Below are 71002 nucleotides of genomic sequence, written 5' to 3' on the forward strand. Positions count from 1 at the left end.
TACCCTGTTTCACTTTCCTCTGTATTGATAATTAACATGCAGGAACAACTGACGCAGTGAGACGTTAATTCTGTCTGGTTGTAATCTGAGCGGGAAAGCCATGTTTTTGATGAGTACTAAGAGGTAATTGTCCTTATTAGCTACTATTAAAATTCTTTTTGTGACCTCAAAAAAAGAAAGAAAGAAAGAAAGAAAGAATGGTGTTCATCCACAGTCCACAGGAGATCCTCCTGGAGGACGCCCAGGGGTTGGAGTTCTAACAACAGCAGGTGGAGATGAGGACCAGGAAAATGTTCTTCGCTGCTGTCAGAGTAGCCCTATTTTTAGCCTCCTTTGCTGTGGCCTGAGAAAACACAGATTATGAAAAACGCATTTTACTCCATGCAACACAGCCGTAGCTAAGGCCTACGACAGGGAATCTACTAGAAGCCATGGCTCTTTCAGGCAGAAGCATTTTAAAATTTGTCTTTGTATCTTCAAGGCCTGTAACAGGCCCTGGTATACAGGAGGTGCATAATACACGGCGAGCAGAGGGAGGCAGGAAGTGTGTCCTGGCTGGCAGGAACAGTGCTGTCGTCAACACTGTCAACAGTCTCCTGAGCAGGGAAGCCTGTCTGGAGCAGAGTCCCCTGTGTCTCTGGGGGAGCTTCTCCCTCCACCCTCAACCGAGGGGCGGCCCCGGGGGTCGATAAGTGTGCTCCAGTGTGGGCACGTCGGTACGGAGAAGCGTCCTCCTCTTTCTCATTCGGAGAGAGCAGAGGCGGGTTCGGAAATGAGCTCAGAAAGAAAGAGGAGCAGCACTCGCCTGCCAGGAGTTTGCAACCAGGGACAGGAAGATCATGATGTACATAGAGACGGGGTCTCGCTACGTTGCCCAGGCTGGACTCAAGCTCCTGGGTGCAAGCGATCCTCCGGCCTCAGCCTCCCTCCAGAGTGGCCGTGGCAGGTTTAGACCATCGCCAGGCCCAGAAGGCACCAGCGCGGGGCAGCCCTGCAGCAGGAGGCCAGCAGCCTCCTGCGGACACAGCTCCTCCAGTCTCCTCAGTGCCAGGGGCCAGGGGCCACTGCCTCTATTCCCACCCATGTCGCTCCCTTGTCTACCTGGACTTCCTTGTCCTGGGGGACATCATCCACTGTCAGGTCCCTGGGAAGACAACAGCTCTTCTCCTGGTTCCAGATAAGCAGCATGTGGCCCTGCAGACAGCAGGCACACATGGCAGGAGGAGAGGGGACTCGAGGGAGGCAGTGGGAGGGACACAGACCCCACACCAGACAACGGGCTTAAACTGGGACTCCACAGCGTCCCACTGGTGTGACCTTGGGCAGGTTACTGAAGACGCAAAGCTGCCATTTCCACGTCTGTAGATGGGGATTTAGAACATATTTAACGGGTTTTCTCAGGGGTGAATGAGAACGTGCGCACACTCAGTGAAGGCTGGACCCCTTTGGTGTGAAGGCTGTCACACGGCTGTCCAAACCGTGTGTCCCTGCAGACTGCCGACACACAAGTCAGCCGGGTGGAGACGCTTTCACAGCCGGTCTCCCTACCCCCGTCCCCGGTGGCTTCGCCTTGTCTGAGACGCCAGCGCTTGAGCGGAAAAGTCGGTGATGGACACGAACCCAGGAACCACGCGGTCGGGCCTGCTCCCAGGGAGGGTTGACGAGTCACTGGAGCCTCGGCCAGCCACTCACCTCGCCTGCAGAATGAGGACCAGCGCGTCCCCACCCAGCTGAGCTCGTCTATACAAAGATGTTTCTGAGAGACGCTGTAGACCGCGACCCGGAGCCGCTCGGAGGCGGTGAATAATAGCTCTTCAAGTCTGCAGTAACAAACGGCTCCAGGCCGGGCGCGGGGGCTCACGCCTGTAATCCCGGCACTCTGGGAGGCCGAGGCGGGAGGATCGCTCGAGGTCAGGAGTTCGAGACCAGCCTGAGCAAGAGCGAGACCCCGTCTCTACTAAAAATAGAAAGAAATTATCTGGACAACTAAAAATATATATAGAAAAAATTAGCCGGGCATGGTGGCCATGCCTGTAGTCCCAGCTACTCGGGAGGCTGAGGCAGGAGGATCGCTTAAGCCCAGGAGTCTGAGGTTGCTGTGAGCGAGGCTGACGCCACGGCACTCACTCTAGCCCGGGCAACAGAGCGAGACTCTGTCTCAAAAAAAAAAAAAAAAAAAAAAATGGCCTCCAATAAAACTGTATTGCCAAAAATGGGAAAGAAACAGAATGGGAAGAGTAAAAAGGTTGAAGAGGCAGAGCCTGAAGAATTTGTGGTGGAAAAAGTATTGGATCAACGTGTAGTAAATGGGAAAGTGGAGTATTTCCTGAAGTGGAAGGGATTTACAGATGCTGACAACACTTGGGAACCTGAAGAAAATTTGGATTGTCCAGAGTTAATTGAAGCATTTCTTTTTTTTTTTTTAGATTAAGAAATAACTTTATTTTTTGTGTGTCAATCTCATGATTGAAAAGACATGTTGCTCTCAGATAGACAAGAGGCATAATTTGAAACAAAATTCTTTCTGAAAATTTAGCTTATGAACTCATTACACTGCAAATCAGAGAAGGATCAACAAAAAGCTGCAGCCAACATTTAAAACTGGTAAAACACTCTATCCTAGGCTTAATAGCAGAAATTTTGAAGCTTTATCAAAAGCACATCAGCCACAGAATAGCAACAATAGAGGCATTAACTGTTGTGCCTTCAACTTAAGAAAAGCATTTAAAATATCATCCCATTTCCTATAAAAAAGTCATTTCCCAGGAAAGAATTTATTTATTTAATCAAAAGACTGTTAGAACTGGAATACTCTTCTTCCACTTCAGTCTAGGTTTGCCTTTAATCAACATCTCTAGCTAATACTTTGACAGAATTTGGCTTCTCAGAAGTCTGTCATTTAAGCACAGTGTGGAATGGGAAAAAGTGTGTATACGAAGAAACTAGAAGAGTACAAAAAATAGTCACTTCTGAAACTCACTGGTGCTCAAGACATCAGAGGCTCTCTATTAAAGTGGGTCCCATAGGCCTGAGAGCTTTGTGCTTGAGGAAATACTACTTAGAGGTAGCTCTGGTTCTGGTTTATATTTAATTACAATTTGCTGTGTCCTGTAACAGGAAAGTTCTAACATTTTCAGGAAAGTAAAAGCACTCTAAACTTCCTCCTTACCCACCCTATAGCTTCCCCATAGAGAAGGGTAAGAAAAAGCTTAATGTGACTCCACATAAAATAGCAGCTAATTCAGCAATTCATACCTTATAGTTGGCAGGACTAGGAAAGGCAGCCTGGTGCCCCAAGCTCTAGGAGCTGGACCTACAGAAGTGTGGAGCTCTGGTGTGCTCACAGCACTCAGGAAAAGGAGGAGAGGGGACTGATTAGGGTGCACATATGGAGAAGTTCTTTTATGCATTTCATGGCACATTCTGCCACAGCAACAAATCAACCAAATCAGGAAGAAATTTGACTGTACTCTTAGATTTCAAAGTCTGTGCCCCTCATCCACTCCCTACCTACACTTCATGCAAGAAAGAATGATCACTATTATCTATTTGAATATAGGGCCTAAGAAGAGGTGGGCCAGTATGGGTACAAACACTATATTCTATAACAAAACACTTTTTGAAAAGATTTATGTAACTTTAAGTATGAAAATGAATGCTTCACCTCTATATAGGTATCATTGTATAGTCTTGCACCCATATGAATATGGTCATGTTTGAAAGAGAACTCAAGCACACACACTGAATCCAAAAGGCAGTTTTACGGGAGATGCGAGTCGCTAATAACTTTGCCCAGAGCATCAACCATGCCACTCTGAGCCTCTCTCCTTGAGTCAATACTCTGAATGTCAAACTGAAAGGGAAAGCATCAAATATTCAGACCAAATTAATTAGGTGCCACAAACTTTACCACTCAGGGTATCATTTCAATGATACTGAAAAAATACCTACTGTCTAAAGTATTCATTTTTAAGAAGTTAATAAACTGAAAATTTCAAAGGAGAAAGTGGTTGTGAGAACCTTCCTCCCACTCCCTCTTCAAATAAATCATTAAATACACTGTCATTTTTATCATAACAATATAAATAATTTCCATCATCCTGAATATTACTTTATAAAGGTATATATTTCAAGAGGCTTTAAAAACATTTTTCAACCCAACATTTGAGAATAAAGCATTCAAAGAGTTTTGTATATAGTAACACATACATGTGATAAGTGATGATATATGTATATATATTTATATAAAAAACAAACTTGGCCAGAAGTTAAGGCTACCTACAAAGTTGTCCAAGTAAATTATGCTTGTCAAAACAATTACAAAATTAAAATCACACATACATTTTTAAATCATCTAAACCACTGACAAAATAAGGTTCAGCATCTAAAGTTTTCAAATTAACTGCAAGAAAGTGCTACAGACATTTACATTTTCTTAGTATAAGTCAGTGTTCCCACAAAGTTGCATTTAAATTTTTTACCAGCCTCAAAAGTAATACAACTAAAAACAAACTTCTACAATTTAGTACCTAGCACTCTTAAGAGAGAATAGGTTGTAAATGGCAGGCAACAAGCATCATTTACAAGTGTGCTGTCTCACACACCAAAGTCCAGTTCATAATACTGTTTGACCTGACACATGGTTGAAATTCTAAGCCTCAAAAGGGACTGAGAATGAACATTTCATTAATAATTACACATATCAGCAACCACATGATAAAGGTTTCAGGCTTTTCCCATTCAAAGTAAATAATTTAAATATGAAACAAAATAACACCAAAATGTAAGTTGCCTCATTTCAAAACAATGAAAAGTCATTCCTGACATTTGCCTAAATATTTAAATCCTTTAAAAAAAGTATTCTGAACAAATGCTTTTTAAAATTAATTTCAGAAAATATATTTATAAATATAACTTAGAGCCTGCAAGCTTCTCATAGAGTTTTGAACGAACAGAATTCACTAAGATGGAGGGAAGTCATTTAACTCATGTATTATTTTAGAAAATAAACTGAGATGGCTAAATCTATCTTACTTTTAGTTTGGTGTTTTACATTTCCAGTTTGCACATCTAAAAGCTACTTTTATTTTTTTTTTTTGTCTTCCAAATTCTGTACAACATATATTTTAGGATGAAAATTTCCATCAAATGGTAACAGGAGCAAGATTTTTAACACAATAATGTTTAATGCTAAGGATGTTATGTCTCTGTTGATCAAAAAGAAAATCCTATCTTAGACTTGATTAAAATTTAGTGTTTTAGGCACTATCTTAATAAAACTAGCACCCTCAATTATTAGCTCATGCCTAAATAGGTTACTTTCAATAAATTACTGAAATAATTTCTCTCTTTTAAAAGAGTTTGTTCCTATTTAAAGATAAAATATATTTATTCACTGAATCAATAGAACATTTTGAGCAACTCATAGCTTTTTTATGAGAGCTGATTCACCAAAAGAAAATCATTTCAATCCTCTACAGCAGAACTTCAGCTATAGAATTTAGGCATCACTGAGAAGTTAGGACAGGTAAAAAGACATTTATTAATACTTAGTGACATAACAGTTTTTTTTAATAACTTTAAACATTATTTCTCTTAATAATTTTTCAGGTAACAGTGTCTAAAGAATACAATTTTTAAGATTAATATACAAAATCACCTTAAGGAATTACTGCAAGATGCTACTTTGCCAGCATGGCCCAGCATTTGTCTTAGTTTGTTTTCCCTTCATCTTTGCTTTAAAAAAAAAAAGCCCAAAACTAAAAACAAAAAAACACCTAGAAGGTGAGGCAGGTGATTGTCTTCATGAGCTATTTGATATAGACAGTGGCAGAAGATGAAGAGAATAGAATGACATATTTAAAAAGCCAACTCAAGCACAGAATGCTTCCCATGTTATGATCCAGTGGAATGCAAGCTAGAAATAGGATAGAATTTAGAAATACGGCTCTGTGTTGATGGGTTAAGGCATTCAGACTCCCCAGTCCTTTTAAAGAACACTTCCTGTTCCTGGAGTTTCCTGGCAAACTCTTCTTCCAGTGTCTTTTTCCTAGGTCTCAATTTCTCTCTCCACTTCTTTAATTTTTGGCTGTGTTCCTCATCTAACTCCTTTAGTTTCTGTGTCTCATGCTCAACCAACAGGTGGCATTTTTCATTCTGCAGCTGAGGCAGTTCTCAGACATTGGCTTCACACTGCAACTGAAGATCCCGCATTTGATTTTCATGTTTCTGATGCTGAGCCATTCTCTCGTTTTTCTGCCTCTTTTCTTCTTGTGCAGCAAACTGTTTAATTTTGTCACAGTCCTGATCTGGCGTAGCTGTTGAGTTAATTCTCAAACTTTTCTTAAACATGGCCATTCGAGTCTTAGCTTCACTGTGTTGAATCTTGGGTAATATTGTTCTTTCTTGAGTCTGCCTGTTTTTCAGTTCCTCAAATAAGTCATTGACTGTAATGCTCCATTTGTTCTGTTTCCTTCTCATGGCGCTTAAGTAGCTGATGTCTTTGTATGAAATATTGATCTTTAAGTTGCTGTTTGAGCAGTTGGTGTTTTTCTTGTAAGTGTCGTTCTTCAAGCTCCCAAATTGCAGCTTCTCGAGCTCTCATGAGCTGTTGCTTGTTATTCAGGCACTTGCTCTCAATATTGGCCAACTCTGCCTTCTGTTGTTGGATGATCTTTTTCAGAGAGCCATCTAATTCTTATTGTTGCTTCTGAACAAACTCTTGTTCTTGAGCATGCTGGCTTTCTGCAAGTTCCTCTTTCCTGCATTCCATGAGCTCTTTTCTCAGCTCTTTGGGTGCCTTCTCCACTTCATTTATAACCTCCTTCTTTCGGTTCTTTAGTATGTTCTGAAATTTGGACAGCTCTTTCTCTTGCTCTCCTTTGATGCGTTTGGCTTCATCCTGCAAGCGATTTGTGTGTTCTTGTTCCAGATGTTCAATAGTCTGTTTCTGCTGGTTTTCTAATTTCTCGATTTCCCGGTCATATGCCGCTTTTTACTCATCATTTCCTGCTCAAAGCGCCGGAAAATTTGTTCTCGTTGTTGCTACAGTTTACTATTAAGCTGTTGTTGGGCTCGTTGCTCTTCTTTTTGAAGAAATCTTAATTCCCGAAGTTCCTGACATCTAAGAAACCTCAATTCTTCACTTTTGGAATCACTATCTGTAACTGTCTTTGACGTTGTTACACTCACTTCTACACCATCAACCATAAATTTGCATGTTTTCTTCAATGTTTTCTTTTGTCTTCTTGTTTCTTGTAAAGATATTGATCCACTGTCTTTAGTTTTACTGAGGAAGCTAGAGACGGATAAATTCAAGTCAATGCTGCTGTTATCAGCAGTAGAACCAGTGCCTGAATCAGCATCATGTTCCTTTTGATTCTCAGATTCTGGAAGCAGCATGGTTTCATTTTTTGACAAAGCACTGATTTCTCCTTTATTTTCTGCATCTCTAGAGTTGATATTAATACTGGGTATTAGAACAGGCTGAGGTTTACTGGGCTGTGAAACTGCAGTAACCTGAGGTTCTGTTTTAATTGGCACTTCACATGGCATTTCTTTTTCCTCTGTATCTATCTGAGTAGTGGCTTTATGAACATCCTGAGTTTCACCTCCTAAAGTCTTTTGGTCAGCATCAATCACTACATTTCCAACCTGTTTTTTCTGTGCTACTTCATTCAGTAATTTCTTCAACCTCATTTGTCCCTAGTTCTTCACTGGTCTCCAATATGTTCTCTGAACTGTTTATTAATTGTTCCTTATTTTTACCTTCTACAGATTTTTGATCTATCTCATTAGTTTCAACTATTTCTTTAATAGAAACTTCCTTAGTACCACCAGCCTCAAGATCCTCCTCAGGCTTCCTTATTAATTTCTGGTCTACTTCAATCACTTCTTCCCCATCATTACTCTGAGTATCCTCAGCACTGTTTTCAACAACCTTCTGAACATCTACTCCCTCGTTTATTTCTACCACATTACTTGTATCGTTGATGACATCTTTTTGAGTTTTGTCATCTTTTCCTAATTTCTCTTGGCTGTCTTCCTTTTTAAGGCCAACTTCACTATCAATTGCTTGAATATCTTCCTCTTTTTCTGCAGTCTCTTGAGTAACTGAATCTATTGTTTGAATAACAGTATCTTTAATTTCTTCAGATTTTATAAGCCTATTTTCAAATGTCTGTTTCTCTTCCTGATCCCTTTCTTCCTCAGATTTTAGATTATCTTCAATGTTTGTTTCTAAAGTTATCACTGCATTATTCTCTTTTCCTTCACTGACTGAATTAGTGTTCACAGTTTCTTGGTTTCTTGTATCAGGTAGATTTTCAGACTCAGGTCTCTTCTCTCTCCCATTCTCTTTGATTACTGTTGTTCTATTATGGAGTTCAGCCATAGCTTCTAAATGAGCATCATCAACAAGTTCATTAATTCTATCCATAGCCTTTTCAGGTTCACCAGTGGTAGATTTTTCAATAAGAAATTTGTTGTTGAATTTATCTTCAGAAGTATTACATTCTGTCTTTTCTGAGACAGATTCCAAAATACACGCATTTTGTGAAAGTTTGTCTTCTTCAGAGGTGGCAATACTAAGATCAGAGGAGGCATGCTTATCTGAAGGTATTGGCAGAGAATTTTCTGCTTCCTCATCATCATCTTCCTCTTTACCATCTTCAACTTCTGTTACTTCAGCCTTTGCCTCTGCAATCAATTCTCAGATTGGTTTATTGGAACCAACAGTAACAAAGGGATGCTGCAGTAGCTGAGATGTATTCCACCTAGCATCCACATTCTTTTCCAAGCATTTCTTTAGAAAGTCCTTAAAATTTGAAAACCATTTTGATGGCTGTGCTCAGTAGGGGGCTCAGATTTTGCTATTTTTAGCAGCACTCCCATTGGATTTAATTCATCATGAGGTGGTTCTATCTCAGCCATTTCTATTAAAGTAATACCCAGGGACCAAACATCAGCTTTGTAGTCATAGGGTCTGTCCTTAGATGTTTCACACGTGACTACTTCAGGAGCCATCCAATATGGTGTGCCAATAAAGGAATCTCTTCTTTGAATTGTCCTCGTGTTTTTAGCTGATACTCCAAAATCTGCCAATTTAATATCTCCATCTAAAGTAAAAAGAATGTTGCCAGCCTTTAGATCTCTGTGGATGATTTTATTATCATGTAAGTAGTTCAATGCCTCTAAAGTCTGTTTGCAAACTACTTGTATTTGGGACTCAGTTAATGGTCTCTCAAGTTCAAGCATCACAGCATCTACTTCTCCACCTGCACAAAATTCAATAAGGATCCAAAGATTATTCTCATAATAGAAGGCATCTAGAAGCTTGACTATATTTGGGTGATCACAAGATGCTAATATATCAATTTCAACCATGTAGTCTTCAAGTTCTTCAGATTTGGTGTCAATCACCTTTGCAGCAGCTAAAACGCTGGTCTCATTATTCTGGGCCTTGTACACTTTCCCAAAGGCTCCGTCATCCAGTTCTCCTATAATCTCCCTAAACTCCTCGGGGAGCAGGTCCCTCTTCACATGTTCGTACTGCCTCTTCTTCTTCTCGCTCCCCAACTTGAAGATCTTACGGAAATTGAAGAAGGACATTTTTCCTTCCAACACAGAGTTCCTTGCACTTAACGGCTAAAAACAATAAAGGGCAAAGTTTCTCCTCCCTCCTCTCCTGCACGCAGCCAGCGTGGGGTCCCCCGGCTCCCGCAGCTCCGGCCCACCGTCCCCCAGCAGGCGGGGCGGCGACTCGGCTCCGGCCCACGGTGGGGGGCCGCGCGGGTGGGCGCCTTGGCCCTGGCCCACCCTCTGAGGGGCGGCACCTGCCTGGCCCGAGGGTCCGAGCTGTCCAGACGCCCGAGTCGCGGTGGCTTAGGCCCATGTCACGGCGAGTCTCCCTGAAGCATTTCTTAATTCTCAAAGAGCTGGTAAAGAAAAAGATGGTACAAAAAGAAAATCTTTATCTGACAGTGAATCTGACGATAGCAAATCAAAGAAAAAAAGAGATGGTGCTGACAAACCAAGAGGCTTTGCCAGAGGTCTTGATCCTGAAAGAATAATTGGTGCCACGGATAGCAGTGGAGAATTAATGTTTCTTATGAAATGGAAAGATTCAGATGAGGCAGATTTGGTGCTGGCAAAAGAAGCAAATATGAAGTGTCCTCAAATTGTAATTGCTTTTTATGAAGAGAGACTAACTTGGCATTCTTGTCCAGAAGATGAAGCTCAATAATTGTGTGCATTGTTTTTTATATATATTTATATATACACACACAATCTGGGGCTTGGTTTTTGATTTACTAATGTGAAGAAATAACTACATCTAATAAATCAAGTTTGATACATTTGTTTTGAAAGTAGTATTGAGAGAATTGTTGGGGGGTGCATCAATAGCACTGGTTACTTTGAACAAACAAAAGCTTTCGGTAGTTGCTTCCTTTATCAGAAAAGAACATATGATACCATGGTATATTATTTCCTCTGCACTAGAGAACAGCTTTTCTAAATGCTAGGGGAAATTTCCATAGCCATTTTTCAGTCAGAACTTGTGTTTAACTCATGCCTAAGGACCATTCTGGGTTTTTTAAATTTGTTTTTGTGTGTGTATACGTAAAATGCATATGTAAATGATTCTCTTTATTTTTAAACATTCACCGAAACAAAAATCATGGGTAAGCCCATGTGTCTGTGATGCTATCATTCTGAGCAACCTAAGAATTGAAAATTTTCCTGAAGCTGTAACATTTCAAACTAAATAGTTGGTTCATAATTAATTGGATAATTTAAAGGCAGCCATATTAGAATCCGTATCTACATGTATATTCATATAAATGCAACATTGTGTTTGCAAAATTCCTAAAAGGAAATCTTTATCGCTACCAAAAATCTCCCCACCCAGATGAGGAAACTAGACAAATTCTGGTGTGTTCTAATACAGTAAACAAGACTTAGTTAAATGAACATTAAAGATTCCCCTAGTGAGCAATTCTTTTACAAAAACTTGAAATCCCTGTGCTGCATTGACTAAAAGTTCATGATTAATGGAATAGCTGAGGTTTGGCCCATGGAAACTTATTCAGATGGTTAGAAACGTTGGCAGTTTCAGACCTGCTGACATAAATGAGTGAACAAACTTTTTGTAATCTAAACTATTGACCTGCATGTTTTTTCTTACCCCAATTCATTTCTTACATGTAGGCTCAATCTTTTCAGTATTTGGGTTGCTGGTTCTGCAGAAGCCAGGAAGAACAGCCTTGTAGTAATCAGAATGGTATCCAACTGTATACTGTTTATTGTAAATACTGGTGAACAGCGGTCAATAAATATTTTTATATTCCTAAAAAAAAAAAAATGTTTCTTAACTGTAAACCCCTGGACAGCTGTAATAACCTAAGACTGACACTGGCTCAGGGTCTCTGCCCTGCAGATGCCATGCCCTGCGACTGCCCGTGTTTACCAGACCGAGACAGCCTTGGCCTCGCAGGAGGAGGCGGGGCCCAACCTCTGCGTTGTGTGAGGTCTCTCTGCGGCAGGTTGGCTGCTGCCTTTCGTCTTGTACATTCTGTGAAGAGAACATATTTTTAAAAATAAAATCAATCTTTTGAGGTGGTAGTGAGTGAGTGATTTGTGGGACTCTCAGAAACTAACCTCTTCTCCTTATAAGCACTGAATGAAGCCGAAAGAAATAAACTTTTGCTCTCCGGAAGTTGTCATCCTTTGTTTGAGCTGGCCACCTTTCTATTTTCGGGGCTCCTGATAGGGTCTCCAGGAGGTGACCCAGGACGAGAAGTGTCTGAGGAGCTAGTGGTTCCCGAGGGTTCGCTCGAGCGATGCGTGGTGACAGATGGGGCCTTGCTGAAGACTAACCCACATTCTGGGGGGAGCCTTCCTCCTCTGGTTCTCCTCTTCAGAATTCATTCCTCCTTCTACAGGAGCCCACGGACCTTATTTTTAACTTTTTTTTTTTTTTTGAGACAGGGTCTCACTCTGTCACCCAGGCTAAGGTGCTGTGGTGCCATCATAGGTCACAGCAGCCTCACACTCCTTTGCTCAAGCGATCCTCCTGCCACAGCCTCCCGAGTAGCTGGGAGTACAGATGTGAGCCGCTGAGTCCCGCCCGTCTGTCTTTTGATTCACCTTTTTGGTCAGTTTGGGCCCCTGACAACTCTAGCGTGGTCTGGTCTTGTCACCGTACCTGCGGGATCTGGTCACCGCAGACTCAGCGGTCAGGGAGCGTGGGCTCCTCCGCTGTGGCCCGGGGCAAGTCACCCGCCTTCTCCGGGTCTCCGTCTCCTCACCCACCTCTCAAGTGAAAACAGAACCAGGTGCTGCTCCACTGCTGCCGTGCGAAGGGCATGAGCTGGTGCAGGCGATGTCGCTAGAAGCGTCTGGAACACAGGGCCCCTCAGTGCGTGCCGACGGCACCCGCAGCGCAAGGCGGGAGCCTGGCCGACAGCAGTGTGACCAGGGCCCGCCCGGCCGGCCAGCGAGCCCGCCGCCCTCCTGCCGCCGCCCAGCCCCCCGGGGAGGAGAAGGGCGTCCTGTCCGGTCCTGCCCGCGCTGCTCCTGCCGCTCTGATGGCCCCGGCGGCAGCAGCCCACCGGTCCCCAGGGCAGGAGATTCCAGCCCTCGGCTTCTCCCGCTGCCGTCGCGTCCCCTGACTCTTCCTGGCAGCGTGCCCCGGCTCAGCCTTGAGCCCACCTTCCCACCCCTCGCCTGCCCTGGCCCCACGCCGGGGCTGCGGGCCTCTCAGCATCCTCCTTTGACCTCCCAGGATCTGCTGTCCCGATCCTGTCCCCAGAACCCGCTCTGGTGGAGGAGCCGTGGCCCGGGACACTTGGCTCCACCGAGCCCGCCGTCCAGACCCAGGGTTGCCAGAAAGGGCGGCGGCACCACCCCCTCCAGGGAGCCCCCCGGGCCTGGAGGAAAAGCTGCCGCTCTGAGAGGCCCGGGAGGCTGTGGAGTCGGCAGGGGCAGCCCAGGAGCTCCCGGTCCCCACACTGCACGTGCTGCGAGGGAGGCCAGCGTCCTTCCCTCCCGCCTGTGGGCCGGCTCCACCCTGGCCCTGCCCGTGCAGGGCCTCGCGTCTTTGGGCCTTTCTCTCCTTCGTGGCGTGTGGGGTGAAGGCCCAGGAAGGTCGCAGGACACAGGCCCGGGGCTAGGAGCAGCCGCCAGCGTGGATGTGAGCACACTAAGGCATCGCCACACGGCCCAGAAACATCCAGGCTGGACTCACTTGCGTCCCTGGATGTCAGGTGCAGGCAGGGGACACCCGCACCTGACGGGGAAGCAACTGCTACAAACCCTGCTGGGCGGGCCGCGGGTGACAGCTCGCTGCTGCCGCAGTCCTGCCTTACCTTCCCCGGCTGGTCCCCTGGGACCCTGGGCAAACAAACCGCATGGAGGTTTGTAATAACTTCCGACCGCTGTGAGTGGTGACAGGCAGGTAACTGCTCAGCGACTGGCTGTCTCCTGGCCGCGGCCAAAACCCAGCAGTCTCAGCGGGCGCCGCCTCCCCCATCCGAAAAGAATGGTTTCCGCTTCCCCGTAAGACAAACATCTGTAAACATTTCTCCTTTGATGTCGCTACGCTAGTCCCAAGTAATCCCCCCTCCATCCCGGCCAGCCGCAGAGGAAGAGGCTGCTGTCACCTGAAGCAGGGGCGGCCGGGACGCTGCTCACTTGCACAGAAAGAGCCGGTTCTGCGCAGCCTCCGCGGTGGCCCTGGGGGACCTCGCGCTGCTCTTACTTTTAAACTCCAAAGTCCATCTTGGAGCTAAAGCCCTCTTTCCCCACGAGATGCCGAGGGTCGTGCACGGTGTGAGGGACAGTGTGGACCTTGGACAATGACCCGTAACCCCAGAGGCAGCAGCAACGCTGGGAGCTGCCCGCCCGGCCCGCGAAGCGCTGGGAGGTCCCTTTAGCTCTGAGCGTGGGGACCGAGCCGCCCCCTCCCGCAGCGCCGCCGCAGCTCAGCCTGGGCCTCAGCGTTCTGTTTGTTTTTCCCACAAGCACCCCACTTTCTGATCCACTTGGGTTTGCTAGTGGTACTGTTTAAGCGGAACCCAAAAAAATGTGGGGAAAAAGCTTTAACAATCAAATGAAGGCGTTAATATGAATCCTAAACGCTCACTGTGTTACTCTTTGCCTAACGTACACATAAAAGATGGAAGGCAAAACAGTAAGACGGAATCTTTAAAACTCGAAATAGAAAGGTCCTCCTCTACAAAGCTCATTTGGGCTGAGCTGCTGCGAAACTCCCTTCTGAGGGTCAACGCTAGCGGGGACTAAAGTTCCCCCCAGCACCGCCTTTCTGTTGTCCTTCTCCCTCCTGGACCCCGTCAGAATATGTGTGGGACGGCGCCGCCACAGGGGCCTTCGGTTCCCTCATCTGCTCGTCCCCTTGTCCCTGTCCCTGTCCCTGCGGGGAGGGGTCCCGGCTGCAGGCACAGCAGCAGCAGATGCTGGGACACTGAGTCCTACAGGCTGCCCTCCCACCTCCCACCTCTCCGCTGCCTTCTCTGTCACACGGCCAAGAGCAAAGCCTCCTGTTGCTTTCTATTCTACCCTCCCACGGGGCACCAACCCCCACAGCTCAGCAATGCTGGCTGAAATCCACTAAACTGATTTCCCAGTCCCCCAGCGGTTTGTGGCAGCAGTCTGGAAAGCACCGGCCGGCCGAGACACTAACGACAGGGTGTCAGGGGCCCTCGCCAGGGGGCAGGGAGGAAGGAAGGCTTCCTAGCTCTTGTTCCCACAGACGGGCTCCTCCTGCCCTTTGCCCCACCTGCCACCTGCCACTTGCCGGTAAATAGCAGTTTAACACCCCGAAGCGCCTTTCATGCAAGGACTCACTGGATTAGGAGGAGCCAGCGGGAGCCTAAAGCAGATTAAGGGGAGACAAAGGAAGCTTTGGGGTTTATCTTCAGCTTTCCTGTTTCCAAGAGCTCCGCTCTCTTCCTGTGCTCAGCCCCAAGCATCAAAGGGAGACCAAAGGGAGGGAGGGAGAGAAGGAAAAGGAGGGAACCCTGCCACCCCCTCACCTGCTGAGGCCAACCAACACTAGATGGTCACCTCCACCCCTAGCCCCACTCATCCTAAGGTGAGCGTGGCCTTCCTGCCAGGGCTGAGACAATTTCTTCTTCTCCCTTCCTCTGTCCCTGCCCCAGCCCCTCCGTCCCTCCCTCCCTTCTCTCTCCCCTTCCTCTCTCCATCCCTTTCTCCCCTCCTCCATCCGACCGTCCAGTGTCCAGTCCTGGACACCTTGGGGAGGTTCCTTCCCTTCCCGGATCCCTGTGGGGCTGGGGCTGGAAGGCGCAGACGGGTCGGGCAAGCAGCCGCCCTGGCGGCCGGGCCTCAGCTTCAGCCAGAAGGTGGTGGCCCCAATGCAGAGCTGCCCTCTGTGCCTGGCTCAGCTGTCTTCGTCCTGGTGCTAATGGTTCGCACACCTCTGTGTCTCCTTTGGTTTTCAGGCCGCAACACTAAATGTGACCCCGACAGCCCTCGGGCTCCCTGTCTCACAAGGCCAGGCTGGGGGGGTAAGAGGAGGTCCCTGTCAAGAGTCTCCTCCTTTCACCCCCTCCCTGTCTGGGTGTTCTTCCGTCAGCTCTTACATCTGATGCTCATTGTCAACAGGTCCCACCTTGTGTACAGGCGCCAAAGGGACAGATGACTGGAAGGGCGGAGCCCATCCGGCCGACTTTCCCTCCTTCGCTGCATCTCTCTCGGGATTCTCTACATTTCATGTTTGAAAAGGAGGGCCCTGGGCACTGTCCCTGGTCACAGTGGAAGCTTCGTTGACCCGGAAAGACACCAAGCTCTGTCGTCTCTGCAGCCCTGCTGCTGACTGGACGGCGGATCCCAGGAAGGGAACACGGGAGCCAAGGCCGGCAGGAGAGCGGGGCTGGGTGGGAAGACCTGCTCCGCGGGAGGCTGTGAGGGTTCTGGAAGGAGCCCACCAAACCGTGAGCTCCTCAGGAGGAACAATGAGGTCAGGTCTAGAGATTCTTAGTGTGGGAGGTAGAAAGGGGTGGGTTGGGGTGGGGGCGAGGTGGGCATTTCTCTGCCATTTTAGGCAAAGAAGAAGAGTTATTCACCCCCCGTCCCCCTCCCTAGCCTACATGTGTGCACAAGCACACACACACAAACGGGTAAAAAATAGTAATCCACCAGACTGGTAAACTAGCTGTGGAAAATTCAAAATGGTTTTGGGTAAAGTTTCAAGGAAAGGAGGAGTGTGGCTGCACAGCAGGCTTTCTCCAGAAGGATTCTGGGCCCGTTTACAATTGCCGTCCTTCAGCTTCTCCACAGAAACACCAAAATGGCGTCTGGGTGGCGGCCACACTGGCGTGTCCACGCGGGTCACTGCCGTGCACACAGCAGCCCACCCAGGGGGTTTGTGTTTACTCTGCCGCACGCCACAATGGTCTGAGGAGGCTTTCAGCCAAAATAGATATGGCGACATGCTAACACAGGATTACAGAGTTTGCTGAAGGACAGACATCAGAAAACTGGCAGACTAGGAAGCTCTAAGCTTTCCTTTCTCCACAGAACATTAAAAAATAAAAAGAAATTTTTTGAACCACTTTTGACTGAGTACTGGAAAACAGTCAAAGGTTTACAGCAACCGAGTGAATGCCCGATCAAGAAAATGCCATCTTCAAAGTGAAAATTTCTGTTGTGTTTTTACTTACCCTGGTCCCACCTTCTTCCCAGTGTGGTGGCTGTATCAGTCTTGAAGCAGCAGCAACCAGCCTCGTTTCCAGTTCCTTCCCTGGTGCTGAAAGAATCAGAGCAGATATTACTTGCAAATTATTATGCACATCTCTTCTATACTGTCTGGGAGATACCTGAAGGACTGCCTCACTAATCTGTGTCACATAGCACAGAACACACACAGGTGGGAACACAGAGGGACAATGTTCATGAAAGCTGCAAGATGACTGCAGACTCACCGATGCCTGGGGTGAAAGATTATGAGTAGAGACATACAATAGACCACCTGAGGCCCAGACTGGAAGCTGGAGTGAGACTCTGAGAAATTGGGATATTCAAAAGCAGCTGTGTCTGCAGGGGAATTTACATGCTCAGGGACAACGTGTGCTCACAAAGTTCTGAGAGGACCTAGACTTTCACCTCATGCTGATCCCTGGGCTCTGAGCAAGCTTCACTGATTTGGAAGGAGTGCACAAAGACAGTCTGCAAAGACCAGGAGACCCCTTGGCCTTCAAGGAAATCTCTGTCCAAACATTAGCTGAACACAAAGTCAAGGAACAGAGACTTCAGCAATTACACATGACAAGGAATAGTCTTATAAAAAAAGTTTGGAAAAGTCTCAAACAAATGGACTGCTGCTACATGCTTCAACAATTTTTACAAAAACCAGCAACCCCTGGAGAAGGTAAAGATTCTGAATGTCAGAGTTACCACATTATAACAGTAAGATGCCCAATTCTCTCTCTCTCTCTCTCTCTCTCACACACACACACACACACACACACACACACACACACACCCCACAATGTGTACAAACAAAGAGGAAAACATGGCTCATTCAAGTAAAAAAATATTAAACAGAAACCATTCCTGAGGAAGCCCAGACATCAGACTTACTACACAAAAAAGTTTAAAACGTGCTCAAATAACTAAAGGAAAACATAAGCAAAACCACTAAAGGAGATCAGGAAAATGATATATGAACAAAATGACAATATTAACAAAGAGATCAGAATTTTTGAAAGTACCAAACAGAAATTCTGGAGCTGAAAGTACAACAACTGAAATGAAAAATTCACTATAGGTGTTCAACAGCAATTTGATTTCAGCAGACAAAAGAAAGATGAGTGAACTTGAAAAAAGAACAAATGAAATTATCTCATCTGAGGAGTAGAAAGAAAAAAGAAGGAAGAAAAGTTAGCAGAGCCTAACAGACCTGTGGGGCACCATCAAGCAGAAAAACACACGTTATGGAATTCCCAGAAGGAGGAGAGAGAAAAGCAAAACAGATGATTGAAAGAAATAATGGTTGAAAATGGCCCACATTTGCTTCTACACATGAATTCACAAATTTAAGAAACTTGAACTCTAAGTAGAATAAAGTCTGAGACCCATACCAATACACATTATACTCAAATTGTCAAAAGACAAAAAAAAAGAAAAAAAAGAATCTTGAAAGTAGCAAGAGAGAAGGGACTCATAACATACAAGAGACGCCCCATACGATTATCAGCAGATTAATCATCAGAAACATTTGATGTCAGAAAGCAGTAAGAAGATTTTTAAAAAGAATAAAGCAATGGGAAAGTAGTTTAAAGTACTGAAAGAAAAATAATGTGTCAACTGAGAGTTTTATATTCCAAAAACTGTCTTTCAAAAATATGCAAGAAATTAAGACATTCCCAGATAAACAAAAACTGAAGGAGCTCATTACTGGCCCTATAGGAAATGCTAACAGAAGTTCTTTAAGTTAAAATGAAAGAAAACTAGACAGTAACTCAAAGCCACATGAGGACAGTGCTGGGAAAGGCTCCTTCATTTCCAACGACTGCCTTCCCTTTGGCAGGGAGGTGAAAAGCCTGGGTGGTGGCAACTAGGGCAGGGCTGGGTCTCTCAAGCCCCCCCAGGGCTCATCTCCCAGCAGGAACTCGGCCCTGACAGTCCACATCTTCTGGGCCTGAAAGCAGGTGGAAGGCATTTCACTGCAGGGTCAACAGCACACCTGCTGTCACTCCAGCAGGTCCAGTTGATCTCTGACACATGTAAAGCAAGGTGTGAAGATAAAAATAAAAGCTTTGGAAGCTGTGTTTAAACAGGAAGCCAGTCCTACCTTCCAGCACATCCCCACACAGGCACCTCAGAGATAGTGCGGGTTTGGTCCACACCGTCCAAGAAAGCAAACATCGCAATAAAGCAAGTCACACCAATTTTTTGATTCCCGGTGTATGTAAAAGTTGTATCTATACCAGACTGCAGTCTATTAAGTGTGCAATAGCACTGTCTAAAAACAAAACGTAAATCCCTTAATTAAAAACCACTTAATTGCTAAAAAATGGTAGCGATCATCTGAGCCTTCAGTGAGTTGCAATCTTTTTGCTGGTGCGGAGTCTTGTCTTGATGGTGATGGCTGCTGACTGATCAGTGTGGTGGTTCCTGAAGGGCGGACGGCTGTGGTAGTTTCTTAAAACAGGACAACAATGAGGCCAGGTGTGGTGGCTCATGCCTGCAGTCCTACCTAGCACTGTGGGAGGCCAAGGCAGGAGGATCACTTGAGGCCAGGAGCTTGAGAGCAGCTGGGCAAAACAGTGAGATCTTGCCTCTTCCAAAAATAAAAAAAAAAATTGTCTGTGCATGGCTGGGCACACCTGTAGTCTCAGCTACTTGGGAGGATCGCTTGAGTCCAGGAGTTCGAGGCTGCAATGAGCTATGATCACCCCACTGTTCTCCAGCCTGGGTGACAGGGCAAAACCCTGTCAATCAATTAATCAATAAAGGAAGGAAGTTTGCCACATTAACTCTTTCTTTCACAAAAAAAAATTCTCTGTAGCATATGACACTGTGGGTAACAGTAGAACTTCTTTCAAAGTTAGAGTCAGTTCTCTCAAACTCTCCTGCTGCTTTATCAACTAAGTTTCTGTAATATTCTAAATCCTTTGTTGTCATTTCAACAGTGCTCACAGCATCTTCACCAGGAGTAGATTCCATCTGAAGAAACACTTTCTTTGCTCACCCATAAGAAGCAGCTCCTCATCCGTTCAAGTTTGGCCATGAGATCGCAGCAACGCAGTCCCATCTTCAGGCTCCACTGCTAATCCTAGTGCTCCTGCTATTTTTGCCACATCTGCAGTTATTTTCTCCTCTGAAGTCTTAAATCCCTCAAACTCATCCACGAGAGTTGGAATCACCTTTTTCCAACCTCCTTTTAATGTTGGTATTTTGATCTTCTCTCATGAATGGCATCTAGAATAGTGAATCCTTTCCAGAAGGTTTTCAATTAACTTTGCTCAGATCCACCACAGGAATCACTACCTATGACAGCTGTGGCCTTACAGAATATATTTCTTAAATAATAAGACTTGAAAGTCGAAATTACTCCTTGATCCACCGGCTGCAGGGCGGACGTTGTGTTGGCATGAAAACAACATCAATTTCCTGGTACATCTCCATGAGGGCTCTCGGCTGACTGGCTGTATTGTCAATGAACAGTGACATTTTGAAAGGAATCTCTTTTTCTGAGCAGTAAATCTCAACATTGGGCTTAAAATATTCACTGAAACACGCTGTAAACAGATGTGCTGTCACTGCTGTTTCGCCGACAGAGCACAGGCAGAGCCGAGTCGGCCTAAGTCTTAGGGCCCTGCGGCTTTCACAGTGGCAAATAGCACCGGCTTCAGCTTAAAGTCGCCAGCAGCATTGGCCCTGACAGAAGAGTCACCTGACCTGTGAGGCTTTGAAGCCGGACATTGACTGCTCCCATCCAGCTGTGAAAGTCCTGGATGGCACCTGCTCCCGACAGGAGGCTGTTTCATTCACATTAAAAATCTGCGTTGAGCGTGGCCGGCAGTTACCTTGGCGAGATCGTCTGGACAACTTGCCGCAGCTTCTGCACCAGCACCGGCTGCTTCCCCGTGAGTTTTACTAATGTTGTGGAGACGGCTTCTCTCCTTCAACCTCGGGAACCAACCTCTGCTGGCTTCCGACTTCCCTTCTGCAGCTTCCTCTCCTCTCTCAGCCTTCACAGAACTGAAGAGAGTTAGGGCCTCGCTCTGGATTAGGCTTTGGCCTAAGGGAACGCTGTGGCCGGTTGGATCTTCTGTCCCCACCGCTAACACTTTCTCCGTGTCAGCGAGACTATTTCACTGTCTCATCACTTGTGTGATCGCTGGAGCAGCAGTTTTCATTTCCCTCAGGAACTTTCCTTGGCAGTCACAGCTTGGCTGACTGCGGGGAGTTAGCTACGCTCCCGCTCCCCGCAAAGGGGGTTTTGTCTCTTTCTTCGGATCAGGTCTCTAAGTTGACCACGCCAGTTTGCGGGGAGTCAGCTGCGCTCCCCGCAAAGAGGTTTTCTCTTCCGATCAGGTCTCTCAGGCAGGGGTCATCACAAAGGATGAAAAAATAGTAGGAAACAGAATAATAATAATAATACACAGAGCCAAAGATATAGTTTATAAAGTAAAGGTTTATGAAAATAGATAAAAGTAGGGTATCCGGATGGGGATATTTCCTCCCGCTAGCAATATCTCCCCAAAATGAATATCCACACAGGTGTTATATAGGGTAGATACAGGCTCCCGTTGGCAAGGGCAATGGGATTCACATGCTAACAGGCAGTTTGCTTTAGGGTCAAAGTCTTCTAAAAGGCAACTACAGATCCTTCAACTAACTCTAACTAGGGGAACAATGAGTTGTAAAATCTTCTTGGGGGAAACTTCTAAGTTTTCTGATAAGGCTATTGCTTCAAAAAACAGAGACATCTTGGCTCCGGTGATTGTGTTCTTGGAGACAGAGATGATCTCAGAAGTCAACATGAGCTGTGCTTTGTGTTAATTACTTTAACCGCATGGCTCCTTCTGGGCCCGGCGTGGGCATTAGCATATCTCTCTGATCAGCTCTCATCTCCGGGGGTCCTTGCCAGCTCTGGCAACCCATGGCTCTAGGAAGAGGCCTGCCTTGTCTTTCAAAACAGGTGAGAACCATAGGCCCAGTTTACAGCTGTCTCTTTGAAGTGCAGCTTTTACTGACCAAGGAGACGCCCTCCTGAGACGAGGCAGCTTTTGAACTAACACATTTCTTTTTTCTTTAAGGCAAAGCCTTATGTGACTTCTGAAATCAAATCTTGTCTCCGGAAATACAGGGGGCATTTCTGTGACTCAGTATTCTTAGGCTCAACAGCTGACCTCGGAGCAAGCTGTCACCTGTCTTGGCTTCAGACTTGCCTTCCTTGCTAAATTTAATCCTTTGTAGCTTTTGACTAAAAGCGAGAGACGTGCAACTTCCCTTCCCTTGAACACTCAGAGGCCCCTGTATGGTTATTAATTGCCCTAATTTCTATTTTTTTATGTCTCAGGAAACAGGGAGGATTGAGGAGAGGGAGAGAGATGGGAGACTGTACTCCCCCCACAACAGGACATCAATGCAAAACAGCCCTCGGAATGAACCCCACCTCCAGGGAGGAAGAGCGGTGCTGTGAGATGCTGGGCCTCAGACCCGTCTCCACGCTGGAGCACCCACGACAGTAGACACAGAAGCTGGAACGTGGGTCTCTGTGGAAGGAGAAAGGTGGCAGTCTCGCACTTCCCACCCTCTGCCTGTCACCAGCTAGTGCAGCACTCTCGCTCCCAGGCTCCCTTCTCCCTCCTCACCACTCACCCCTCCCGGCTTACCTCTCCTGTCTCGACTCTTTGCAGGTCAGGACCGGCCCTTTCCCCTCCACCCTCTGTGCAAAGCCCAGAAGAAATCTGAAAGTGACACGGGGGGAGGCAGCTGTTGAGACTGACAGAATCTAGGCAAGAGAACACCCTCCCACTCCACGTGGTTTAGCAAATTTCCAGAGAATACGGCGGGACGACAGCACCAAAGTGTCACCTTGTAATAAAGTGCTCTCATACCTAGAACCATTCTCTGGGCTCATCTCTCCCAAGAGGCTCAGGAGTTGTCCCCTGGACACCTGGTTCCCGACCCTGTGCTCTTAGGACTCAGCTGCTCTCACTCCCGACACACGGGAAGGAACTTCTTTGAACTGGTGACTTTGCAAAGCAACGCTATAGCGGGGTGAACAGAATTGAATTCATACTAAGGTATAGAATATCGGCAGGTTATTGAGCAATTAAGTTAAACATAATTCTGGAGAACTGCAGTTGTGCGTCAACTTTAACCCTGCATGTACAACACTGTGCTGTGAGCCTGTTACTAACTTCCACCCCCGCTGGCCCCCGCCAGTGGCCTGGCCCTGGTTTGTCCAGGCCCATTGCCTTCGTTACCTGTCTCTGTCCTCCTGTGTGTCCCAAGCTGGTCCAGACGAGCCCGGGTGGGATTCGTCTCCCGCGGTGTCTGCGGACTGGCCGGCTGCAGAGACTGTTCAGTTCTCTGTTGCTGCAGCTGTGAAAGTACAGAACTCCCTCCTTAAGCACATGGCACTGTCAAACAGGGTCACAGTCCCGCGCCTGGTGGTCTCGTGCCTGTGCGAAGGATGACAGGCCTGAGAGTTCCCCTGTCTGTGCTCCCCTGAGTGTGCATGTCCCCAAGTCCCCCTGCCGCTGTGAGACGCCTCTGCCAGAGGAAAGGCCCGGCTGGCCCCCCACAGGGTGGACAGAGATTCGCAGACCTGGTGGGCGCCAAGAGGGGACAGTCCACCCTCCCGCCGGGGCCCCCGCAGGACCCGATTGGGCCAAACAGAAGCCTCTTCTCTGGGTGGTTTCCTGTCTGTCCCTCAGTCTCAAATCCTCCACGTGCCACCTGCAGCTCAGACACCAGCGCTAAAAGGTAACTGCTCTGGACAAAAGGCTGCTTCCCCGCAGTTGGGGGTTTACCATGGCCTTTCCCAGCGTTAAGTGCCAGGGACACACAGGAGGATGAGACTGTCAACGAGACCTTGTGAGGAATGATGCCGGAGAACCGTAAGGACCCACCAGCTGGCGTTGAACAAGGAAAGCGCCCAAAGCACTGGGGGATTGTCGGTGCCCTCCCAGGTGTCAGTCTCCAGTTCACTCTCCTGGTAGATTACGTGTAGGACGGAGGACCAGGTGGAATCTTCTTTCAGTGTTAGGGGGCTACGCGGTGGCTCACGTGACCTCCAGGGGCCTGAGCCAAGGGGGAGGAGCAGGCAGTGGGTCCCGAGCTGAGTTCATGGGTGGTTGTCTGCTGCGGGGTTAGACGTGGGGAACCCCAAGTGCATCGTTTTATATGCTAGGATACAATACCAGATCTTGTGCAACTAAGAAATTCCATTCCTAGGCCAGGCGCAGTGGCTCATGCCTGTAATCTTAGCACTCTGGGAGGCCGAGGTGGGTGGATGGCTCGAGGTCAGGAGTTTGAGACCAGCCTGAGCAAGAGTGAGACCCCGTCTCTGCTAAAAATAGAAAGAAATTATCTGGACAACTAAAATATATACATAGAAAACATTAGCCGGGCATGGTGGCACATGCCTGTAGTCCCAGCTGCTCAGGAGGCTGAGGCAGGAGGATCACTTGAGCCCAGGAGTTTGAGGTTGCTGTGAGCTAGGCTGACACCATGGCACTCACTCTAGCCTGGGCAGCACAGTGAGACTCTGTCTCAAAAAAAAAAAAAAAACAACAGAAGTTCCATTCCTAAAAACAGTGTGTTGTTACACACTGCTGTTGGAGATCATCTTGAATCGGCTGAGACCTAGAAATCATCCTCCTTCCTTTGTTTACTAAATGCCTAATATGAACTGGTTTCTTATCAGTTGCCCTTCTCTGCAAAAAAGCCCGGTATGGAAAAGGTGGCTTCTGCCCAGCAGTGATTCCAGCCTCCGTGGGCCTGTGTGTGTCTGGGAGGGGCCCGTTTTCCCTGCGGCCTCCGACTCGCCCATCCACCACCCTCCTGCTCTTGGTTCTTTCAACGACCGTGGGACGGGCGGCCAGGAGGGAGCGACGTCTGCTTCTGAGCGAGGCTCCTACAGGTCTCCACCTGCCCTCAATGATCATTCGCTTCCTCAACTGCCAGCATCTGATCTAGCTGGGACTCCAGAGGAAACAAGAAATGTTCACTGGACAAGAATAAAGAGTGTGCTAATGCACTGGAGATTTCTCCCTCGCCCTAGTCACTTGTCTCTTCCCCTCCCTCCAGCCTCCCTCCAGCCCCCGCTGGCCCTGCCAGTGCTGCGTGTCTGCTTCAGGGGCCCGGGTCTTTCCACATTTCAGGAGGCATCCCGCTGAGCCCTCCTGAGTTCACCAGGGACAGCGACACCTGCTGCTGCTTTTCTGCTGCAGGACAATTTCATTCTCCCAGAAAACACACTTTGGGTCCCTACTGGGTGCCAGGCTCTATTTTAAACACTAAGGCTACAGAAACATACACACACACACGCGGTTCCTGCAGTAAAGCCAGTTATAGTGTTGTAGGGCAGACGGGTGACTGTAACAGAGTGACGAATGCTGACAGCAGTCAGGACAGGGATGGGGGTAGGATCCCAGAGAGAGGGACATCTAGCTCAGACAAAGAGACAGGCATAAAATTCCTGACACATCCCGCTACAGCTGCATCCTGGACACCCAGTGGCTTTGGCAAGGAAGTGAAGATGATTTAGACATTTATCTTCACTTAGCTTTGCTTGGGGACAAGTGCCCTGCAGACTTGTCTACCTGGCCCAGATGACTCAGGTAATGAAGATAGCCACTCCGCCCCACACAGCCCCATCCCACCGTCTACCTGGGGCTTGGGTGGCTGCCATTGCATGAATCTGGAAGCAAACCAGTCCCGGCCACTAGAGAGGAGTATTTGCTTCCAAAAAGTCACGTGCCCTCACCCACGCTCTGTAATCTGCCTGCGACTGGCTAGTGGTGAGGGTCCTTTTTCCCCTACGGGCTGAGCTCTAGAGGCACGACAGGCTGGTGAGGGTCTTGTGTCTCAGCCCCACTGCCCCTGGATCCACGGAGGCTACTTTAAGAGGGGCCGTCAGCGGGCGAGGGGAGAGCTCCTCGGGAGCACGGTGTTCACGCTGTCGTGTTTCCGTGCCTCGGTTGCACCATCCCTCACTCAGAGAAAATGTGCTAAGTAGTTCCAGGAGACAATTAAGGGGAAAATAATTGCACAGCATTTTAGGACAACGTATCAACAAGGGCAAATATCAGCAACTTCACTGGAGGAGGCGGAGGACGGCCCTCTAGTTGGGAAACCAGGCCTTTGGCAAAAGAGTTTAAACTCCCTGACTACATTTTATTGACAAGGTCAGTCTTTATTCTTGCTGCCAAAATTAGAATCTAACCTTTTTTCTCTGTCATAACAACCCTGGTGTTTAATCACCAATTGTGCAGGGTGGTAAAAAAAAAAAAGTTGTATCCTTTAAGTCTGGAGATTGACAACACAGAGGAGGGAGCTATTAATTTCCAGAACCACCCTGTCCAAGAACTATTTTCCTTTCCTCTCTTCCCAGATACCCAGATGGAAATCTGCCCTTCAGAGAAGGAAGGAAATGACACAATGGACAAGACTTCTACGAATAAGTAAGCTTTGCCCAGGACATGGACGGAAAAGTAAAGAGAGAGAGAGGGGGAGAGAGAGAAACTCGTTAACCCCGCCTGACGGCGCGTCAGATGCGGTGTGTGTCCCTCCCCATCCCAGCACTGGACAACCAGGACACTGAGCAGCCTATGAGCCTTCTCGTGTTCACCACACGAGTTCACGGAGAAACAAGAACAGCGTGCTGTGTTTCCAGACCCTCTGCCTGGCTGCCTGAGGATGCAGCCCCTGCCCACATCCAGCCAGGGCCACGGCTTCGGATGCTCATTCAGGGACCTCACACTGTCGCTAGGACAAGGGCAGCAGGCACGTGGCTGAACCAAGTCCATGGCAGGACGTGCGAGGCAACTGTGGTGTAGAGGGGGCGAGGAGGTGGAGGGAGGGCCGCCACAAAAGCAGAGCAGGAAAGACGTGGTTTCCTGGAATGAGGGCAAGAGCACGTCAGAGAAGCTCGATGGTCAGGAAGGCTGCGTTCCTGCCCGAGCTAGATGCAGGCAGAGGCAGGTCTGGGATAGAAGGACAAACGCTGCCTGTAACGGGATATGAAATCTCAAGTCCCTGTGTCTCTTTTTTCCTGCCTTAGATTTGGCCCGTCCTTGGCTGGACAGGGAGGGAGAGTGACCCTCCCTGGGACGTGCTGACCAGGCGGCTGGGTCTGCAGGGAGAGCCTTCCTCTCGGCAAAGAAGGGGGAGATACATTCGGTCGTGAACGGCTCAGAATCCTGTTTTAGAAGTTCTTTCTGATTTGACCACCATAGCTTTTTGTGAAAGAAAAGCCAGGAAGATGGCTTTGATGTGAAAGAGAAAGGGGGATCCAGGCACAAAGTGGAGGAAGGTGAGGAAGAAACCAAGAAGTGGAGAGAAACCCCAGCTCTGAATCTGGGAACTCAGTGGCAGCAAGGGAGGGAGTGGCCCCAGTGTGGGCGGGAACTCAGCACTGCAGCAAGGGAAGAGCCCCTGGGGGTGCAGTTTAAATACCCAGGAAGTCCTTCAGCTCAGGCTCTGCCCACAGAGCTCCTGGCCAGCACCGTGCACCCACCCACATGCACACACACACATGTGCACCCACCCACGTGCACACACATGCATGCACACACACCCAGGTGCACCCATGCATGTACACACACACCCAGATGCACACCCGAATGTGCACCTACCCATGTGCGCACACGCGTGTGGACACACGCCCACATGCACGCACACCAAATACAAAGAAGTCTCCTGGCACCACACAGGCTGGTGGGCAATAGCTCATCTGGGCCAGGGGTTGGACTGAGCAGCCTGGGCTAGAACAGCGGGAATCAACACACACCAGGATACGCATTCCTTGAAAGACAAAAGGATTTTGTGACTATCTGAGGTAAAGCAAGTTTGGAGAAAACTGTACACCAAGGTTGAAAGGTATCATGATGCCCCAAAGATCTTGCCTCTGGGACTTCAAGGGCTTGTGGAGCCCTCCCACAATGCTGCGGGGCTGGCGGGGGTGACCAATAGAGTCTGGGGGAGGTGATGCCTCCTGCAGCTTCTGCCTTGTCCCTTGGGGGAAGCTGGCCACCACAGCGGGAGGACCCTGAAGCAGCCCTGTACAGAGGGGTCCGGGGAGAGGAACCGAGGGCTCCACCAATCACCAGCTTGCGGGCCGAGTGAGGATCCCCGGCTCCAGTCCAGCCTTCGGATGACGCGTCACCAGCTGACACCTTTACTGCAGCCTCGGGGGAGACCATGAGCCAAAGTCACCCAAGCAGGACGCTCATAAATTCCTGACCCGCAGATGCCGTGAGTGGCATCTCACAGTTTATTGTTGTTTCTAACCACTGGCTTTTGGGATAATATGTTCTATAGCAATAGATAGCCAATATAAATATATACTAGCATGTTGAGATCTTAGAGGGAGTCCTGCAGTTTCAGATAACGTGTTCAGCTTTCACTCAGTGTTTGGCAAATGCTTTTGTTACACAACATTTCTTTCAAAGAACACCTCACGAACACCTTAGGGTGTAATGTCGCACCCGAAGTGTACTTTAGGAAGATCTGGGCTGGCTCTGGTTGTATTTGTGGTTAAAACTTATATCACATACACTTTATGCAATAGTTTGCATGAGATAAAATTGCATCTAAAAATATTTAAATAAAGACTTAATTGTAATTTTAGAAACATAACTACATCACATGCATTTAGGTAGTTCCCCATTTAAAGGAAATCTTGTGTCGAGTTAGCATTTGGAACACGGAAATTTGCTTCCCATCCCATCGTCTTTTAATATTAATATATTGCTTTTTCTAGGCTAGCTGAAGGAAATAAAAAATAAAATAAGAAATAATGTATTGGCTTTTTTGTAAAATCAAAGCTTATTTTTATAACTGTATTTAAAGCATTTGTAAAATGAAAAAATAAAAATAAAAGACCACTCTGGTCATTAAAAACTTTAACCCCAGCTTCTGGTTAAAATGGGAAACCTGAGCTGTTTGCTGCTCTAAGTAGTCTGGTTGTCTGAAGAGGAGAAGGTCGAGGAAGACTCGGCACAGCCCCAGGCGTCCCGGAGGGCTGGGAGGGAAACACTAAGCCATTGTCCTCCGGGCCACTGTGGAATGAGCCCAGGACACTCACCCAGAGAAAACTCATCTCCTCTCTTGAAGGATAAGGGGACTCAATTCTGAGAATGGCTTCAAAGAGCTAGAAGTAAGAGCGGCCTGAAATTCCAGAGCCTTCAAGGTTGTTCCCAGGCAGAGGGCTGCAGCACCCAGGGCCTCCTTCCAGGCCGGTGGTGAAGTGGCCTCAGACCGAGTCCTGGCCCAGCCCCTGCCAGCGGGGCCACCTCAGACTCCTACTTGGCCTCTTCTGGCCTCACTTTGTTCACTTGGGAAAGGGGGTAGTGACACCTACCGCACAGGACTCCCAAGTGGGTCACGTGAGAACAGGAAGCAGCAGGTGCTCAATTCACCTGGCCCCCCACTGTGCTGCTTCCTCCCCTTCCCCCTCCCCCATCTGCCCCTTGGAGCCACGTGACCCCGCTGACCCCAGTGCACTCAAGACCCCCTACGGCAAGGGAAGCCCAATTCACCAGAGGCGTCGATTAGGGGAGATCATTCTTCACTACAAAAGGATTTTTCTCTTTCCCAAAGGATTCACTTAGAATAGCTTGTGGCCTCGGATAGGAACCCCAACTTCCCCGGAGTTTACAGACAAGTAACTGCTTGGGAACCTCAACGCGGACGCCGGCGGGCACTCCACGATCAGTCGGCCGTGCAGCCTTCCCGACACCGTGACGCCAGCCCAAGGCAAATGCTCATGAAAACCAGTTGTGCACAGTTTCTCAGGAACATTCTAATGGAAGCAGACCCGCCACTGCCCGGTGCCCCAACACGACAGGCGGCGGCGGCTGCCCCCCGCGCTGGCCAGAGCAGGCCGGTGCCCGGCCACGGGGTTTTAGTTGAGTGAGGAAAATGAGCTATAATTACATTGTCAAGAAGTCAGCTCGTGTAATCTCAGCTTGGGTCTCGAATGCCCCTCACTAAACAGAACGCACCTGTTCCATTAAAACAGCCCCTCGCACCCTGTCCCAGCGTGTTGCCATGGAGACTCCACAGGCCTGCAAAGCAAGATGCTGGCCGGCCCCTGTCACCCGGCAAGATGAGGGGAGACTAAGTGCCCTCAGGGAGCAGCTGGGTGCCCAGGCCACGGGCCTGCTGGGTGCACATTCAGCCCTGGGCATCTGCCAGGTGGCAGGACCCCTGCAGGAGGGCAGCCCCGGCCCTAGATCTCATGGGGGCTGCCTGCGGGGCTCTGAGGAGCCTGGGGCTAGAGGACCTGGACTTGATGTGGACAAAGAAAATCCCCCAGGTCCCCCTCAGCTCCAGCCAGGAGAATTTCTGAGAACAAGGGGCACAGAAAAGGAAGAAGAAGAAAACACAGGCTATGTCCTCACAGTGTGCAGTCTAGCTCAGGAGCTACATCTAATCCACTCACTGCACGGACAATAATCCAGGACCGAATGTCACGCCTCAGCGCGGCAGGGCTCGGCTGCTGTGTGGCCAGAGAAGTCAACAAGCCCATGAGGCAGGCAGGTCCCACTGGACCTCAGGAACGGAGGAGGACTGCGACCACGTCTCGAAGCTCCCCATTTACCAGACCCTGTGACGAGTGCTTCTCGTGGGACTCTGCACGTCACTCTTCTGCCGACATCGTGCGGGTGCTGGTACCATTTTCATTTTACATGAGGTGACCGGATTCTGAGGGTTCAATGAAGTCACACACATGGTTTTAACACGGATCTCTTTAACCCCGAAGGCCCCTTGGTCCTAACCTCATTTAGATGGGCAGGAGGCAGGGAGTGTTTGAAAAATATGAAAGAGGCCAGCACAGCGGCGCACACCTATAATCCCAGCACTTTGAGGGGCTGAGGCGGGAGGATCACTTGCGGCCAGGAGTTCGAGAGCAGCCTGGGCAACACAGCAGGACTCCATCTCTACAAAAATAAAAATTAAAAAATTAGCTGGAACCTGCAGTCCCAGGCACTCAGGAGGCTGAGGCAGGAGGATCACTTAAGCCCTGGAGTTTGAGGTTGCTGTGAGCTAAGCTGACACCATGGCACTCTAGCCCAGGTGACAGAATGAGACTCTGTCAAAAAAAAAAAAAAAAAAAAAAAAAAAACACACAAGAGAATCTATTGGTTCTGAAAATGAGAAATGGACCCACAGTTTGAAAAAGTCATCCAATGTGACCTCGTCCACCAAGGTCCCGATTAGCACTGTCTCATTACTTCACATTCAGATTCATGTACTGGTTTCCTACGGTCTCCCTTGATGTTGAAGCATCTTTCCCACCACGCTCCAACACCCTTGGATCAACCCCCATGGCGGAAGGCTTTAATCTTGAAAACAACTTTCCATGAGTCATCGTGATCCCTGAATTAATTGACGCTTCTTAGCTGGATGTCTCAGGGCAGGGTGTCTGAGACACGGGTCTCAGGGCTGGATGTCTCAGGGCTGGATGTCTCAGGGCTGGATGTCTCAGGGCAGGTGTCTGAGACACGGGTCTCAGGGCTGGATGTCTCAGGGCAGGTGTCTGAGACACGAGTCTCAGGGCTGGATGTCTCAGGGCAGGTGTCTGAGACACGGGTCTCGGGGCTGGATGTCTCAGGGCAGGTGTCTGAGACACGGGTCTCAGGGCAGGGTGTCTCAGGGCAGGTGTCTGAGACACGGGTCTCAGGGCAGGGTGTCTGAGACACGGGTCTCAGGGCTGGATGTCTCAGGGCTGGATGTCTCAGGGCAGGTGTCTGAGACACGGGTCTCAGGGCTGGGTGTCTCAGGGCAGGTGTCTGAGACACGGGTCTCAGGGCAGGGTGTGAGCAGCGTCCACCAGAACCGCACATTTGGGCCCCGCAGGGTCTGGCTTGCCTGAGAGGGAAGAGGAAGTGAGTGGCCTGAGTTGGAGCTGCTGACGGGCGGCTCCCGGGTGCCCTCACAGAGTCGAGACCAACTCTCGGCCCTTGGAGCGTGGAACTGGCTTTGGGGGACACCTGTGTGACAGGAGAGTGTGGCGAGCAGGAACCTGTGCAGAGGGATGGTCGTGAGTGGATGGCACAGGGAATCACCCCACCCCACAGTCCACCCCAGTGGACTTTGCCAGGTATGGACTAGAAGAGGGAAGTTGAGAAAAAGGATAGAAGAGAAACCGTTTGGGACAAACCTCCAAGGAAAGATAAAGGCAGATGCTGGGCTGTGTCTGGGACCGTGCAGTCCGGATCCCTGGGGCGCTGGTGAGCTCCTCAGACCTCCTCGGTCAGAAGCTCTTGTTAGGCAGAGATCAAATCTGCAGGTGGCTGATAGAGGCCAGGATGACAGTTCCGAGGGGATGGAGAAGTGGGGAAGGGACTGCAGGAAAGCGCAGCTGACAACCACGAAGAGCAGGGACTTGAGGTCTGAGGCTCACACAGCTGCGGAGCTGCGACTTTGTTATAAGAACACCTGTCAAATCACATGCATCAATCATCTGGTGACACCCACAGTCCCCGTAAGCCCTGCCCCGGACCAGGCCAATCAAAGGAAACCACCTGGGAGTCCTCAACGTCATTCCCCACTCGTGGAGACCGACCCGTTCCTCTCTGGAATGTGCTCTCACTTTGTATAGCTCCCTTCTTTTCTGCAATAAAAGCTGTTTGCATGGAATTGCTTCCTGTCTGTGGTCACTCGGTGGCACCGGCCCTGCTTGTGAATTTTCCAAGCAAGGAGCCAAAGAAGCAGGACAACAGTCCACCAGGAGGCCGGACCTGACACTCTGAGAGGGGGAGAGGAGCTTTGCATTCTAACAGGACCCCAGGCGGTGTTGACGGCTCTGGGGAGTGCTTCAGCTGAACAGCAGGGAGGTGGGGCCTTCAGAGAACACCATTTGTGAGCCAATAACTGATCTTAACATGGGCAGGAGGAGGCCGTTTCTCGCCATTTACAGGTGGCTTCACCACAAATAGAGTGTCTAGCTGAGTCAGGGCCCCCAAGACCACCCACAGGTTTGATAATTCTCTAGGGGGACTCCCAAGACTCAGTAGAGAGCTGGACTCATGGCTGAGATTTGTTATAGCAAAAGGATGCTATGCACAATCAGCAAAGGGACAAAGTCACGGGGCAAAATTCCGGAGGGAACCAGGAGCAAGCTTCAAGGTCTCTCCCAGGGGAGCCATGCAGAACATACTGATTTTCCCAGCAATAAGTGGGAAATGCTGCTGACCAGGAAAACCTCGTAGAGGCTCAGTGCCCAGGGTTTTTATTGGGGCTGGTCACATGGGCACCCTCTGCCTGGAGAGAACCAAATTCTAGATCCCAGAAGGGAAGTTTGTACTCCGCCTAAACCATACTGTTTGTACAATTTGTGAGCCACTCATCAGTTAGTTAATGTGGGATCCTCCCAAAGTCTAAGTTCCCGGATGCCAGCCAAGGACCAAGCTTGCAAGCAGGCCTTTCTAAGGAGAGCAATTTCAGATCGCCTGTGTTAACTCTTTCCTGCACACTAGCCAAAACAATTACACAAGAGAAGGAAACAATAACTATAAAAGCAGCAAAGGGCTGGGCATGGTGGCTCACACCTGTAATCTCAGTACTTCGGGAGGCCAAGGCAGGAAGCTTGCTTGAAGCCAGGAGTTTGAGATCAGCCTGGGCAATACAATGACATCCCATCTTTACCAAAAAAAAAAAAAAAATTTTAATTAGCTGGCTGTGGTGGTACACATCTGTAGTCCTAGTTACTCGGGAGGCTGAGGCAGGAGGATCGCTTGAGCCCAGGAGTTTGAGGTTGCAGTGAGCTATAATGATGCCACTGCACTCCAGCCTGGAGGACAGAGCGAGACCTTGTCTCCAAAAAAAAAAAAAAAAAAAAAAAGGCAGCAAAGGAGGCACAAAATTAACAATTAACATTAAGTTGACCCTTGAACATGGCAGGGGTTGAGTGAGGGAACTGACCTCGTATAACATTTGACTCCCCAAAAACTTAACTACTGATAGCCTACTCTTGGCTGGAAGCCTTATCAGTAACATAGTTGATTAACACATATCTTATATGTTATATGTATTATTAGCTTACAGTAAAGTAAGCTAGAGAAAAGAAAATGTTATTAAGAAAATCATAAGGAAAAGAAAATATATTTACTATCCATTAAGTGGAAGTGGAGCCTCAGGAAGGTCTTCATCCCCGTCGTCTCCATGCTGAGCAGGCTGAGGCGGAGGAGGAGGAGGGTGGTCGGGCTGTCTTGGGCGGCAGAGGCGGAGGAGAAACCACACGTAACTGGGCCTGTGCAGTTCAAACCCGTGTTGTTCAAGGGCCAACTGTATTTCCAGACCGTATGGTTGTTGACCTGAAAAAGAATAAGAAAATCAACCGAAAATTATTCAAAATGAAATTTCTACTTGGAGCGAACTAGGCTAGAGCCCCGTCCCAGGCTCCTACCTGCAGAGGCCCCGGCAGGAAAAGCTGGAGCTGGCGGGACCTGAATGGAGTTAGAAGCTTTCGCTGTTCCGCAGGCCTGGACGCTCTCATTGTCACCCAGCTGAGATGCACTTGGGGATTTTCTAAGAGAAACCAGAGAAGCCGGGGGGCTGCGCAGGCACAGCCCGCAGCAGGGCGACCTGGCTGGAGGGGCCGCGCCTCGGCCTCGCTCCTGCCGCGCCCCGGGGCCCGCGAAGGGCTCCGGCGACAGCATGTGCGTGGCCCTGTGTCATCAGACATTGCGAAAATTAGACAGCTCAGCTGTCGTCAGTTCGGAACAGTCTCTCACGCTGACTTTAACTCCTGCCTGGTGGCGCTGGGCGGGGCCACAGGACAGTTCCTGCGCCCGCGGTCAGCAGCGGAGACGCTGCAGCGAGACATTCCCGGGAGGCGTCCCAGACCACGACGGCCACCAGGAGCTGAGCGTGAGGAAGTGACTGTGACCCACTAAACTCAAACCAGATGAGTCCCCACCTCCCGTCAGGGTCCCAGCGATGTGCCATTCAAGCCCTGCAAGGTGACCAACCAACATTTTAACATGGCTCTAAAATGTGTTTTCAGAGACAGGCACGAGAAACTTGGACACAAACAAAAAGCAAAACGCTTATTCAAAACTTATTAAAGCCTAAGAGCTGCTCGGCGCTGGACTCGCCCCCGGGGCCATGGTCGCGGGGCCCTGCGCGGGGGGCGGCCCGGCCAGGCCGTGGGGGCAGCGACCCCGCGGGGCCCTGCGAGCCCCCAGCGCCACGCGCCACGCTGCTGGCTGGGAGGACACTGACTCACCGGCGCTGAGTTCTCGCTGGCGGAGGACGTGGCGCCGCACTTCGCCTGCTTGACGGGCCGCCTGACCCAGCAGCGCCTCTTCCGGCCCGACCCTGCGACCTGGGCCTGGTGCGGGTGCCCCAGCGCAGCGTCTTCCCGGCGCACACGGGTGCGCGCGCTGCCCATAGCCGGTTCTTCCACTCGCTCTTCACCCAGAACGAGCAGCTGCGGCGTGTGGAGCTGTCCCTGGAGGCGCTGGCGCCTGGTGGCCTGCAGCAGATCCTCAGCTTCATCTACACGCCCGAGCTGCTGGTCAACGCAGCCAGCGCCCACGAGGTGCTCAGTGCCGCCTCCTTGCTGCAGATGGCCGGCATCGCCGCGTCCCGCCAGGAACTGCTGGACGCCCGCTCCCTAGGCCCACCAGGTCCCGGCACTGTGGCCCTGGCCCAGCCGGCTGCCAGCTGCACCCCAGCTGTGCCACCCTACTACTGTGACATCAAGCAGGAGGCGGACACCCCAGGCCTGCCCAAGATCTGTGCCCGCGAGGGTCCTGACCCCTACTCAGTGCGCCTGGAGGACGGGCAGGGACCGCTGGAGGCACAGTGCCTGCCACCATTGGGCCAGCCCAGCCCTTCTTCAAGGAGGAGAAGGAGGGTGCTGTCGAGGAGGCCGGCAGGCCCCCGGCCAGCTTGTGTAAGCTGGAGGGTGGGGGCGAGTTGGAGGAAGAGCTTGGGGGTTCTGGCACCTACAGCCGCCAGGAGCAGCCCCAGATCATTGTGGAGGTGAACCTCAACAACCAGACACTGCACGTGTCCACTGGCCGAGGGGAAGCCAGGCCCTGGGACAAGCCGGCCACCATGATGCTGGGCCGGGAGGATGTGCTGCAGAGACACTCAGAGGAGGAGGAGGAGGAGGAAGAAGAGGATGAGGAAGAGGAGGATGGTGGCAGTGGAGGAGAGGAGGAGGAGGATCAAGAAAGTGGCAGTGAGGGAGAAGAGGAAGAGGAGGAAGAGGAAGGGCACAGTGAGCAGGAGGAAGAGGAAGAAGAGGAGGAGGAGGAAGGGCCCAGTGAGCAGGATCAAGAGAGCTCTGAGGAGGAGGAAGCAGAGGAGGGGGAAGCTGGCAGCATGCAGGGGCCACTAGGGCGCCGGGGCAGCCGTGCTGACCCCCCTCCCCACAGTCGCATGGCCACGCGGTCCCGGGAGAATGCCTGGCGCCAAGGCACCTCTGAGCCTGAGGAGGCTGGGCCATGTAGTGGGAAGCGACCCAAGCTGTCCCCCAGAGTGGCCTCTGCACCAGTCCGAGGGCCTCCAGCCACTGATGGGCGGGGGGCCAACGTGAGGCTGGAGGAGAAGCAGCACCACCCGTGCCAGAAGTGCCCACGAGTTTTCAACAACCGCTGGTACCTGGAGAAACACATGAATGTGACCCACAGCCACATGCAGATCTGTGACCAGTGCGGCAAGCGCTTCCTGCTAGAGAGTGAGCGGCTGCTGCAGCGGCAGACGGACTGCGAGCGCATCATCCAGTGTGTGACGTGTGGCAAAGCTTTCAAGAAGCTCTGGTCCCTCCATGAGCACAAGAAGATTGTGCACGGGTACGCAGAGAAGAAGTTCTCATGTGAGATCTGTGAGTTCTATACAATGGCCCACGTTTCGCACATGGTTGCCCACACCAAGGACATGCCCTCCACCTGTGAAGCCTGCGGGAAGTCCTTCAAGCGCAGCATGTCCCTCGAGGTGCACTCACTGCAGCGCTCCGGGGAGAAGCCATTCAGATGTGACAACTGCAACTAGCGTTTCCAGTACAAGTACCAGCTGCCGTCACACATGAGCATCCACACTGGCCACAAGCAGCTCCTGTGCCAGTGGTGTGGCCAGGACTTCAACATGAAGCAGTGCTTTGATGAGCACACGAAGACCCACACAGGGGAGAGGCCGGACATCTGCGACATCTGCGGCAGGAGCTTCCCCAGCCCGCCCAGCGTGAAGCGGCGCCGGCGCCGCACACGGGGAGAAGCCGGAGCCTTGCGACGTGTGCGGCCCGCGCTGCCGCTGCCCCGACGTGCTGGAGGCCCACAAGGAGAAATGCTTCCTTGTCAGCCGCCCGCGGGCCGGCGACCGCCCGCCCCGCCCCGGGCCTGCCCCCCGCCCAGCCTCAGGCCCGCGCTGCCCCTGCTCCCCGGGCTCCCCCAGACCCCGCCGCCCCGCCGCCCCTCGTCCCCACCGCTGCCGGCACTGGCGGGGCATGAACGCCACCAACTAGCTGCCGAGCTACACCTGCTGCGACCTGGAGCCCAGGGCCCGCTCCGGGGGGGACCCCGCTGCCCTCCCCCCTTGCTGGGGGGCAGCAGCTCGGGCCTGGGCCACCGCCCCCTCCTCCAGAGGTGGCTGGATGTGCTCCGCCTGAGACCCCGACCCGGGGGGCGCGGGCCGGCAGCCCCCAGAGCCGGTGGAGGACGCCTCCCTCGCAAGTGCCCCCCTTCTGCGGCTCCCTGAAGCCTTTACTTTTTGGGTTTTTTTTGGAAGTGAAGGAAAAAGAAAAGAGAGGAAACTGTTCGCAGCACCCCTCCAGGCGAGGAGGGTGCTGGAGGCTGCAGGTCCGGCGGGGACGGAGGGGCCCGGGGCAGGTGTAGTGGCCGGTCACGCTGCTGAGGCCGGAGCCGGAGAGGGTTGGTCAGGCCCAGCCTGGAGCGGCCTCAGCGGTTTAGCCCCACGTGCTCGTGCCCCTAATTTGCTCCTTCTTCTTGCAGGGTTTGGGGAGAAGTTGGGGTGCCGCCCCGTAGAAGAGTTGTGGACCCAGTCTGAGGGCTGTGGACACCCCGCCAGGGCTTGAGACTGGACACTGGCGGGTGCGGGTGGGGAGCGTTGAGCAGCGGGAACTGCAGTCCGGGCTCTGCACCAAGTAGTGTGGGGGAGGCAGGGGCTGGACCCCAGGGGCTTGCTTTCCCCACCCACATCCCTGCCGGCAGGCCCGGGGCCCCCCAACCTGCACCAGGCTGCACCGTGGGTCTTGAGTCCCGGCGATGTCCCCCGAAGCTGCTAGGCCTTGGTGCTGTGGGCCAGGCCCTAGGTGGGCAGACAGGTGCCTCCCTCAGCACCAGCTCCCAGGGGCTGGAGTCAAGGAACCCCTGCAGACAGGCTAGACTCCAGGGGCAGGGTCCAAGGAGGACCACTTGGACAAGTGTTTTGGGGTTTCAAGGTGCTCTCGGTGGGACAGGGGGCAGGGCTGCCGCTCACAGAGCACCTCCGCCCCTCACCAGCTACCCTGGCATGTGTTTCACACCAGAAGGAGACGTGTGTGTCTGTGTCCGTCTCTGCTCCCCTGTGGCCGCACTAGGGCAGCCACAGCCTGTCCCTGGCCGGCTCCAGCATCCTGGCTCCTCCCGGGCCTCTACACAGGTGGGTGGGCCACTCACAGCACTGCTGGTGAGAGAAACCCCTGGGGACAGGGGACCCCAGCCTGTGCCCGGTGCTTGCCCTCATGAGGCCTGCACTAATAGGAAATCCTATTTTGTTGTCATTTAATGTCTTCATTCCTGCTTTTAAGATGGAGTGGAAGGTTCCGTAAACTACATGTTTCCTAGTTAAGCTCTTTCCTCTTGTGTTTATACAGTTTTGTTTGTTATACTTTTTGCACCTTAAACTCCCACTACTCCCCCACGCTACCACCTTCCCAGCGTGGCCGGGGTGGGAAGGGGCCTGGGCCCAAGGGGCATAGTTGGGGGCGCTGAACCCTTCTGACCTCCCTGTGAGGCCCATGGCCCTGGGGCAGGGGGCTGGGGACATTTTAATCATCAATAAATGAAGCACTTTATTCTGAAAAAAAAAAAAAAAAAAAAAGCTTAAATATGCCATTATCACTATAATTGAAAGATGTTTTGGAACATAATTATATATTCCTGATTTGGGCATATATAAAAAGGACTTTATTTTCTCATCTTTAAATTTATTAAAAAGCTTAGAGGAAATCCACATATAAAATTAATGGCATATGAAACAAAAGTGACAAATAGAAGCAAAGAAATTGATAAAAATTGTTCTAACATCAAGAAGGAAATTGTAACCAAAACAAATTTCAGATCATACCAAAAGCAATAATTCATTAAACAGGAAAAAAATAGATCAATAGTAGAAGTAATGAGTTATGATGAATAGGCTCTTGTGTTGGGTGATAATTCAATTGGTGAAGAGGAATCAATCACGATTCATTGGAAAAATATTTAAATTTTTTGTTGATTTAACACAAAATGGTGGCATCAACATAAATAACAAAAAACTCCTAATACACTATACACATAGAGGGATATCCATGACAAATCTGTTAATAAGTTCTGTCAAAGTAAAGGATACTCAACATTAGCTACTGCACAAGAAAACCTGAATTGACCAGTAATAAAGAAAGAATTTACTGTATGAATAAATATTAAAAAGAAGAGGGAACAAATTAATTTCTAATGATTTAAAACCCTCATTTAGTTTGCCTGTTTCACAAACAAGAAAATTCAAAATTAACATGCAGAAATGATTAACTCAATATCCTTCAATAAATACAAATTACAACCAGTTAGAAAATATACTAAACAGGAATTTACAATAGCAAAAAGAAAATCTACTTGGAAATAACAAGAAATAGGTAAGATCTATATGAAATAAAAACTTTAAAATGTTATTAATACTATTGGACACATAATAAATGTCCTGAGCAAATAATAAGGCATAGCATATTCTTGGAATGGAAACATCATAAATGCCATTTTTCCTTTACTCTATACATAGCTCATAAATTAAAAAATCCCAATAAAATAATGAGGTGTTTTAAGTAGATAAGCTGATCCTAAAAATCATATGTAGAAATAAACAAGCAAAATAGTCAAAAAATTTCTGGGAAAAAAAAAGTAATAATGGGTCAGCCCAGCCAAATATTGACATTTTACAATTAATCACTGAAATAGTAGGATATTGATAAATAGATAAATGGGACAGAATATAAAATCCATAAATAAATCCACACATAAATGAAAATGTAGTATATGAAAAGGACAGCACTTCAAATTAGTGCAGAAAAGATGCTTCTGAAATAACTGGATAACCATCTGGAGGAAAACATGAATTTGAATTCACACCTCACTAGGCAATATTGAAAAGCAGATGGAAAAAGGAAACAAAAAAACAGAAGATGAATTCACACTTCACATCTTATACCAGGATAAATTTAATATGGATTTAAATTTTTAATATAAAAAATTAAATTATGAAAGTGTTAAAAGACTTTATGGGAAAAATTTTTAATAATCTTAGTATTGGCTGGGTGCAATGGCTCACACCTGTAATCCTAGCACTTTGGGAGGCCAAGGTGTTAGGATGGCTTGAGGCCAGGAGTTCAAGACCAGCCTGAGCAACATACTGAGACCCCATCTCTACAAAATTAAAAAAAAAAAAAAAAAACTTAGCCAGGTGTGATGTTGCACTCCTGTAGTCCCAGCTACTCAGGAGCCTGAGGCAGGAGGATCCCTGTGTTTGGGGCTGCAGTGAGCTATGATACGCCCCTGCACTCTAGCCCAGGCAACAGAGTGAGAAACTGTCTCAAAAATAACAACAATAATAATCCTGGTATAAAGAATATCTTTTTAACTATGAAACACAACAGACACCATAAAGGAAAAGATTGATTCATTCAACAGTATACAAATTTCTTAAAGTCCCTGAAGCAAACCAACGCAAGTAAAACTAAATGACAAATGAAAAAATACATTTGCAACTCACATCACTAACAAAGAGCTAATCTGGCCTAATATATAAAGTGCTCCTTGTAAATAAAAAGGAAAAAATAATGTAACCCAATAAAAAAAGAGAAATGGATACGGGGGGAGCAAAATTCCTCCAAAAGAATATGAAAATAGATTTTAAACATACAGAGGATGTTGAAATCCACTTATAACACGAGGAATGAAGATTAAAATTTCAATGGGATACCTTTTGTTTTTTTTACCTACAGGATTGCAAATGACAAAAAATTGATTCTTATGGTGGGAAGAGTGTGACAAAATGTACAATTACATTAACACATTGTTGGTGGACATGTCAATTAGTACTTCAGTGGAAGGCAGTCACGTGTCCATCAAACTCTCAAAGCTCACATCCTTGTAGCCAACAATTCTTACTTGTAGGAATTTAACCTGCAGCTATACTCATGTGGATGTTATACATTTTATATGTATGTTATAATGGGAAAAATTTGGAAAGGATCTACATGACCACTAATTGGAGACCAATTAGTTAAATCACAACCATGGATACCGTGGATACCATACAGTCGCAGAAACAAGGAGGAGGTTCCTCATGATAGGAAATGATCTCCAAGAGATATTTTCAAATAGATGAAAAAAGCAAAGTACAATGGTATCTACGATGTACTAGAATTTTTTTCCAAAAAAAAAAAAAATGACGAAAAGTATATATGCCTTAATATACAGAGACTATCTCTGGGAAGATACACAGGAAACGAGAAACATCGGTCACCTCTGGGAGGCATCATGACGGGGGGGCTGGAATAGCAGGAGCCCTATTCATTGGGTCTTCTTTGATAGCTTTGATCTTTCAACTACAGAGTGCATTGTCTACTGAAGGAGTAAACGTTAAAGAAAATAAGCAAATAAGAAACAAGTAAATGCAGCCCCCTCTGGAGAGCAGAGGAGGAGTCAAGACCTTGCCTGGGGGGAGCAGGAAGAGGAAGCCTGGAGGTGATGGCAAAGGCAGCCAGGCAGGGGCGTCGCACATCCAGCCAGAGAGAGCGGCCTCCAGCGGTGGAAGAGGTGAAGGTTCCTGGGGATCTGGAACCTGACGACTCCAAAGGCCATGGGGGTGGGACCCGAGGGTGGGTTTCCAACTATTTCACTGGTAAGGGCTGAGACAAAAGCTTGAGTTGTTTTGTCATCATCATTATTATTATTTGACTATTACTATTAGGACCCACATTCCCACTTCTTATCTGCAGAAAATGGGTTCTCTACATTCAGGAATTCCCTCCCATCCCCATCATCTGGAGCCCGACTTTCTTAACACTGCTGTTTCCCAGTCACTTCCCTTCGTGCAAACTTTATGGCAGCTCCAGGCTACGCTTGCACCGTCCTCGTCAGCGGTGAGACCAGGCCTGGGCCGAGCTCCCTGAGAGAAGGGAGGCTCTGTCTGTCTGAACTATATTCTCCACGCCTTGCAAAGTTCCTGGCACACACGTGGGATTCACAAAATAGTCACTGAAAACACAGATGAATAATCCCAAACACCTTGTGTGCTTCACCATCCCACCTTGCTCCTGCCCCCTTTATCTGGTGCTCCTCGTGTGCGCGCCCTGGTTCGCGGCGCCTGCTTTCCCCAGCACGTCATTCAGGAACGGCATGTCAATATCGGACCAGCAGCAGCAGCAGCGTCACCACTGTTGCCTGTGCCGCCGTTTATGGGCCACCACCTTTGTGTCAGTAATGTTACCTTGGATTCCTGGGGGCTTTGAGTGACTACAAGACCATCTCTGAGGACACCATGTCACTGTGTCAGTGAAGAGACACAGGAAAGAGCAAGGGAGTTCAGCACAGCTGGCAGTGTCACTGGGTCTGGGCAGGTGACTTAATCCTAAACCAGCCCTAGTTCCTGCCTCAAAACGGTTGGCTCAGAATCCAGTTTGCCCAGGGCAAGCATAGCCAAGACCAGCCAGGGCTACAGTCATCCTGCCACCCCCGAGATTTTGCACAAATCTGCTTGAAGAAGTTCCTCTTAAAGTGTCATCCACCAACCAGCTCACCCAGAATCATCTGAGGCGCTTGTGGAAAACGCAGATCGTGGGGCCTCGCCCCAAACCTCCTGCAGCAGACTGCCTGCCCTGGGCCTGCTGAGTCGAGTCTAAACACACAGCAAATTCTAACGCAGACAGCTGGGAAACACACCCCAATAAACATGGTCCTAGGAAGCCCATATCCTGTGATTTTTATTTTTTAATTTTGAAATAATTTTAAATTTTAGAGAAGAGATTCATAAATAATACAAAAAACTCTCTTATCCCCTTCACTCAGCAACTATTCACATTTTGCCACATTTGCTTTCTGCCTCTGTCTCTGTCTTTATCTCTCGATCTCTCTCCCTCTCTCTCAATATGTCTCTCTCCTCCGCCCCTCTACATATATGGTGTCAACCTTAAATAATTGAAAGGATCAGAACACAGTTTAAAAGGGTTTATTAAAGCACAAAGCTGAGAATAGCCATTCAGGTAACACAGACTCCAAAGAAATGGGGTCAGTACTCTGAAGTTTAAAGTTAAGGTCTTGCTTATATAGGCAGAAAACAAAGGAATTTAGTGGGATTGTGACAGAAGGGCCTGAAAAAGATCAAAATGTATTACAAGTTGTCTCTTTAAACCCTGCCCCTACTCTTTTTGGGAATTAAAACCTGCGTTCCTGCCCAAGGCCAGTAGTCAGAGGGGCAGGGAGTGTCCTTTGTTCTTTGCACCACAAGAGACAGCCCAACTGAACTGCCGGGCAGAGGTCAGGACCGTCTTCACCCAAGGTGCTACAGCTACACAGCGATAGCCCAACGCTGAAAACTCCTTTTAAAGGCTCTGTATTTCTGCTTATAGGAGGACAATGATTGTTTAAGATGAAAGTCTGCGATCCTCCTCATTTGCCAGCAAATTAATAAACTTCTCTTTCCTTTTCCTTAAACCACTTGTCCTCATTCTTCTGATGCAGCCTTGGGGACAGGTGTGAACTTTTTCTAACAGTATTGTGACATTTTCTATACAGGCTTGTTTATGAGTTACAGCAATTTAATTAGTTACAGTTTGTTTTCTTTTCCTTTCCAACTTAAAAGACTGTATTTAACATTCCATCTTAGACAATGTGATAGTCATGGAGTGTCTGGATGAGAGTCAGGAAGACTTTGGGAAGTTAATCAGGTAAGAGGGAAGGGGTCTTCCTTGTCACCCTTCAGTCATTTACAACATTTTACATAACAATGTAGGTAAGGAAACAGCTAATCTATAAACAATCAGAGAAATAAAAGTTACAGCTGCCTGTTGTGGCTCATAATATTTTAAAGTTTCAACAGCTTAGATTTTTAATTACTTATTTTCACAATATGTATAATAAAATTTTGTGATTTCTTCCTGAACCATTTGAAAGTGAGTTGCAGAGCCACCGTTCCCCATCCCCCTAAATATTCCAGCATTTCTTTCCTAAGAATAAGGATGTTCTTTCACATATAACAGTATGATTTTCAAACTCAGGAAATTTCAAATAGATACAATTATCTACTCTACAATCCATATACCAGGTTCTTCAATTATCCAGTAATGTCCTCTGTAGCAATTTTCCCCAACGCAGAATCCAATCCAGGCTACACATCTCATTTACTGGTCATGTCTCTTTAGTGGGGACGATTCCTCAGCCCCCTGCCTTTCCTGACATGGCCACGTGAGAACGCAGGGCAGAGGTGCTGCAGCGCGTGCTCTGATTGGGTTGTCTGCTGCTTCCTCCTGCAGAGACCCTCCAGAGCAGCTGGGAGGACAGAAGATTGACACGCAGAGGACAAGGACTAAAATCCAAGACTCTGAGCCTGAAGATATCTCTCTGCGGTGGTCACAGCTGTCCATGGTGCCAGAGCAGTGGACACGCGGACCTGCTGGCGGCTGGCCGGTGTGTGCAGACACCAGGCTATCCCAGCACCCGCTGCCCAGACAGCTCCGGGAGAGACAAGGTTGCCAAACGCTTCCTTCTCATGAATAATTCAGCCTCCCAGACTCCAGTTCACGATCTTAAGGAGAGCCCATTTCAGCTCCACTGGAAGCCGAGGATCTTCCCCCTTCCTTTCATGGCTATGAGGACAATCGCTGCAGCCAGTAGCTCTCTGCCCACCCCATGCACCCCCAACCCCCAACCCACTTCTTTTTTTCCCCTTCTCCACTTCTACCTTTGTTGCTATTTTCCTCGCATTTTCACTTCAAGACCAAAGCAGTGGGACTCTCTCCTAAAAACTGTTGCTCCTGGCCTTTGCACAGGCCCTTAAAGATAAGCATGTCCCTGTTACTGAAAGTTCAGTACTTGTCCCTGAGGCCAAATGAAGAATGAGGACAATTGGTTTGAGGAAAAGGAAGGAGAAGTTTATTAATTTGCCAGCAACTGGGGAGGGTGGCACTCTCATCCTAAAGTCTCAAAGAATCATCATCCTCCTTTAAGCAGAAACACAGAGCTCTTAAGGGGCTTTTCAGCTTCAGGCTGTTGCTGTTTAATCACAGCGTCTCCAGTGAGGACGGTGACCTCTGTCCAGACAATTCTGCTGAGCCATCTCCTGTGGGTTAAGATACAAAGAACAAAGAACATTTTTCTACCCCTTTGATTACTGGCCTCCAGCAGGAATGCAGGTTTTAATTCCCAAAAATGGCAAGGCGTTTTAAACGGTGTGAGCTAAAATGAAATCTGTAGACTCCCCCCACCCCTCCTACCTGCTGACAGAATAGATCCCCTCTTGGCCAAGGGGATACCCTAAAACTGAGCTGGTGGCCATGAGAAGAGAGGTCAGACCTGACTCATCACGCCCCCTTCCCTTCTCGGGGACATCCTCTGTAGCTCATTGACAGGCCTAAGGCTGCCCAGGACAAGCCTGCAGGGCCTCAACTGACACAAGTACAGAGCCAGTAGCTTATCTTTGATTAACAGACTTTCTTCTCTTAACTTAAAACATTCCAAGCCTTCAGACAAAGCTTCATTTCTTTAACCAATTACAAGTCAAAGAGTCTTTAAACCCACCAGTAACCTGTGAGCCCCCACTTTGAGATGTCCCACTTTTTCAAGCCAAACCAATGTATGCCTTCCATGTATTGATTTATGACTTTACCTGTAATTCCTGTCTCCCTAAAATGTATAAAACCAAACTGTAACGCAGCCACAGCGAGTCCACTTGCTCAAGACTTCTTGGGCGTGGCTCTAGGTCATGGGCCTCAAATTTGGCTCAGAATAAACCTCTTTAAATTATTTTACAGAGTCTGGCTTCTTTTCCATTGACAAGAGACAACTTGTAAAACATTTTGCCCTTTTTCAGACCCTTACTTCTGCTACATCCCCAGATTTGGTGGGAGGATCAAGTTCCAGCTGCCAGCTGCCATTACCAATGGTTTCAGAAGACAGCAAGTGACAAAGGAGCCACTCATTCAAGGAGCTGCTGCAGGGGACCTTCCAGGGAAATCACAGGGGCCTGGAGGTAGGTTTCTGGGAAGCCAACACAGCTTAAGCTTCTGGCCAGAACCTGGGAGGAGCTTGAGCAATGCATTAACATAGTCATGTTTGGGGAAATTTTTGCAAAAGTAAGATATTTTGTATTTTTCCCTTATGTTGGGCCACAGAAACTGACACCCCGCAATACAGTACTTGGGCATGCTGAGTGCTTTGAACTGAAGAAAACTGAAAGACCTCAGAAATAGGCCTTAGAGCCAGGTCTCTCTGACCTTCCCCCCGACACTCCCATTCCCTCCGGCCCCCACTGTGTCCTCCTTTCCTGCACCTGGAGGAACCTGCTCCAGAATTTCCTTATCTGACTAAGAAAGCTTCCTTCCAAAAGAAATGCGATTGTCTTAAGACCCCCTCCCTAGGAATCTCATCAAATAACCAGGAAAGATGAATGAAAGAACGAAAGTCATCACCAGGCCCAGACAGACTTTCCACCTACCAGAGATGACCTGCAGGACTTCACCTGCACAGTCAGACGGCCTTCGCTCCCAGCGCAGTTCTCCTCCCCTGCCCACGGCCTCCGCGGGGCTCAGAGGATCCCTGTCAGTTACCCACGTGGCCCAGGCCCTGCCCTGTGGAGGAGGGTGTGCAGGCGCCTGGCCCCCACGGGGCACTCGCTCCTGCAACTGCCCCTTGCTATGCCTGGTGAATAAGCCTGTGTGCCTTTTGCTCCTTTTAATCTGACTTTTATCAGTTCATTTTCAGTGAATCTTCAGAGGGAGAAGTGTAACTGGCCCCCACTGAACAAACCTCAGTGACCCCTATATAATCCTCTCCCTTCACTACTTGACCTTTGGAGTTGTTTCCCAGAAATGGTGGGTTTTCTGCAGGACAAAGGAACGGAGATTCTGAAGGCCCCTGGGCAGACTTCCTGATGCCAGGACCCACCGTCCCCCACACGCTGCCCCCAGTGCCTGTGGCCCCTTGCCAGCTACACCACACCCGCCGGCCTCCGAACGCCGGGGCCTCCCCCAGCTGGGGGTGGATCTGAGGCAGCTTCTCCCCTTCCCCCGACAAGACAAGACATCTGTCACATGGAAAACTGCGTTCTTCCCTGGCAGTCCTCCCTGTCTCAGTACTGCAACGGCAACCGGACCTAGACTGACACCGCCTTGTGGTTTCAACAGCAGAAGGGGAAGCTTGCCCTCTTCGACCCTACGCTGAAAAAGGGCCACCAAATTTTATAAGCTATGACCCCTCAAAACTATTAGTCACCTGAATGTATTATATATTTATATACTTACACTAGATACATATATACTACATACATATATATTATATACCATATATTAACATTATATGCTTGCATATACAGTATGTATGTGTATGTATATAATAAAGAATCCTCCAATGAGTTCTTTCAAGGAAAATAAAGATTTAAATAAAGACTATTATTTTTTACATTTTGATTTGTTTTCAAACAGGGGCTGAAGGTGGGAGGAGCAGCCTTGCAAGAATAACAGGAAAATACCCCCCCCCCCCCCCCCCCCCCCCGGTTTCCCCAGCACCAGTTACAGACCACTCCTGCGGGTTCTCTCGCTAAGGAACCGGCAGTTCTGTTTCGCACAACCTCTGAAGAAAGCTGAATGAACAGAAAAGAGACGTAACTCTCCCTCTTTCAAACTGTTTTTTGAGACTCTGCTTTACCAGAGGTCCTGAGTAAACAGCAGGAGAAGAGCTCCAGCCTCGACCACGTCTCAGGATGAGGACGGAGTCGCATCTCCTGTGATAATCCCTTCTCCAAGGAAAGGCAGGAAACCAAGTCTTGGACTTTGACATCCGTGCAGTTTTTGTCATCCACCTGCTGCCGCTTTTGTTCTCCACCGACGGCCATCGCTGTTTTTTTCTCTCTTCATCCCCCTTAAAATCAGCAGCCACCCGGCCTCGCTGCCGGAGCCTCTCCTCCTTCTTTGGGCTGCCACGTGTCTCCCTGCCCTCTGCCCCCCTCTTCTCTCTTTCTCCCTTTCTCTCTCTCTCTCATTCCCACTGTCCTTCTAAAAGACAAAATAAATTTTACTTTTTTGTTTAATCTCTGAGTGAGAAATCTTCCTCCACCCGCACCGTGAGCACCTGCCAAGCTTTCCACCCTAACAGAAGGAAAACCAAGCTGAAGGCCTATTAGCAACTCGCGCCGAATCTTCTGAGCAAAGTTCCAGACTGAAGGAAGCTTTTACCCTTTTCTTTTTTGGTTGTTTTGTTATTGTTGTTGTTAGTTTTTTTTGGGGGGGGTGTTGTTTGTTTGTTTTTTAACATTACTAGATTCTTCCTGGTTTTTCTAATCCAAAACTTCCTTCTCTGGCTTTCTCTTTATGGGACACAGCATAAACCCCACGGTCAGGGTGGTGCCTAGGCATGCAGTTGAAATACAGCTGAAATGCACAGTCTTCGGCCGAAGGAAGAGATGGAAAAATAGAACTAACCCAAGGCATGGCTTAGAAATACCATATACACACAGCATGCTGTTGGTCCCATTTTTCATATCCATTTCTGGAATGTTAAATCAAGGAACAAATATTGTTCAAGTTAACTGTCTTCCAACCTAAAATGACGTTCATTTTGTCCTATTCTCCAACATGCTGCCTCACTCAAGAAAATAAAAATCATTTTCATCCTCAGTTACTCCATTTAAAATATTCTCTTCCTAACTAAATTGATCAAGTGTTAAATAAAGCTGTTTTCCAACATTTCTAGAATAATCCAAAGAAAAATTTTGTGTCTCTTCACTATACCTTTTCTTAGAAGAATTTGTAGGCTATGAGCAAGTTATTCTCATTGCTCCCCTTTCTATGGAGAGCTTATGTTTGCTAGGCTAGGTAACAAAACCAACGGGATAGTGAAAACCCAGGCAAGAACAAGACCCTAAGAAGTTACACAGAAAGGCCTCCCCATTCTGGGGTAGCCTACAAGCCATGCTGCCTCCCCCTCCCACAAGAATCTCAAAGCTTGACAGGACCGAGAGCAACATAGGACCTTCCCAGAGCCGAGCTGGAGGTCCAGAATCCGCCGCTGCCGTCCAAATGCAAACCTTTGGCGCTCCAGGGCCAATGTTATGTGAAAGACAACTGGACACTTGAGCAGCGTCTGAGGATGTCGTCGTCTGCTCTATTTCTACAAGAGAGAGGAGAACCAGAAATAACAAGGGCAGCTGGCATTTACTGAGCAAGGCGCTATGCTGCACTAAGTGTTTTTCATACATTCTCATCGGACCCTCAAAACAAAATCCCAGGGAACTATTACTAAAAAAAAGAAGAAGAAAATAACAAGTGTTGCTAAGGATGTGGAGACATTGGAACCCTTGTGCATTGCTGGTAGGAATGTAGAATGGTGTAGTTGCTGTAGAAAACAATATGGTAGATTCTCTAAAAATGAAACATTGAATTACCATATGACCGGCCCAGCAATTCTGCTCCTGGGTATATACCTAAAAGAACTGAAAACAGAGACTTGAACACATGCTGTTACACCCAGGTTCACAGCAGCGTTATTCACAGTAGCCAAAAGATGGAAACAGCCTAAGTGTCCATCCACGGATAAATAAAATGTGCTGTGTCCATACTGTGGAGCATGAGTCAGCTTTACAAAGGAAGGAAATTCTGACACGTACTACACCCTGGATGAATCTTGAAGATGTTTCATTAAGCGAGATAAGCCAGTCACAAAAGGACAAATATTGTGTGATTCCACTTGTATAAGGTACTTAAGAGTAGTCAGATCCACACAGACAGAAAGTGGAGTGGGGGCTGCCAGGGGCTGGGGAGGGGGAGATGGGAGTTGGTGCTCACTGGGTACGGAGTTTCAGTTTGGGGAGATGAACAGAGTCCTGTGGATGGATAGTGACGACCGTGTACAATGGGAATGTACTAAATGCCACTGAACTGTATGCTTAAAAGCACTAAAATGATAAATTTTATGTAATGTTTATTGAAACACAATAAAAAACAAATCCCATGAGTGAGGTGCTATTATCTTGCAGCTGTGGCAACTGAGGCAAAAAGGTTGAGCTGCAAGTCGGAGGAAGAGCCCACATTCTCACTAGGCAGCTGGACTCTAAGTGGGCTCTACCCACCACCGCATATATTACGTCATGAACCATCTAACACCAGCCGTCACCATCCACCTGTGCCATGTGCTATAGACCATCTACTCGGAAACCACCCTTGCTCCGGGCACTCAGGGATCCCAAGTCACCTGAAAGAGTTAACGTGGCCTTCCCAGGGTAGCTAGTTCCAACCAGAGGCTAATCCACTACCCCACGTCAGTTGTAATGTAGCCACAAATTAGTACTTGTCTCATTCTTATCTATAACATGAAATGGAATTTGAACCCAGAACTTACAAAACTAGAGTAAATTCTAAGAATTCTTCAGTCAATTTCCTGATTTCCTGGGCTTCAGTGAGGAGGCAGGTGCCAGTCCTGTCATTTCCAACTCGGTCTTTCCACTGGACGCATCTGCCCCAGAGCCCTCTGGTGGCTGCCCAGAGCTGTTACGGGGCAAAGAACCCAAGTGAAACAATCATCAGAAAGCCACAGAAACGCAATGGTTTCATCCCTGATGGAACAGTCATCCCAAGGCCATTTAGAACTTGGTCATCTTCAAGGGTCACCAAGCACTGGATGACTTCATCTGTTTTCCTTGACTAAGCGCTAAGTCCATGTCCCAGTGGTGGCAGTGGCTGAGGTCCCTGCCCTGCACTCCCCCCGACAGCAGCCGTGTCCCTGCCCACGGCCAGGTCTGCTGCTCCCCCCGGCCCACTCTAGCCTAGAGGAGAAGGGGCTGTGCAGGCCTGACGCATCTGTCAAGAGAACCTGTACCCAGCCCAGGGTCACGGCAGGAAGACAGCTAGTTTAAACTGTGGTATTTAAAACCAAATCAAACAGGGAAGGAGTCAAGTGGAGATTGCTGGAAAGCAAACATTACAAACCCTCCAAAACCGGAAGCCCAGAGGCACATTGTCTTTGGGGATAGGCCAGCTCTTTGTTCTTCTAGCGGGTGTGGTGTTTATTTAACTGGAAAAGAGAGGGTGCACACAGGTGTGTGCGTCTGCACGTGGAAGTGGGAAGGTAACAGGTTTCCTACAGCTGGTCCGAATTTCCCCTCTTTCATGTCAGAAAACAGACCAGCACCCTGAGGTCAGTGGTTGAACATGGGCATCATCTTCCTTTTTTATTTGCGTTTCTGGAAAGGCAGGGTAGGAGGGGTACAAATAATCATAGTTAAATGCCTATCCCGACTGGGGAGGCGCCAGGCCAATGGCTCTAAATGTTTTAGGAAACGCGTCTCTGTTGCAGCCCCCGTACACACACACATTCGCACACACATTTGCACAGATATTTCAAGCAAACGATGTTAACCCTTCCTAAATGTAACGTGCTCTGATAGTTTCTATCTTTACACCTAATTTTCGGGTTGAGGTCGAACATACCATAATAACATTCACAAATCCCAGAGGTAGGGCGTGATGGGCTTTTTAAGGGCTCTCTAATCTTTTTTTATGAACAATTTCACTGAGATGTGATTTATATCCCACAAAATTTACCCAATTGAAGTCCACAACTAAATAGTTTTTAGTATATTTCCCGAGTTGTGCCATCACCGTCATAATCTAATTTTAGAACATTTTCATCACCCTCCAAAAAAACACCATATCCCCAATATCTATTCTATTTTACTTAACTTTTTTTCCCCTGGGTACTGATTGACAGTTTTCATAATTTACTTAACTTATTAAAAATGTTGGTCACAACTCACCAAATTCATTTCATTCATGGGTCACAACTGCAAATTGTAAAACTAGTGTAGATGTTTTACTAAAACGTCTCATTTATTCCTCACAAGAGTCCTGAAAGGGAGGCGTCACCCATGCCTAGGTCACAGGAGCACCAAGGGGCAGGGAGAACCACCAACTTTTCCAAGGTCACACCCTCACGGGTGGCAGAACTGAAAGTCAAAGCCAGTCGGCCAGGCTCTCTTGGGAGGGCTTCCAGTGGACTGAGACAGCAAGAGCCACTTCCGTCCCCTGAAGGGTGAATGCTGAGGTCACAAGAGCGAGCTGGCCTCACACAAATCCCTCCACTGCCGGGAGACACTGGTGGTGGTCGGCAGAGGCGGCACATCGCACAAAACAGATCACAGTCGCAAATCCTGCCAGACAACCCGGATTCCTGAGTGAACTGTGTTCAGACCTCATTAATGCAGAACTCGACAATGAAACTCATAACTGGGCTGGGCCGGGATGACATTTACCATAGCAGGACTTAGACAATGACTTGGAGAAGCAAACTAACAACACAAAGCCTTGAGGAAGAATGCTGTGTCAAATTCTGTAAACACAGAGCAGGTGACCATGTTTTAGAAGCTACAAACCATAACAAGTATATACATATTGAAGGGCAGAAGGGGGAGCAGGAGTGACTCCATGACAGGCTGAATCTCCTGACACAGGCCTAAGTTTCGGTTTCCCCAAGACGGGTGGGCCTAAGTCACGAGTTCCTGGGATGGGTCCTCTTCCCGCCCAATGACTCTGCAAAACAGCTGGAAAAGTATTGGGACATGGAGCACCTTGGAGCCAACCAATTAGGAGACAACTCAATCAAGCCACCTTTGAAGGAGCAAATGAACTAAGGGGGGAGGGGGAATGGTGTGCACAGCGTATGTAACCTACTGAAAAGCATAAAAGCTTAGCTTTTACCCCAGGGCGGGGTCCTAGTTCGTAAAGAGACCACTGCGTTGGTGCTCTGGGACTTGGACCCTGGCTCGAGCCAGCCAATAAACTCCTTTGCCTTTTGCAGCCTTGGACTCTGCCACTCTGTTCCTGGGGCCGAACCGGGAACCGGTTCTAACAATATATTTTTATAGCATTAAACTATTGCCGTCAAGTAAAACTTGGAGCAATTTTAAGCAGACATAACATTGAAAACTTCTGTACGAAAACTGCTGACCAGCATGTTGCATGACAATTAAGTGCAGATGGAAAGTTCATGTCTTCTCTTATATCCCAACCCCTCAGATGGTAGGAGGGTATCTGGGGGTGTATTTTCATGTGTGCCTGTATACAGTGTGTTTGGATACATATGTGTATATGATTATGTGTATAGGGGCATGTTTGTGTGTGTGTAGTGTGTGTTTGTGTATATGTGTTTAGTTTGTATGTATGAGTGTATGTATACATGTTTGTGTGTGTTTGTATGTGTGTATTTGTGTGAGTGTATGTATGTTTGTGTGTATTTGTGTGCATGTTTTGTGTTGCACTTGTGTATGTTTGTGTTTGAGTATGAGTGTGTGTTTATGTTTATGTGTGCTGGTGGCTAAGTATGTGTCTGTGTGAGTGTATGTATATGTACGTGTCTGTGTGTGACTGTGTATGTGTGTGTGACAGTGTGCGCTGCAGCGGCAGCAGAGCGCGCGGGGCCGAAGCGTCAGGGACGCAGGGGCGGGGAGATGCGGGCCAGCCTCCCTCGCGCTGTCTGACTCGCCTGCCCCGTCTGCCCCGTGGCCTGAGGGTGGCGGAGGAGAGTGCAGGCCGCGGGGGGAGGACGTGCACTAGAAATGAGCCTTTTCCCTTCCAGCCTAGCCCTGTCCTGTGTCTAGACACCCCTAAGTCACTGAAGCCGGTTCCGCGTCGAGGCGCTTCCCGCTCTGTGAGTGGGTCCGTCCACCCTTTCAACGCCGTCCCGGGCACCTCGCCGCAGCCGCCAGCTGAGCGCACAGGACTGTTTCCTGTTCTCCCAAGACTCCCCGTCTGTCTGGAGTCCAAGATCCTGTCTGTCTATGGACCAACGTTGCCACCCTGGATTCTGGGGACACGCTGGAGTTTGGCCCAGGCCTGTGGGGTGCAGGAACCCTGCAGCCACCCTGAGCACAGCTGCGCCCTGGGCTCGGGAAAGCCGAGCGCACTCTGCCTCCCACCACGCCCAGGGTCGGGACCCGCGGAGTAGCAGGAGGGGACCGGCGCAGGGCGGTGACAGGGGCCGCCTTTCGCCCCGCTCGCTCCGGGACGGGCTTGGCGTCGGGTCACGGCCCCTCCTCCGCTACGAGGCTCCCCTGCAGCACGGGGTTAAAGGGCACGGCCCGGTCCCCAAACAGAACGGAGCCAGTCTCGGCAGGGCTGAGGGCACAGGACGCTCCGCTGGAAGCCGCGCCGGGCAGGGGCACAGTCCAGGCCGGCAGCAGCCCGCGGCGGGTCCCCAGCACCCCGGGCCAGGTGCGTCACTGCCAGGTCTCCACGCGGCTGGGTGCAGGGGCCGATTAGAGGGAAGGCGCAGGGCCGCAGCCGGGGAGGTGCGGGCCGGGCCCCAGTGCCCCACTCCCAGCGCTGGGGAGCGGGCGTGAGGGGCTCCGGGACTAAGGCAGGAAGCTCTTCCCAGGCCTCCCCCTTGGCGATGAGTCTGCTCTGACCCTCCTGCTGCAGAACTCCCCATTCACGAGGTGCCCTGAGAAACGTCGGAGGAAGCAGTTTGGGCGGTGGGCGGGGACGGCCGCTCCTCCCCCTCCAGCGGGGCAGCATTCCCGGTGCCTGTCACACCCCAGAGCCACACAGCTCCCTTGCAGGGATGTAGCCTGAGATCAACGCCTTGCGTGCTACAGCCCACAAGGCGGCCGACCCTCCCAGTGCGGCCAGGACTCAGGGGCTTCCTGGAATGCAGGATTGTCAGGGCTGAACCCAGGACAAGCTGGTCACTTTACCCACCCTTTCCTTATCCCTCCACTAAGAGACCCAGGCCTTCGAAGGAAACAAACTAAGCTACCCCTGTGGACAGAAGGCATCAAGACCAGCCCTCCAGTTGCAAGACAGACCCAGCCTTGTTTGAAGTTTAGAGGCGTGGAGCCTTCCAGACCTGTCCCCAACCAAACCACAGGTGTCAGCCCTGGCCTACATGGCCCCCTGAACGGAGCCGAGCCGAGCCTGGGCGCTGAGCCTCACTCGCCTCCGACCCAGCTGGAGTCGCACCCTCGGCCCACGCAGCCACCGGCTCCGGCTTCCGGATCCCCAGAGCAGCCCTGCCCACAGCTGCCAGTTAGGTGTCCGGGATGGCAGAGACGCCCCGCCCAGGGCGAGGTCCATACGGCAGCACAGTTCTGCGCACCAGGTGTAAAGAACGCTCTTCTGGGGGGTTATCCTTGCTGACATCTCTTAGCCCCCGTGGGGCAGAACGGGGTGAAAGTCAGCACAGTAGGAGGCTGGTGGCTAATTTTGCTTGAGGTGACCAAGGGGGCAGAGGAGGTGTGCAGCGTGCATAGCCAAGGGGACGTGGCGAAGGGCTCCCCTTGGCCTTCCTCGCCTCCCTTCTGGTCGCTCAGCCTCCCCCGGGCTAGCCCGTGCCCACTCCTGGAGGCCCCTCCTACCCCAGGTGTGGGTCTTGGCCCTCAGATCCAGGGGATGGAGAGCAGAAGAGGAGAAGTAGAGCTGGGGGGAGAGGAAAAGGAGGTGTGGGAGGGTCAGGGGAGAGAAAAGATGGGGCCCCGACATTGCCTCCGTTCCCCTGAGTAGGGATGCAGTGATGACGCCGGCAATTGCGGAAACACCCAATATCGCTACATCTGTCAGCTACAGCAAGATTCTTCCAACAATCCCAGGGGCCACGCTGCCTTCTGCCCCATTTTCACAAAGAAACTGCCTCAGGGGGGTTAAGCACCTTGCCCAAGGTAACACAGCTAGTCTCTTGTGGTAGGTATACGTGGCTGCTAAGCTCCCAGCAGGTATAATCTGCAGCTTTCTGTCCTTTAAATTTCTGTTTGCATAAACACACAGAGATTCTCCAAGCCCAGGCAGTTTTCTGCCTTCCTGACTGCAAGATCTGCAGGGCTGATCTCCTTTAGAGCAGCCCCTGGCAAGTCAGAACCCCGCGCCTGAGAGCGGGAAGGCTGATTGGCGTTCCCTGCTGGCTGCTCCGAGAGCAACCGAACAGTGCTAGGGTGGCAGCCAGGACCCGCGGGGACGCCTCACAAAGGACAGAAACCTGCAGCCATGCTGGAGACTGTTCTGTGCTCAGAATATTCTGGTGACATGAAAGAGAGGCGTGATTGTGCAAGGCTGCTTTCCTAGAGGAGCGCTGAGAGGATCCTTCCCAAGATGCAAGCGATCTTCCAGGCTGAGAAGCTGCAAGGGCAGGTCGATGGCACTCACACAGCCCGAGTTCAGAAAACCCAGGAAAGACAAGAAATGAGCTCTAATCCTTGACTAAAAACAAAAACAACAACAAACCCATACATAGATATATAGGAATCTCAGCAAAAACATTATCTGAGTGCTTATTTTGTGCCAAGCACCATTCAAAGAGCTTTGCATGTATTATCTCATGTAATCTTCACAGCAATCCTGTGGGAGACCATTAATTTGTCAGAAGTGGAAAATGGGGACAGAGGCAGGAATAACTTGTGCCAGGCTCACAGCCAGAAAGTGGCAGAGCTGGGACAGAGACATAAGCAAAGGCGTGTGGGAGGCAGGTCGCAGGTGGAGTTTCTCTTATCTGAAATGCCTGGGACCAGAAGTGCTTCAGATTTCAGATGTTGGGACATTTGCATATACATAATGAGACATCTTGGGGATGGGACCCAAGTCTAAACACAAAATTCATTTATGTTTTATATATACACCTTATACACGTAGCCTGAAGTTAATTTTATACAGTGTTTTTAATCATTTTGTGCATGAAGCAAAGTTGTGACTGTGACCTGTCACGCAAAGTCAGGTGTGGGATTTTCTACTTGTGGTGTCCTCTCAGTGCTCAGAAAGTTTCAGCTTTTAAAGCATTTCAGATTTTGAATTTTCGGATAAGGGATGCTCCACTTGTATACACTTAGGTAACAGACAGTACTGCGCTCCTGTGTGTGACATGTGTGTTTTCCAGGAGTGCTGAGGCACTTCATCTGTCTAGTGCTCCTTGTTTATTCCTGTCCCCGTGACCAAAACAAACAAGCCAAGTACTTGCAAGTCCACGGCTAAGGCTGTTCCTGTCCTGCCACAGTGAAGCAGCCCAACCAACTCCCCTCTTGGCAGGGGCATTTCTGTCCCCTGCACCATGAAGACATGACCGCACCTCCTGGGCTGAGCAGCCACAGAGCCCACGGGGCAGCAAAAGAACCTTGGGGCTATTTCTCTGTAAGTTGCCTTTTGTGGTTTGTAAAAGGAACTTGCATTCCAAGGAAGACAAGAACGCAAATTGGCTGAGTACAGAGACACCTGGATCTTATTCCTCAGCTCCTAAGAGCCACCGGGAGGTCAGGTTTCCCACTTTGTTTTCGACTACAAGATGCCCTGGTGCCTACTTGCCTGGCAGAAGTAAATGAGTGAAGGGGCCAAAAGTTTACTACAAGTGACCTTGGTGTGACTCCTGGTTCTTCCCTAAAACGTAAGGCCTGCTAGAGCATGGAATTGATGAGAATGCAGAGAAGTAACCGCGTGGCCCCTGCTGTCCAGGTGGCACGTTTTTGCTTTATAGAGGGGCACTAAAGACACCCGGGACCCCAAGTCTCTGGCCCAGCTAGAGGGAGGAGCTTGTGATCTGCGGTGGGAAGCAGGGGTTGGCGCTGGGGAATAAGTTTAAACCTTAAAACTGAACAATGTCCTGGGGATCGTGGCAGGGTTGAGCCCTCGCCTCTGCCTTCTGACGAGGGACTCCGCTGACCTTCTGACAGTGTCCCCAGGATTACGCGAAGGCAGAGTTAAGCCTTTGGCAGCAGGCTGGAGCGCACAAGTGCCAGGGACATTCTGTTAACAAAGCACAAAGGGTAGAAGGAAGGAACAAGCCATTCTTGGGTCAGACTGAGCTCCATTGTGTTTATCCAATGTGACAGTTTGTTTCATTAGAAACTCCCTCATCGCCACGACCGTCAAAGACCCCCCAGAGACCAGAACCTGAGTCCTACCGTGGAGCCAGGATCCTGAAATTCTGCCATCAGTGAAGCCTGAACCTCTGGTGAAAACCCAGCTGCCTGGGTCTGCAGGCCGGCGGGGGGCAGGCCACGTGGCAACATCCTACCCATTCAAGGACTCACTGCTCTCCACGTGTCCAAGCAAAGTGGAAGGAGGGCTCCAGACGCCACTGGAAGGAAGTTTGCTGGGGCTCTAGTGTCACTGATTTACGGAAGCCTTTCAGGGCCAGAATGACACCATCCACCGACCTCCTGCTAATTTATGTTCTCAGGGCTTTTAAATCACGGTGACAGCTCTGCCAGGCGCTCTGATCGGTCAAGGGCGTCCAGGCCCTGCGGGCTGGGAGACCCTCCCAGCGCCCTCCCAGCTGCACTGTGGGCTGCCCCCCACCTTCCCCAAACACACCCTCAGCCCCTGCTGCCCTCCCCCTCTGCTCCCTCAGAATCTGCAGAGCAATGACCTTTCCGCTGACTCACAGGCTCCCTTAACTGAAAAAACTACAGAAGTTAGAAAGAAATGATTGACATATGACTCCCCCCTGCCTCCTACTATTGCTAAGCTTCAAAGTAAACACGTGCTACTGTAAACAGAGTAAACAGGAAATCACTAAGATACTGAAATTCCTTTGTTAAACAAATTCTGCCACACCACTGAAGTCTCCCAGGGCTGGAGGAATTTTCCAATTGCCCAAAGCATCTGAGTGCCTGTAATTTCTACCCCAGCTTTAAATGTTAGACCAAACTTTTCAAATGTACTGAAGGAAGGAAGGAAGGAAGGAAGGAAGGAAGGAAGGAAGGAAGGAAAAGAAAGAGAAAGAAAGACCTCAGCACCCTAGAAAGTGTTAACAGAAAAGAAGCCAGACTCTGTAAAATAATTTTAAAGAGGTTTATACTGAGCCAAATGTGAGGACCATGACCTGGAGCCACGGCCAAGAAGCCCTGAGCAAGTGGACTCGCCGTGGCTGGGCTACAGTTTGGTTTCATACATTTCAGGGAGACAGGGGCTATAGGGAAAGTCATAAATCAATACGTAGGAGTCATACATCGGTTTGTCCTGAATAGGTGGGACATCTGGAGGGTTGGGGGAGCTTACAGGTTATAGGTGGTTTTAAAGATTCCTTGACTTGTAATTGGTTAAAGACATGAAGCTTTGTCTGAAGGCTTGGAATGTTTTAAGATAAGGAGCTGTTAATCAGAGACAAGACACAGGACATAGATTTGTTGTGAAAATTAAGGGCCGGCAGGTTTGTCTTGCATACCCTTAGGCCTGTCAATAGGTTACAAAGGATGTCCTCAAGAAGGGGGCTGGGAATGATGAGGCAAGTCTGACCTCCTTCCTCCTGGCAGGCAATTTAGTTTTAGGATATGCGCTTGGCCAAGAGGGGCTCCATTCAGTCAGCCAGTGCGGGGGTTGGGGAGGAGCCTTAAGATTTTATTTCAGTTCACAAAAGCCTAATTTTTTCTGTGGAGCATCACTGTAGCTTGCTCTCCATAAGGTAGCTCTAGTAAAAAGCACACACACACAAAAAAGCAGGTACAAATAGAAATTAGGCAGGAAATGAAAACCAGGCTGGCAAGAAATTGGAGAAAGGCTTCACAAAGCAATGTGACAAGGAAAAGGGAAACTGGAGGACAATTTCTTCTCTGAGATCAGAGAGCTGCATTCCGCAGCTGAAACTGACATAGGCCCTGCAACTGTCAAACAGCCGGCAAGCATGTATTATGCTCCCACTACATGCCTGGTCTTGTGTTTGGAATTAGATGTCACTTCTGAGTCTATCTGGGCTCTTCCAGAAAAAAATCCACTCATACATTTAAATCATCCAGATTGCTGTGTGGCTTTTCCTGTCCTGCTTGTGACAAAAGGGACTCTGTCTTTGCCACAGGGAGGTCAGAGATGTACTGTGATGCACAGACTGAACTCAAGAAATTTCGGAGTCCTGGGTCTTGGCCGGGATGTGCCCTGACGTGCTTTATGCACAATGGGCTGTCACGCCACTGTTTCTCCAAAACTCTAAACAGGAAGCAAGTGTGACTGAGGTCAAAGGGCACAGTGGGGAGCCCAGGCTGCAGGAGGCACTCTGTTCTAGGTACTGGCATTCAGTGGCCTCCTCAGGAGTTTGATTCTGGATTTTATTCTAACATGATCAAAGCAGTAGTTGGGGCTGTGGCATAGTAAAAACGGGGGGTCTGATTAGGACTGTCTGAATTTATTTGCTATTTGGGGAGACACACATTTGATAGTTGATAGTTCCAAAACTCTAATGATTCTACCTGCTATTGGAATTAGTAAGAGAAACCTCACACCCAGAATAATTAAATGACCGGCTGCGGGCACTACGGGACTTCAGGCAAAGCAGAGGTCAGCATGAGAAGCCATGGGCTTGGCCTTCTGGGCGACGGGGCCACCTCTGGACAGGAAAAGGCACAGGCAGCGGAACTGCCGCTGTGGCATCTCCCTCTGAGCGAAGACACAAGCGGAGGCGACGCCGGCAGGTTTCCCAGGGCAAGGGACTCACCCAGCGGGGGAGAGTTCGCCTGCGCAGTGATGGGAGGTGGGGACGGCTGAGCTGACACAGGGCCCACTGAGGAGACACAAGGGGGAAGCGAAGACATCGTGCTAACTTTTTGACAGACATTACTCTGGTGTCAAAGCCCGGAAAGGGCGGGAATGGAGACGGCAGGCAGGCAGGCACGGAGAGCCTCCGGGAGGCCCCTAACATCGAGGCCTGCAGGGCCGGAGACAGACCGTGACGTCCCCAAAGGCGAGCTTGGGTGTCCGGGCGGATGCGGCGGCGGAGGAAGAGCGAGGGTGGCGGGGGTTTAGAGACCGTGTCAGACTGACCCGGGTTTCTCACTGGAGCTTTCCCGGCCGCCGGCGTCGGTGCATCCAAATCCTGCTTCACATCAGAGTCTGATTCCTGCGCGGGGGCGAAGGCCCCGAGTCAAAGCCGCTGGAGAGTCGGGGGACGGGGGGCCTCCCTGGTGGCCGTTTTCACTGGGGTGAGTTTCACGAGCCCTAACAGAGCGTCACAGTAGTCTCGGTTACACAGGGTAGACTGTCGCTCCCTCTCGCAGCCGTCCAGGCAAACACTAAGTGAAGGCTGGTGTGGCAGCTGCGCGGTGTCAAGACCCGGCTACCCCTTCGGGCTGCTCGGCCACCTCCACGGAACTCGCGTTCCCCAGACTGGCTTCCCCACCCCTCGCGTGTGCCCGGCAGCAGGATGGAGGACGGGGGAGGAAGGGACCGGCCCTCTTCCCTTTAAGGATGTCATCTAGACGTTACACCCAACAGTTTCACCCACAGTCCTTTGGCCAGAACTTAGCCTGCTGCCACACGCAGGGACAGGTGCATCTGGGAAGCGGAGCCTCGATCCTGGGCAGCCCCGATGCAGATCACAGCACAGTGAAAGAAGGGATGGAAGGTCCCGGGGCTCCTGCAGGTACGGCTGCTGTAGCCCTTCACCTAAAGCAACAGGGCACATCGGTTCTGAGTAGTGTAGAAAGTGGCCCAAGAAAATGGTGGTCACCTTAACAGAAACAAAAGGATGGGAAGGGGAGCCAGCAACTGAAGTGCAATGATTAACTCGTGTTGGAATGTTTACTGGGCTTCCCCAGGGACATTGGCAGGCAGCTATTAGAAACCTGGCACTTTGGCTCAGGGAGGAGGACAGGTTTAGAAACCCAACGGCAGTCACGACGGCAGAGACCAGGAATGGCCTCCAAGGGGGGTGCGAGGATGCGCCTCACCTGGGGCGGTCGGTGGGTTTCAGTCACAGCACCACGGGTGTGTTCCAGAACCATTCCCAAAAAGACACTGTAAATCCTACTCTCCCTTAGTATTCCTTGTTCCAAAGGGCACGGGTGCTTAACCTTGGGGGAAAAAGTGTTCCTTGTTTCTACTGAGTCTGTATTTGAAGGTTTGATCGACAAGGACGCCTCCTGCCTAAACAAGCTGGCACCTTCTTGGTGTCAGTTCCTTTTAGTGCATGTGTGCACACTGGCACAGGGGAGGGGTAGGGACAGGTTGAGAATTTTCAGGTCACCTTTGGGATCCTGAATTTTTCATCCCCCATTGTTCAGTTGTCCATTTTTAAAGCGTTTGCATCAATAAGTAGAATCTGGGCTAAGTGGACTGGGCTCCAGCACCTTGACCCTGGTGGTGGCGATGGACCTCTGGCCATCGAGAGCGAAGTTAGCTGCGGAGTGCGCAGTGGCCCTTGTTCCAGGCTGCTCGGCAGAGTCCTGCCGGGCCCCAGCAGCCCAGCCCTCTAGGTGTAAGTGTCAAGTGCACAATGGATCTGCACAAAATGTGGCATTAACAGGCAGATTCTAACCCATAAGTCTGCAGAAGGCCCTCAAAATAACAACTGCAAGAGCACTGTTTTGGTTGGTAACATTCTGAGCATCAAAAGGTAAGATTTTATATAAGTTCTGTCTGTCCTGCAGCAAGATCAGGAATGTCATATAGGATGTTTGGGTTCACCTGGGGTGCAGGGTAAACAACAGTAAAATGAAGTCAAGGCAATGTTTAATAATTTGGGTTTCTTTCACCTTTATCTAGGTACAGACAGTAGATAAGATGATGCCTTTTTTAAATAGTTTTGTGAACTGAGGACTATATGATAAAGATACATCACCTGATGTATTTGCTTCTATCAACTGAGTAAGTATTACATGCTGGACACTTTACATATGCTATCTCCTCTTTCATCCCAACAATCCTAAGAGCTGGGTTTTGTTATTTCTATGCTACAGATGAGGAACCCAAAGCTCTGAGTGGTTACCTAACTTGCCCAAAGTCACACAGCCAGTAAGTTGTGTGCTCAGGACATGAGCTGAGCTCAGTCTGGCTGTAAAGCCATGTTCTTTACACTGCAACTTACTTTCAAAGGAAGGAGATTTGAGAATAATCCACGCAGAATTTATATCAGCTTAATATTTATGTCATATCATTTTCATAGAACAGGATAAGACCAAATTTAGGAGTGAGGTATTGGATACCATTTCCTAGGTTGAATGAGAAGTGGCAAGAACTCACTGTCAAAAAGAAATGCGTCTGTACATGAAGAGGTAACATATAGGTAGGTGGTGTATGAAAGGGTGAAAAACTATCGTGAAGGGAATCCACCCAGAATTTTTTACTAGAAAGTGTATAAAATCTTGAAAGTAGGGTTTCTATAAAATGTAGAAGACATTAAAAGATAAATTTTTAAAACTAAACAAAATAAAAACAAAATTAATATTATATGTGGTACCCAATTAACTTATTAAAAGAAATAAGAAGCCTAACAGAGTGACTAAAATTAGAGAACAGAAACACCACGTCAGTGAAGTTTAAAGCAACTGGAACTGAACCCATGATACACTGCTGGTTGGAGAGTAAATTCTTTTTTGGTCTTTTGGGGAAACTATTTGACATTATCTACTAAAGCTAAACCTACACCTACACTCTGACTCAATAATCCCACTCCTAGGTGAATACTCACGACAAAATGAGGCATGTGTCCACAGACAGGCACACACCAGATCACTGACACCCAGTGTATTTAACCAAAAACTGGAAATAAGGCAAATATCTGTTAACCACAGATGGATATTTTTGCTCTCTTGCCTTTTAAGGCCTTCCATAATTTTCTGTTGTTTTACTGATCAATTTTATTTCCCATTCCTATTACCTAAAAGCTCGTAGCTCCAAACAGGTGAGACCCTTCCCAGGCCTGGGTTCCCACTGGTGCGGCAGGGAAAGGTGTTCCTGGCTCTGCACATTCGGGACAGGCGGCTCAAAGGATGCGCCAGCCTTGGGGGTTGGAAACAGAGAATTAATCCCCCTGGAAAGGTCTGCAGGTTTATCTGCCGGGAGCAGGTGCTTCCATTGCAAAGGCTAATAAAACCTGGATCCACGCACTCCAGTTCCAAAGGCTGTAACAACCCAGGGACACCAGAGCTGTGATGCAAAAGAGGAAGCAGTCAATTCACAAATAGCTAAACACATATAAACATGCTCAAGCTCACCAATACAGAAAAATATGCAACAAAATGTTTATAGATTTGGCCGAGTTTTTAAAATTTTAAATAGTCAGTGTTGGAAAGATAGAGGTGAACCTTCTCACACACTGGGTGAGGAAGGCACTTTGGCAAGAAGTTATTCAATGCCTTAACTCATGCACACTCGGGCCTTTTTACAATTGTCTAAAGGAAATACGGTGGATCCACGCAAAGACTGCAACTTCAAGGAGCTCAGCACAGGGTCATTTTTGATAGAAAAACCAAATAGTCCAACAATAGGAAGTTGGTTAAGTAAATTATGCTATAGCTATCCATTTTAAAATGCAATAGGAAAATATTTAATGACATAAAAATGTTCACAAAATATTGTTCAGTGAAAACAAGTTGTAACATTATGCAAAGTGTGTGAATATATAAATATTATACATGTATACATGAATACATAGCATCAAAGACAAAATTACAACAAATTTTATTATAGATCTAATTGGCTTTGATTGGCAACTCTATAAAACAGAATGAGTGCTCCCGGTGGGTAATGGCAGAACAGTGGGTTTTGTAACCCAGGAACAAGGAAGTAGAACAATAGGAAAAAAGCCCATTGGTTACCCTCAGGTTTCCTCAGGTTACTGTTTCCTAAGAGTTAAAGTGGAGGCAGCTTCCTTATTATGCCGACTCAGCTAGACTGGAATCTCCTGTTTTCAGGAAAAACTGGTCTGTTTGGGGATCTATCTCCTTCCTTAAAGTTTCAGTTTGATTATGTGGCGTTCAGCATGAGTGACTCCATGTTGGCTTGGTCTAGTCTTCCAGGGCTGAGGGCAGGCGCTCAGTCCAAGGCAAGCTCCAAGGCCTCCCATAATTTTTGTCTGACAATAGAAAAACTCTGGAAGTCCATATTATTAATACCAAATTGGCAGGAATATGGGATATCTAAATTTCTTCCTTCTGCTTATTTATATTTTTAAGTTTTCTAAAATGAATGCTCATTGATACTGAATAAAAAACGAACATTATTATATTCAATAACATAAAGGAGCCAGCGGAGCCCTGGGCGCAGCTTGGCGGTTACCCAGGCAGGATGCTCTGTCCTGAGCTCAGCCCCTCACCCGCGTCCCTTGGGCCCAGAGCCGGCGGCTCCTGCTCCTTGTCCCCTTCCCTGGGCCTCTCGGGCCTTGAAAGCCACAAGCCTTAAAGGCCTCCGTGGAGAGGAACAGGGAGCGCAAGGTGTTTGTGACCCTCTCGCTGGGCAGCGAGACGGGATCCTACCGACGTCTCTGCACCCCGACGCCTCTGCGACCCCGGCGGGTTCTGCAGCCCACGGGGGCTAAGCGGGCAGGGAGCCGCCGCCACCCCAGCACAGTACCCTCGTTGCTTCCATGACCCTCCATGCCAGACTCCAGACATCTGGCTGTCACCAACACAGGACACCCGACACACAGGTGACCCGGGAACTGCCTGCATGAAGCTTTCAGTAAACTGGAATTGCTCAGTCACAGCCGGCAACGAGGATCCCTCAAAGGAGAGCTGTTCTCGAAGGTTCCACTGCCAACGTCAGCCCTTTGCTGTCGCCCCTGGGTAGCCACCCTCGACAGAGACAGGGAGCCCTGACGGAAGGTCCACGGCGACGCTGCGGTGAGTCAGGGAGCGCACACGGACCTCGCCTTGTAGGACGCCGGACACAGGGGCCCTACTCTGCCCTAGTCAGCGCCTGTCAGCGTCACTTGCTGCAGTGATGACAGCACAAGGCCCCAGGGGGCCGTTGTCTTGGGGGGCCCAGCGCGCTGGCCGGGGGAGCCGTCCCGCAGTCGGGCAGAGCAGGGGCAGAGGGGGCGCGGCCTGAGCTGCCCACGCCGCCTTCAACAAGGCCACCGCCCTGCAGCCTCAGCCACTCGTGCGGGGCTGCGACAGTCCCCCCAGCTGCCGGTTCTGACACCGTGCTCCACCTCCCCCGGTGGGCTACTTCAGGGACGGCTCGCTCGCATGAAAACAGTTTTCCTTCGTTCCCTAGAGAAGGTCAATACGGAAATGAGGGTGGCAGCGGTGAGAGGGGAAGGGGTGGGAGGCGAGGGTTTGGCGCGGCCCTGCGGTCTAGACACCTCCAGCTGACGGTCAAACCCAGCAGCTCTTTCCTTTAATTGCTTGCTAGTGAGCAACGCTGCACCTACCCCTCAGCATCCAAAGCAAACCCCATTTTACCAAAAGAGAGAAGGGGGTGATTATTTTGCCTCTGCAAAAGGAATCCCTGAGGCCTCCTGTAAGTGTTAGCTTGTCTCCTGCATCTGGCTTCTTGGGATGAGATTCCAGACCAAGGCCAGGCCCCGAACTGTTCCCTAGACTGGGGGCCCAGCAGACTGTGGCCCACGGGCCTTTTTGTACATAAAGGTCTATTGAAACAGCCACTTCCATTTGGTAACTACTGTCTGTGCTGCAGAGGCAGACGCCAGCAGCTGCCACAGAGGCCGTAGGACCCGCAAAGCCGAAAACATTTTCTGTCTGACTCTTTATGGAAAAAGGCAGCCAGTCTCTGCTCTAAACAGCCAAAGGCTCCTGAAGCTCATGTGTCGCCCAGGCACAGTCCCCGCGGCTCCCCCAACACGCACCGCTCCAAAGCTGCCCACCGCTCGCTCTTCCAGGGAGGGAGCAGAGAGGCTGGGGAGGCGGGCAGCGCACCCAGGGGAGAAACAAGGAAAAGAGAAGTGAAGACAGTTTAAGGTCTTCAGAAAAAGAAAAGGCATTTCAAAAAATTCATAAATTCGGCTCGGCACAGTGGCTCACGCCTGTAATCCTAGCACTCTGGGAGGCCGAGGCAGGTGGATCGCTTGAGGTCAGGAGTTCAAGACCAGCCTCAGCAAGAGCGAGACCCCGTCTCTACTAAAAAAAAAAAATAGAAAGAAATTATCTGGCCAACTAAAAAATATATATAGAAAAAATTAGCGCATGCCTGTAGTCCCAGCTACTGGGGAGGCTGGGGCAGTAGGATCGCTTAAGCCCAGGAGTTGGAGGTTGCTGTGAGCTGGGCTGACACCACGGCACTCACTCTAGCCCGGGCAAGAGAGCTAGATTCTGTCTCAAGAAAAAAAAAATTCATAAATTCATAAGAATATATAATTAGATATACAAAATTATGATCCTAACATAAAGTTTTAACTAGTCCTAAACCAGAGCACATCTGTTACAGGCCAGCAAGCATAATAAAAGTTATAACAACAATAGTAAACCACCTTGGACTTCTGCAGTGCCTTTCTTCTGGTAAGTTCAAAGCACTTCCTTCTAATCTTTCGTCTACCTTCATAACATTTATGTGAACAGATGAGAAAACAAGTGAAGCTATAACAAAACTGGATTTGAGGTTTCTTAACTTCAGATGACCATATAATTTCTCACCTAATAAGCCAGTATTCATTTGTGAGCAAATGGGGAGGATGCAATTAATGATTACACTTGGACAACAGGTGTACCCCAGAACTGTCCCGGGTGTGCATTAATTCTCACTTTAATAACCTGCATTCCAGAGAGAAAATGGAATGAGGAAAGTACAGTTTATAGGATTTTCAGCCCATCAAATACCCACAAACTTACTTTCTGGGAGTATACAACGTAGAAAACAGAGACACGAGGCTGTTGCACAGTAACTTCACAAGCCCAGAATCCTAAGATGCAGCTGAGCTGCCCAGCTTGAGGCCTGGGCCACAAAGCTACTGGCACATCAACCTGTCATTAGGATGGAGCAGCAAGAGATCTGAGGCGGAAGGAACAGGAGGCCCAGTGGCAGCACTGGCAGCAAAGGCGCTCTGCAGCCGAAGGCAATCCTGGCCTCCGCGGGGGACCCAGGCCCAGAGCTCAAAGCCTGTGTCTTTCCAGGAGAAGGTGGAAGGGTGGAGACTGATTTTTCAAACTGTCTTGTGTGTCCGAGGGAAGAAGGAGGGAGCTGGGAGGGGAGAATCATCAGCCTTTGTTGGCTGTTCAGCCTCTGCCACACAGGAGACAGCCCATAAACGTCTGATGAACAAACGATTGATTGAATGTATTTCCCTGAAACAGATTTAAGTGATGGAGTTATTAGCTTCAGTATTAGAATAACATTTGTAGTCATAGCCCCGGTCTTCAGAGGGTTCCACAATGTGTCCTATTTTCCTCCCCTTTAGTCCAGACCCCTCTCCCAAGTCCTGTGAAGTCAGAATAACAGTAATACGTTTTCAATTATATTGTACGGTTGACACGATGATTAAAAGAGTTAATATATATGAGGTGCTTAGAATAATGGCTGCCCCACTGTAAACATTATCTAAATGGTTATGGTGGTGGTGATAGAATCCAAGCACCGTACCACAATTTCACATGGCCTAACACACATCTAGTGTGAGTCCCAGAAGGAGTGAAAAAGAAAGAATAGGGCAGAAGAAATATCTGAAGAGCTACTACCCAAGAATTTTCCAAGATTAAAAAAAAAAAAATTACAAACCTACAGACCCTAGTTCAGAGAATCCCAAGCAAGATCAGCACAAAGAAAACCACACCTGAGCATCACAGTCAAAATGCTAAAAAAACCCTCAAAGATAAAGAGAGAAATCTTGATGGCAGCCAGAAAAAATTACTTATGTGGGGTAAAAAGGGATAATAACTGTAGCTGACTTCCTGACAGAATCCATGGAAGTCAGCAGACAATGGAGAGACATCCTTCCAGTACTGCAAGAAAAAGTCATGTCAGCCTAGAATTCCATACCAAGCAAAAATATCTTTCAAAAATAAAGGCAAAATATAAAAAAATGGAAGAAAAAAATGAATGCAAAATAAAATTTTTTTTCAAACAATCAAAAGCTGAGCTAATGTACAGTAGGTATCTCTATAGAAATATCCAACAAGATTCTTCAAAGAGAAGGAAAATGATTCCAAGTGGAATGTGGGATCTCATAAAAAGAATAAAGAAAGAACAAGAGTGTTAAATATGGGAAATATATAGGTAAATATAAAAATATCTTTTTCTTTCTGATATAATTTTTGATTATCTAAAGCAGGGATCACAAACTACCACCCAAAGGCCAAATCCTGCCTGCTGTTTCTGTAAATAAAGTTTTATTGGAACACAGTCATGTTCATTTATTTCTGTCTCATCTGTGGCTGGTTTTGTGCTACAATAGCAGGGTTAAGTAGCTGCAATGGAGACTATATGGCCCTCAAAGCCTAAAATATTTACTGTCTAGCTCTTTACAGGAAATTTGCTAACCCCTGGTCTAAAGCCAAGAAAAACCTATCTGTTATGGGTTTTACAATGCATAAAGACATAATATTTTACAGCAACAACAGCACAAAGAATGGAAGACAGAAATGTTGTACGGTTCTTATACTACACACGAAGGAAGACAGGGATGAGATAAAGATGTATATTGTAAGTCCTAGAGCAACCACTAAAAAATAATAATAGAACAAAGAGGCATAGCTAATAAGCAAAGACCAGAAATAAACTACAATTGTAAAGAGTACTCAATTACTCCAAAAAAAAAAGACAGAAAAAAAGAAAGATGAAACAAAGAACAGACTGCACAAAAATGGGGGGGAATGCAAGATAAGAGACTGAACCCAACTGTATCAAGAATTGCATCAAATAAGTTGTCTAAGCACTCCAATTAAAAAGCAGCAATTGTCACTTTCTTTTAAAAAAAAAACAAAGTAAATCTCAAATTATGTTGTCTACGAAGAAGCCCACTTTAAATATAAAGACTCAAGTAGTTAAGAAGTAAAAGTCTGGGAAAACATATGCCATACAGACACCAATCAAAACAAGCTGGAAAAGCTATATTTATAGCAGACAGAATAGAATTCAGGCCAGAGAATATTACCAGGGATAAAGATGAATGTGATATTATGACAAGCAGGTCAATTCTTCAAGAAGGTACAACAAGACTAAATGTGTATGCCCATAATAGCAGAGCTTTAAAACATAGGAAGGAAAAGCTGACAGAAGGGAAAATAGACAAATCCAAAATTATAATGGGAGATTCCAACATCTCTCTCTTGCTCTGACAGAACAAGCACAGAGAAAATCAGTGAGGACAGGACAGATTTCAGCAGCAGTGGCAACCAGCTAGACCTCACTGGAACTTACAGAACCCTTCATCCAACAATAGCAGATGCCACATTCTTTTCAAGCGCTCACGGAACATTCACCAAGTAGACTTACAAACTGGGCTAGAAAACAAATCTTAATAAATTTAAAAGGATTGAATTTATACAAAGTATATTTTCTGACCACAAGAGAATTAAACTAAAAATTAATAACAGAAAAAAATTGATGGTAGCCATGGTTATCTAGGGTACAGAGAAACAGCATTCTCACACATTGCTGATAGAAGTGGAAATTAGCATAGACTTTCTGAAGGTTAATTTGTTTCCATGCACCGGGAACTTAAAATTTACATCCCTTTAATCAAGCTATTCTATTTCTAGAAATGTATGCTAAGGAAATGGCCACAGATGTAGATAATGACTTAAGTACCAGAATACTCAACACAATGCTATTGCTAATAGCAAAAATTTTTTAAATATCTAAAATGTCCAATAGTGATAAGTTTTGTTATGTTCATATAGTAGAATACTATGTAGTAATACACCAGAAAAATATTAGCATGGGAAAATGTTCACTATAAAATGTTCACATGAAAGAAGTAGATTACGAAATAACACACACAGTATATCCCAATAAACATTTTGTTTCTTTTTGTTTGTTTAAATGAAACAAGTAAGTGTTCAGCAATCTTCTAATAATAACCTCTGAAGGTGGGGGTGGGGTAGGAAATTAGAGAGGTAAAGAGAGAACAGAGCTGCTCAGAAGCAGGAGGGGCCCACAGTGCAGGGGAGGGGTTCAGAATGCCAGGTCAGCTGCGAAGATACACACACACAGAGACAGACAGAG

At 48.6% G+C, this 71002-nt stretch overlaps 1 protein-coding gene, 3 long non-coding RNA genes and 1 pseudogene across 6 annotated transcripts; 1 reads left to right on the top strand and 4 right to left on the bottom strand.

Annotated features, from left to right (window-relative positions):
- Positions 1-5610: 5610 nt before the first annotated feature.
- LOC123630011 lies at positions 5611-9717 on the bottom strand (annotated as a pseudogene).
- Positions 9718-11103: 1386 nt separating this feature from the next.
- Positions 11104-22192, bottom strand: LOC123630012. Of its 3 annotated transcripts, none has more exons than XR_006732532.1 (4): positions 22169-22192; positions 16704-16789; positions 12206-12398; positions 11104-11572 (listed from the first exon to the last, which is right to left on the bottom strand). It is a non-coding gene; the product is annotated as an uncharacterized LOC123630012 (long non-coding RNA). The 3 variants fall into 3 exon arrangements; XR_006732531.1 differs by lacking the exon at positions 22169-22192 and adding an exon at positions 16965-17091; XR_006732533.1 differs by lacking the exons at positions 16704-16789; positions 22169-22192 and adding an exon at positions 13247-13316.
- A 214-nt stretch (positions 22193-22406) lies between these two features.
- Positions 22407-23066, bottom strand: LOC123630013. Its single transcript, XR_006732534.1, has 3 exons — positions 22986-23066; positions 22614-22766; positions 22407-22463 (listed from the first exon to the last, which is right to left on the bottom strand). It is a non-coding gene; the product is annotated as an uncharacterized LOC123630013 (long non-coding RNA).
- A 10755-nt stretch (positions 23067-33821) lies between these two features.
- Positions 33822-34259, bottom strand: LOC123630016. The gene is made up of 2 exons (XR_006732535.1): positions 34142-34259; positions 33822-34049 (listed from the first exon to the last, which is right to left on the bottom strand). It is a non-coding gene; the product is annotated as an uncharacterized LOC123630016 (long non-coding RNA).
- A 133-nt stretch (positions 34260-34392) lies between these two features.
- On the top strand, positions 34393-37440 carry LOC123630004 (zinc finger and BTB domain-containing protein 47-like). Its single transcript, XM_045539331.1, is given in 7 exon segments — positions 34393-34605; positions 34989-35052; positions 35055-35522; positions 35525-36945; positions 36947-37071; positions 37073-37105; positions 37107-37440. Coding segments are annotated over 7 exon segments (2658 nt in total).
- The last annotated feature ends 33562 nt before the right edge of the window (positions 37441-71002 follow it).

The sequence above is a fragment of the Lemur catta genome, unplaced genomic scaffold (assembly GCF_020740605.2).
Source record: "Lemur catta isolate mLemCat1 unplaced genomic scaffold, mLemCat1.pri scaffold_67_ctg1, whole genome shotgun sequence".
NCBI lineage: Eukaryota > Metazoa > Chordata > Mammalia > Primates > Lemuridae > Lemur > Lemur catta.